Genomic DNA, 69,128 nt, shown 5'->3' on the forward strand with positions numbered 1-69,128 from the left:
ATTCATTAATTCTGTATGTTGAATATGGGCATCAAGGAAGTCACGGAACTAGGGATATACCAGAGTAGGACTTATTCATCATTATATCCTCAATGCCCAGTACAAGACCTGAAATATAGTAGATGCTCAATCAATATTTGCTAAATAAATGAGAAAAGGCCTCTTTGCTGAATGGATAATACCTGAGCTTCCAAACCATCTTTATTAATTAAGAGTTCAGTGTCCCTGAATGAGTCATTTAAACTCTACTTTTGACCAATCCTAGTTAGAGCCTTAGACTAGATCAGAGGCATTAAAGACACAACGTGTAGGGCACAGCACCCTTCTCTCGCTCCCAGGCATACGTTACCAAGCAAATGTATGATTCTCACCTGCTGAAACTGGATATCCTCAGAATCCTTTTTAACACCATTTCAGGCAGCCATTGCCTGTCAAATGCAGTTGGCGATGGAACCTATTTGCTGTCCTGGGACAGGACAAGCTCCTCCAGCCCATAAATCTATGAACAAGTGGAAAGAAGCTTCTGGGAAAGCCCAGGCTGTGGGGTGGGTTTAGGGAAGAGTAAGGAAGGATCAGGTAAGGAGGCTCCTCCCTGGAGATTACTTATCCCAGTCTGGGGACTCCCAGAGTTGTAGAAACTGGTGAGCTTATCACACACCAGGTAGAAATAGACATGCACATGGAGAGGGGCTGGGGGACCCCACTTGCTGCCTGAATCCTGACAGAGGTTGGAAGCAGCCTTCAGCCTGAAAACCACAGGCAGCTCAGAGCTTTTATTAAATCCAGGGGCTGGGGGAAGGTCAGGGGCTAGTGAAAAAGGCAGTGCAGTCAGCAACTCAGGAGGGAAGGAGTTCTCCCAAATGCTGGGGCCACCAAGCTTGGGGAGGGATTAGGTGGGCAGGCTGAGGCCTGGCCCTGCTGAGACTTAAAATGCTCTAGGTCAAAGTAGATCAGAGATCTAAAAGTGAAAGGTAAAAGTATAAAGTTTCTAAGAGAAAACATAGGAGAATATCTTTAAGACTTTTGAGTAGGCAAAGATTTCTTAAACAGGACAGCAAAAGCACTGACCACTAGAGAAAAGATTGATAAATGTGCTTTCACTAAAATCAAGGACTTCTGTTCATCAAAAGACAACATTAAAAGAAAGGCAAGCCACAGAGTGGGAGAAGATCTTTCTAATACGTCTAACTAACCACAGAACTGTATCAGCATATATAAAGAATTCCCACAAATCAATAGGAAAATATCAAACAACTCAATCTTAAAAAGTGAACAGAAGTCTTGAATAGGCACTTCACAAACAAGGATATTCAAAGGCCCAAAAGTCATATGATAAAGTGCTCACCATCATTACTCATCAGGGAGATGAAAGTTAAAACCATAATGAGATACCCCTATACACCCACCAGAATGGCTAAAACTTAAAGACTGACAATTCTAAGTGTTGACAGGATGAGGAGCAACTGGAATTCTCCTAGACTGCTGGTAGGAATGTAAAATGGTACTACTTTACAAAATGGTCCAGAAGTTCTTCAAATAATTAAACATATACTTACCAGAGAAGCCAGCAATTCCACTCCTGGCTTTACACCCATGAGAAATGGGCACATATTTCTACAAAAGATGGGGATGTTCCTAGCAGCATTATTCATAATACCAAAAAAATGGAAGCAGCCCGAAAGTACATTAACATTACAATAGGTGAATACACTGTGGTATATTTCTCAAATGGAATACTACATAGCAATGAAAAAGAATGAGCCCTAGCTATACACAACAACAAGGATAAATCTCATAGTCACAATATGAGCAAAAGAAACCAAATGCAAAAAAGTACCCACTGTGGGATTCCATTTATATGAAGTTTGTATCAGCTTCCTGAGACTGACGTAATAAATTACCACACACTTGGTATGAAAACAACAGAAATTTATTCTCTCACAATTCTGGAGGTGAGAGTCCAAACTCAAGGTGTTGAAAGGGCCATGCTCCTTCTGAAGGCTCTAGGGAAGGGAAGAATGCTTCCATGCCTCTTTCTAGTTTCTGATGGTTGACAGCCATCCTTGGAGTTCCTTGGCTTGTAGGTGATTCATTGCGATCTCTGCCTCCGTCTTCACATGGCCATCTTCTCCCTGTGGGTCTCTGTGTCCCTGCATCTTCACGTGACCTTCTTATGAAGGCACTAGTCATTGGATGTAGGACCCACCCTAATCCAATAGGACTTCATCTTAATTTGATTATATCTGCAAAGACTCTTTTACCAAATAAGGTCATGCTCACAGGTACCAGGGATTAGGGCTTGAACATATCTTTTGGGGGACACACTTCAGCCCACTGCAAAGTTCAAAAACGGGCAGAACTAATCTGTGGCGAGAGGCATCAGCCAAGTGGTGATCTCTGGTGGGTAGTGACTGGGAAGGGCCACAGAGGAAGCTGCTGGGCTGGAAGTGTTCTACATGTTGATGTGGGTGGTGGTGACACGGGTATGTACCCAAGCTACCCACCTACCCTCTGTGCACTTGAGTCTGTACGCGTTATTCTCACTTTAAAATGCCTTTGTGGGGGCTTCCCTGGTGGCGCAGTGGTTGAGAGTCCGCCTGCCAATGCAGGGGACACGGATTCGTGCCCCGGTCTGGGAAGATCCCACATGCCGTGGAGCGGCTGGGCCCGTGAGCCATGGCCGCTGAGCCTGCACGTCTGGAGCCTGTGCTCCGCAATGGGAGAGGCCACAACAGTGAGAGGCCTGCGTACCGCAACAAAAATAAATAAATAAAATTTAAAAATAAAAAATAAAATGCCTTTGTGGAGCTGAATTAACTGTTGGGTGAGTGAGCAGATGTCATTATGTAGGTTAGACAACACACACACACACACACACACACACACATGCACACACAATGCTACACAACCACAGACAGGCAGACACAGAGACACGCATACAGACCCACTCATCCTCACTGATACCTCCCCCAAGGCCTCAGTCTCCTCGTCTGTCATCAGCACTGGTTGGCAGGAGTGTGGAGCCCAAGGCGGAGGGGGTGCTTCTCCCCCAGAGCTGAAAGCCAAAACCCATTCTGGGGGTCATGGAGAGCACCCCACCAGGCATCATTCTGGGGCCCGGAAGGTGAGTTCAGGCAGCCAGGTCTGCTCAGGATAAACAACTTAATGCAAACCCAGGGACCTGAGAGCCTCAGGTCCCGTAGGAGTAAACCCCTGAGAGGCAGAGAAAGATGCAGACAGGAACTTGTAGAAACCAGCAGGAGAAAGAGAGAGACACACGGAGAAAGAGGCGGAGACACACAGAGAGCGTGAGACAGAGACATAGAAGGAGCGGGATGGAGAGAAGGGGACATTCATTCATTCACTTCTTTCCCACCCAGCCACCCCCAGCCTGTGTTCTGGGCCAGGCCATGATGGGTGCTGGGGACACAGAGGGCAAGACATAGCACTACACACAAGGAGCTCCTGGCTGTGAAATAGAGACTCCAGCTGACCAAAGGGAGTGGGGAAGGCTTTAGGGCAGGTCAGCCTCCTTCTTTTCCCAAGGGAGTTTGTGTCCCATCCCCCTCCCTCCACCCCTTCTTCAAGAGTCCAGAGAGGGGACGGAGCCCACAGAGCAGTGGAAGTGATGGGCCAGCCTGGAGAGGGCCACAGACTCAGCAGGGACAGACCCCCACGGCAAAGGGCCAGCTCCAGGAGATGTGTCTCAACCCGCCCTGCATCCCCACTCTTCTTCCTCCCCACTTCCTCCCAGGCCTGCTCTGTCTAAGGACAGGGGCCAAGGACAGATGCCCGGCTTGAAATAAGGTTCAAAGCCCAACTGCTATTATCGGCTTTGGGACCTTGGGTGAGTCACTTAATTTCTCTGGGCTTCAGTTTAGTCATTTGAAAAATGGGAAGAGAATGCTTTAAAATATAAGTTTTGTTATTATCCAGATATGGTGAGGCCAACAGATCAGGAGACCGCTGCCATTGAAGAGGTAGTTTGAAATGGACGGCTAATGGGAAGCTGCTGCACGGCACCGGGAGATCAGCTCGGTGCTTTGTGACCACCTAGAGGGGTGGGAAAGGGAGGGTGGGAGGGAGGCTCAAGAGGGAGGGGATATGGGGATATACGTATGCATATAGCTGATTCACTTTGTTGTACAGCAGACACTAACACAACACTGTAAAGCAATTATACTCCAATAAAGATATAAAAAAAAAAAAGAAAGAAAAGGTAGTTTGTAATACTCAGAGATCCCAAGAGAAGAAGACACGCCATTCAGGGCCACACAGGGAAGCACCAGGGCCAGTCAGGGGGCAGAGGGAGGGAGACGCATGAGCAATAGCCTTTGTTGTGGTTTTTGTGGGAAGGAAGATGGGAGGCAGGGTGAGCAGGGTTAGGGTTGGCTACTTTGAATAATTTCAGCAGGCTCTGGGGCCTAGGGCTGTCCCTGGTTGTCTGATACCTGGCGTGGGGTGATGAGGTCGGTGGGCAGTAGCCCTGAGTGTGAGAGCTCCATAAGGGAGGTGGTCGAGGTGTGAACTCTCGATCTGTTGGTTTATATATGAAAGGCCCTCTCCCAGGCAACTTGTTTATCACCTCTAGAAGTTGGCTAACCCTGGGAGGGGTGGTCCCTCCAGAGCCAGCAAGGTCCCGAGATGGCAAAGCATCAAAAATACAGAATAAAAAGATGTGATTAATACAGGGGAATCACAGCAGCTCCTCATGCATTTGGAGATTAAACGAGTTACTGTTGTTGGAACTCCCAGCATAGTGCCTGACGGGTGACAGGAACACAGTACAGGCTGGAATCCAAAGCCACATCCCTCCTCCTCTGAGAAGCCTTCCCGAGCTGACCACACCTGGCATCTCTTCTATTGATGGCCCCCAGTTCCCCATTAGTGCCACCAGGTTTTTTTTTTCTATACCAGTGAATTCTACACACACATGGTTCTGGGGGACCAGGGTTCTCACCAGTCTGGGTTGATGGGGAAAGAGTGGGCAGCTCAGCCTGAATCCAAGGATATTTTAAAAGAAATGGATGAGAAAAATCATACACCCACCTGGATACTCGACCATCTGGTAACACAGTGTGACCAGGAAAGACCCTTTGGAGAAGTCAGTACGGGAGAGGGGACTTCCCTCCTACATGGGACATTTTGAATGTTGTGTCAGGAGGTACACACACTTCCTCAAACCCAGGCAAGAATCAGAACCAGAAGTTCTGCTCTCAGGAGAGGGTGCAATGAACATGTTGATGCAGTGAGCATCTGGAGGGCTTAGTTCCAGAATGTGCCTTCACTGTACTTGGGGCCTGGGAGGAAGAAGGTGGCCCCCTCGCCGGCTCCCACAAGTCCTTTGTTATGGACTGATTTGTGTCCCCAACCCCAAAGTCTTATGATGAATCTCTGATCCCCAGGGCCTCAGAAGGTGACTGTATTTGGAGACAGGGTCTTTAATGAGGTAATTAAGTTAAAATGACGTCATTAGGGTGGGCCCTAATCCAGTATGAGTGGTGTCCTTATATGAAGAGGAGATTAGGACACAGACACACAGAGGAAAGCCCACGCGAGGACACGGGGAGAAGACGACCTACAAACCAAGGAAAGAGGAAAAACCAACTCTGCCCACACCTTGATCATGGACTTCCAGCCTCCAGAAATGTGAGAAGATAAATCCCTTTTGTTGAAGTCATCTGGTCTGTGGTACTTTGTCAGGGGAGCCTGAGAAAACCCACACACCCTCCAGAAACCTCTGGTGGCTCTGCCTTCTTTCCAGAAGCAGAAGCTATGGTTGGGAGACAGGTGGCCCTTTTTGCAGAGGACTCTCATGGTCAAGGTTAGGCCAGCGGTTCTCACACTTGAATGTGCATCAGCATCACCTTGTGGGCTTGGTAAAGCTCAGATCACTGGTCCCACCCACAGAGTTTCTGAGTCGAAAAATCTGGGGCGGGGCCTGAGAATCTGCATTTCTAACAAGTTTGTTCTCATGTGGTGCTGCTGGTTCAGGGACCACACTTTGTTTTTGTTTTTTAATTTATCTATCTATCTATCTATCTATCTATCCGGCCGTGTATTTGCGGCATGCGAACTCCTAGTTGCGGCATGTGGGATCTAGTTCCCTGACCAGCGATTGAACCCGGGCCCCTGCCTTGGGAGCATGGAGTCTTATCCACTGGACCACCAGGGAAGTCCCAGGGACCACACTTTGAGAACCAATGATTATGATGCCCATTAAACTCTGAGAACCACTGGCCTGACAGCAGGAGGCCCCTGCGGGAGGGTCACTTTTAGAGACGGGCCATTTAGCCCAATGTTTCTCTAAGTCTGCTGTGCATTGGAAACACCTGAGAGATTTTAAAAATACCAACACCTGCACCCTCCCCCAGAGATTCCAGTCTGGGGTACAGCCTGGGCAGTGGAATTTAGAAACTCCCAGGATTCTAATGTGCAGCCAGGGTTGAGAGGCCCTGCTCCAGTCTACACGCCCACTGCTCTGCACCCCCTGCGCCCTCACGCCCAGAGCGGGGAGAAGTCACCCAGGATCACACAGCGATTGGGGCAGGTCAGAGAGTGGAACGCCAGTCTCCTGGGGACCCTGCCTTCCCACCAGAGTGGTGGCTTTCATGATTTTTCAAGCCCCAGAGGGCTTTCTCCAAATGAAATGCTACTCAGAACCTTAGTATATAAACCAAACACAACTAGGTCTGTCTTGGTTGGAACCAGCTGGGTGGGGCCTGGAGCCCTGCCACCCCCAACCCCCAGCAGCCCCACCTCTGTCCTCAAGGTTCTGAAGAACACACCCTAAGATCGCTGAGCTCTCCAAGATATCCTCTTGGGGGCCTCTGGGGAGTCTGGAGGGCTTTGGAGCCAGGAGCCAGCCTAGCGCCCCCCTGAGAACAATGGTGACCCAAGCTTGGAGGCTAAGACCTCAGTTCTTTTTTAAAAATTTAATTAATCAATTAATTAATTTTTGGCTGCACTGGGCGAGCGGGGGCTACTCTTCGTTGCGGTGTGCAGGCTTCTTCATTGCGGTGGCTTCTCTTGTTGGGGAGCACGGGGCTCTAGAGCTCAGGCTCAGTAGCTGTGGCGCACAGGCTTAGTTGCTCCGCGGCATGTGGGATCTTCCCAGACCAAGGATCGAACCCGTGTCCCCTGCACTGGCAGGCGGATTCTTAACCACTGTGCCACCAGGGAAGTCCCAAGACCTCAGTTCTCATAAGCTTAGCAGGAGCCTAACCTGTGGCCAGACAAGGGGGTCAGGGAGGTGTGTAGGAATGGGGGTCTTCCTCCCCACCGTTCACCTGTCCACCTGGACATCACTCAGCCACATCGTGGGTGCCTCCTTCCCACGAGCAGGAGAACAGCCCCGAGCGCAGAGCGTGAGGACAATTTGTAAACACTCATGGTAACAGTGTCTCTCAGACTTTCTGACTGTGACGTGCAAGAAAAAAGTTCATCTTCATCTAGTACTCCCATGCAAACACGTGAAACTCAGACAAAAGATTTAGTACACAAGGTCGATTTGGTCACATGTATTACACTTGCATCTCTTCTGTTCTCTCCTTTTTAAATGCTGTTCCTGACCCACTAAATCAATTTTATACCCCACCAACGGGTCACAGCCTGCAATTTGAAAAGTGCTGGTAGAGCGTGAAAGGCTGAGCAGGAAGGGCCAGTGTCCTCGCGGAGTCAGTTACTGGTGGCTAGAAGCAGGGCAGGGCCAGCTGAAATCTGTGCTTTCGGAAGCTCCCCTCGCCGTGCCCCCACTGCAGGCAGGCAGGCAGGCAGGCGGCCTGTGGGTGCGCTGGAGGGAACAGGCCCTTGGTCAGGGCTTTCAGCCTTCCTGCTTTTGCAGGTGCCACCAGAGCGCATCTCCCTTTGAGAGAAGGGTACAGGATGCAGCTCTGGCGTCATCTCCTCCAGGAAGTCTTTCCTGGACTTCCAGCCTCCAGATCGTTCCTCTTTCCCAGGATTGCTGGTGCTGGTGTCCTGTGTGTCCCCCACTCCCAAGGCCTGATGCTCAGCCAGAGCAGGCAGCTCAGGAATGTGGAGGACAGAATGAACGAGGGAGTAGATAACCCAGGCCCGGCAGGAGCCCCTGGCCTGGTCTCGCCTGCCTCCTACCCTGCATCCTGGCAGCTGCCCTGGCCGCCCCGTGGGACCCGCCCGGAGCCACAGGGATCAGGCCAGCTGAGGGCTCCGGGCATGGGTGGAGGGGTCTGCCTAGGGCAGGGGGTGGCTACTGGCAGAGCCCAGGAGGAAGAGAACTCCCTGCCTGGCAGTGTTCCTGGGTCAGGCTCTTGGAAGGACTTCTGGGCATGGCGGGCTGGGGGAGGTGAGGCAATAAGGGCGGTAAGGGCGCGTGCAGGAGCGAGCACTACTGTGAGACAGGCAGAGGCAGCACGGAGGAGGGCGGGGGGTGCCCAGACAGCTCTGTGCACCAGCTCCCAGAGCCCCGTGGGAACCCCTGGGGCAGGCAGCTCGGCCCCAGGCCCTACTCTGTGCCCAGCCCAGGGAAGAGAAGGCCCTGCTCTCCAGTTGCTGAGTGTACCCCAAAGCTGTGGCCATCACCCCATCAGCGAATGGTGTGGCTGGTGGAGTGAAATACCCCGAAGGCCTTAGCCCCAGGCCACAATGCCTTGGGGTGACCTTGGGCCAGGGGTGTGCTTCCTCAAGCCTCAGTTTCCCCATCTAGGGAGCAGGATGGTTTATTCGGTCGTGGATACCTGTGTGTGTCAGTCCTGTATCCCTGCCTTCCTGCAGCTCACCAGGCTGCTGCCAAAGCAGACTGAAGTCATCTTCTCTCTGAGTCAGAATCCCAGAGGAGCAGGAGACCCAGAGGAAAGGTGTCCTGCTCTGGGATTGGGACAGTCCCCTGTGAGTCCCATGAGTGGATCACCCCTTGCAAGCATCCTCAGAGGCGGCCCAAGCCCCAGGCTCCCCAGCTTCAGCACAGTGTCAGGGTGCACAAAGGCACAGAGGCTCCCGCAAGGGAGTGATTGAGGCCAGGGCTTAGAGGAGACTCCTGGATTTTGGTTGGGGACGGATGGTGGAGGCCGAGAGACCCAGTAACTGGGATGGAATTTACTGCCCCCGCCCGCGTGACAGGGGCTCTGAGTTAAAATTAAACAGATCTAAAGGAGAGAGGAGCACTCCTTCTGGCGGCCCGAGTTCGTAGACAGGGCTCCTAAACCCTGTGTTTATAAACTTGGCTAACAATATCTCCGATTGAAAATGGAGATGTGCTTTGTAAACTGTCAAGTGTGAAAGCAATGAGAGGCGTGTTCTGCACTCCTCTGTCCTGGGTCCCCTGGGGAGGGGTGCAGAAAGCACCTGGCTCACAATGTTCTCCCCAGACCGCAGCAGACAGCCCGTGAGGCAATGTGGGAACAGCACGGGGCAGAACGGCCCGTCTGGGACACCCACCCACCCACCCCCAGCTCGCACGGGTCAAGGACCCAGACTGACAAATGACTCAGACACACAAACACCCAGGCCTGGGCAGAGGTGTCTGGATCAGAGATGCGTGCCTCGGGAGCTGGGACACCCTGGGCCAGCGGTGGAGCTGGCGCTCTTGGGGAGGGGCCTTCCCCCTGGGCCTCTGGCTCCCCCAGCCTCAAACATCTGTTTCAGCTGCCTGAAATGGTGTCACGGACCCCGTCCCACTTTTGAGCACTTGCTTTAACCAGACTCTTACGGACATGAGTCATCGATCTTAAAGGCTTGTGAAGACCCCTGTCTCCGTAAGAGAAAGTGAGGGCTGCTGAGGGTTAATTACTATTAATGTCACCATTATCAGGTATGAATTACAAGGTGATCCATCCAAGCTCACACACTAACCAGCGTTAATCCATGTCACAATGATGACCACTGGCCCCTTTGCACCCCCAGCCTGCTCCCGGCGCCCCAGCCTGGGGGTTGCAGAAATTCTAGCCCGCCTCCCCAACTCCCAAACCCCGCTCTGAGCACAGCCTGTACTTCCCTTGGGCTGATCCCGTGTGATGAAATGGGATTCCGTGAGTCGCCCAGATCTGCAGCATATTTACCTCCAGTGAGGTCTGCTGAGGAGGGCCCAGTCGCCTTTGGGGAGGCCGAGATGCTAGGGCCTTTCTCCTCTCCTGCCTGAAATGTTGGCTCTGGGCCGAGGCTGCCTGGTGCCCCTCAGTAGGAGGCCGCCCCCTCTGGCTCGGTCATCAGCATGGTGGCCTCTCCCCTGTGGTGTGTGCGCCTCAGGCCTCCCCCTGCGGGCCCTCAAGGACTTCCCTTCTTCCCTCTGTCCCTCACCCTCATGCCCCATCCCACCTGTAACCTTTTAGTAGCAGGAACCACCCTCGATATTCCCTCCTCGCTTGTCCCAAGTCGGGCTCATCCCCACCAGACCCCTTGTGGTCTCGCCCTGCACCGTCCACCCTGCAGCCACTGGCCACATGTGCTTCCTGAGCACTTGAAATGTGACTAATCCAACTCGAGATGTGCTCTGAGTGGAAGCTACGCTCCAGTTTTAAGACTTAATACAAAAAAGAATGCAAAATACATCATGAGTAATTTTTTATATCTGTTATCTGTTCAAGTGATAATCTTTTAGATATATTGGGTTAAACATAGCTTATTATTCACATTAGTTTTACTTATGTTTTCTTTCATTTTATGTGGCTACTAGAAAGTTTAGAATCAGAGGGGAAAGCTCGGACTTCATGTCCGCAGCTGTGTCTCATGGCTGAGAGGGGACGGGCCAGAGGTCCTTCACTCTGCCTTCCTGCTAATTCTCTCTTGTAGCGTTTACACTGGAACCTACGCTACCCAACCAGCATGCATTTCCTTCCCAAATCTCACTTGGGTCCATATGAGAAATTCATGTTTTTCCCCTATTGGTATAACCTGGACCTTATTTCCTGTGGGACCACCTGGAGGGACACTCACCCACACAGAGGTGTAAATGACTGACAACAGTGGCCCCCTCACTGGGAGGGACCCCAGTAGGGGCCCCAGGTCTGGATGACACCCAGCTCTTCCCAGCCTAGCCCAGCAGCACACGCTTACTCTCTCTGGTCCAAGGTCCCATGCACACAGTGCATCCTGCATTCAACGGATAAAAGGACCATGTGAAGACAAGGAAGAAAACAGAAACAACACCTCCCGGGATTCTGGAGCTCTGTCCATACCACCAGAACTCTGCCCACATCTCCTGGCGTGCACATCTGTGTTTGTCATCCCATACTCTTGGACAACGAGGGAGACGGAAATGGGTCTGTCCTCAAACTGCCTTCAGTGATGGCCAGGCCGGTCAGTGGGGGATAAGATAAAGCACGAAGTTCAACTCAAGAACCATCAGAGAGGTTCCAGGGGTGGGGATGCTGAGGGGCACAGACCTGGAGGAAGCTGAGACCAGGGAACCTCAGCAACAAAGGTCTAGCACCTAGCCCTCCAGGACAAGTCCAGGCTGCTGGGGAGCAGCTCCACCAGCCAGAAGGAAGGAGGGCAGCAGAGCAGTGGAGTCAGGTCAGGCAAGGCCTTGAAGGCCGTACTCAGAAGACTGGACTTTATCTGAGAGGCAACTGAGGGTTTCTGAGCAAAGCAATGACATGCTGAGAGCCGAGTGGAGGCTGGGGCTCCTTTGTTTTCTAAACGGCTACACCTGGAGATGCTGGTGGAGCGGGAGAGCCTGTCAGTGACTCACCTGGACGCCCAGGAGCAAGTGGGTGGGTAATGCTTGTCAGTGACAACAGTAAAGCCAAGCTCCTCCAGCACTTGGTGCACCAGGCATTTCGACATTTATGACCTTATTTAATCTGTACAGCTATGCAGGAAGGTGAGCACTGAGCAGTTGAGGACTGTTGCGTTTCTTGAATGAACGAATGTTGGTGTAAATTCTAACCCCCGGTCCTTACATTGTGCATTGACTGCATTGGGCTAAATTGCACTGAATAATCAATCTGCTGGGTTTGATTCTGAGTTGAGGCCCCCTCTTGAGGTGTACAGAAGGCTTGTCGGATATGAGCTCACGGAGCTCCTGTAATACAGGATGCTAAGAAGAAGGGGGCATGCAGCTGGGGGACAGGACACGGGACCCTGGCCCTGTGGGGAGCGACCTGGCCCAGCAGCCTCAAGTCTATCCCTGCAAGCGCCCCTCCACACCTCTCCTGATCCCCACAGCAAGCCCTCTCCCGCTGGCACCAGCCTCTCTCCCAGTCCTGGAATTAATAAAGACTGAGCAGACTGCGGTTTGAAAGTCTGAAAGCCGGTTCCTGCCCACGTCACTGCTCCGAGAGAAATGGGGCCCAGCTTCTCCCCAGAACCCCCTTCCTCCCCCCTCCCCGGGAGGGGGCAGGCACGCAGATGCACCCCACCCCTCCGCCTCCCCTCCCTTCCCCCAGCAGGCACAAGCCAGGCCCTGAGCCTCAGACCCTAACCCTGAGCACCGCTACCCGCACCAACAAGGGCTGGCTGGGGCTCATAATCTCCATGAACCACCCCCAGATCACCACCAAATAACACACATAGGAAGTAAGAGCTGCACACTTGCTGTGCACGCACAGCTTCAAGACAGCTCTGCTAGCGTGCGTGCCCTTCCAAACTCTTGGAGCAGCTGCCCCCTGAGACCAGGGAGAGGAAGGGATGGTCCAGGGTCCCAAGGTGACCCAGCATAGAGCCAAGCCTAATACCTACACAGGAGCGGTTCATGCAGAACTGATGTAGTTACGGTAGCGCTACAGGACCGGGACTAGTGTACAGAGCGTTTGGACCTGCAGACACAGTACGGAAGTACGTGACCACATCTTATCCATCTTTGCAATAACCTCCTAGGCGGGAATAGTTATCACCATTTGACAGATGAGGAAGCTGAAGTTCTCTGGAGAGGTTAACCTGCTAGAAAGTGCTAGAACAAGAATTTAGTCCTAGGTCCTACCGAGTCCAGGGCCTGGCCTTTGGCGTCTGCACTCCTGGCTGCCCCTGCAGGCCCTGCAGGCCCTGCAGACTGCTTCAGCGCTCCTGGCTGGAAGAGGGGTCCTTTAACCCCTTTCCTCTGACTTGCGGCTGTGTCCTCCTCTCATCCTCCATCTGGGTGCAGGGAAAAGCTCTCAGAACTCATGGCCTCGACTTTTCCCCCTCACAGGCTGTGATGAGGGCAGGTACCAGTTTCCCTCTCCTATCCTCTGGCTCCCAAATTTCTTCCCCACTTGGGTGAGGCGGCGTGACCCCCTCGTTTCCCACCCCACCCCCTCCCCCAAATCCCTAGGGTCCCCATACCGCACAGTCAGGCGGGAACAGCCCAAGTCCTTCTGGAAATGCTGGTCCCTGTTGTTTTAGCTCAGGACCGCCCCCTCCTGGCCACCAAAGGAATGTCAGCCCGGGGAGTTCTGGGGCAGGAAGGGAACCAGCAGTCTGGGGGCTCCTGCGTCTGGTGTGGGTGCTAGGGATGCTCAGCATTGGGACAGGTGGGGGCCAAGTGATAGAGGGGGGCTGGGTCACCTATCAGTCTGGATGGGCTCCCCAGCCCCCCGGTTCTCTGCAGGGCACCTGGGGTCCAGCCTGACCTTCAGCACACACTGTGGCCTCCACAGGCCTGCATGGGGCCGCACTTCGATTCCTGACAGATGGAGCCCCTGTGATGTGTCAGAGTCTCCCACATGGCCCCAGATGCCCTGGGGAATGACACCAACAGAGTCTTAACCACCAGGCTATTCTGCCCGCAGCCCCTTGGCCTCTGCAGCCGTGGATCCCAGACTGACCCATCACACCCTCCCCAGCTTCAAGCAGGAGGCCGTGACCTTAGCCCACAAAGAATGGAGCCCTGCAGCGCCTCAGGGTTCCCCTTCCTTTCCCCAGGTGCCCCACGGGGCAGTGCCAACATGATCTCACCTTCCCGGCCATTCTGCCCACAGGCCCTCGACCTCTACGGACACTGGCCTGGGCCCTGGACCCCAGATCCACCAACACCCCTGTCCCCAGCTTTGGGCAGGGCTGTCTCTTGCCAGGTCTGGGAGTGCTGAGGGAGTCTGGAGGCTGGGGTAAGGGCAGAGGCACGGGACAGCTGGCCTGTCTCCCCACACTGGGCCCGGGGCCCAGCCGCAGGGGCGGGGGCCTGGCCACTCAGGCCTTGGCTGGGGCCGGATCTTTGGCCGGCCTGCAGGGCCCTCCCTCCCGTTTCCTCTCCCGAGGGCTGTCCTGGCAGGGGCCCCCCTCGCACTTTCTGGCGGGGAACGGGGCCAGCAGTGAAAGAACAGCCACAGAGGGAAAGCAGGAGAGAGATGGGGGAAACTCTGTGTGTGTGTGTGTGAGTGTGAGTGTGTGTGTGTGTGTGTGTGTGCACGCACGTGTGTTTTAAGGAAAAAAGCCCACAGTCCAGTCCAGTCAGACCCAGCCTGGGAGGCTGTGAGCCGGCCTTTCGTAATTGCCCCCTCCCCGCGGCCCCCTCCCCGAGGCCTCCCCCTTCTCCCGCCCTCCCGCCGCCCGCCCTCTCTCCCTCCCTCTTTCCCTCGCAGACCGACAAGGCAGCAATTACGCTTTGGGGATAAAACGAGGCGCAGAGAGCGGGCTGGGGCATTTCTCCCCGAGATGGCGGGTCCGACAGCTGCAGCCCTGTGGCCCGGAGCCCTCCTGCTTCTGCTGTGTATCCTCCACCCCTCGCAGCCTGGAGGTAGGCCTCACCCTGTTCCCTGACGTGCCCGCAGCCCTCGGGCCTCCCGCTCAGGTGGCTGGACCGACGGACGGACGAGAGGAAGCTCTTCACCCCCAGCATCCTCCAGGGGGTCCCAGGCAGGAGCCCCTCAGCCACTGGATCCTTGGAACTGCCCCTCCCGGGAGCCAGCCGTGCTGAGCAGAAACCTGTCACACCATCGCCCCATGACTCAGGGTGGCCCCAAACCAGCACCGGCTTCTGCTGCCCCAAGAGGGCTGATGGGCCCTGCTCTGTCCTGGGGGGTCTCCCGGTATGGGGGTCGCGAGCATGCTGGGGAAGGGCTGACGAGGTCCCGTCGGGTCTGTGGGCACCAGCAGTTTGCACACCTGTGGACCTGCCGGGTGTGCGCATGTGCCCTGGGGGCAGGGGACCTGGGCTGGAGGCCAGCTCAGCGGCAGTGAGCTCTCTGACCACAAGTTCCTTGTCCCCTGGGAAGTCAGGACGCGCTCGGAGCAAAGTCAGGGTTAAGCTGATTATAGGGTTGCGAGTTGGAAAGCTGCCGCTGTGGTCTGTCCCTGGTGAGGAGGGCTGGGAGCATGCATGCAGGCGTGTGAATGTGTATGTGTGAGTGTGTTACATGCTCTTGCACAGGTGTGCATGTTGTGTATATGCCCAGACGTGTCACCAAATAGAGGAGGAGGTTTCTGCGAGGGGATGAATGTTCACAGGTTCATCCTTGGACAGGGGTGTGTGTGTGTGTGTGTGTGTGTGTGTGTGTTTGGGAGGAGGGGTGTTATAGGTACGTGAAAGTGCCTGTTAGCATGTGTAAAAGTCTGCCACGCGACAGGCATGTATACGTGGGAGACCTGGTGTCCAGGTGTGTCACTGGGTGTGGTTTGTCACTGTGCGTGTGAGTGTGTGTGTATATGTGTGGTATGGGACACAAGCGAGCACAAGGAAGCTGGGGAAGGTATCCGTCTCCTGGCAGAGGAAGAGTGGTGAGCGGCAGGGGCTTGAGTGGACCTCGGGGCACTCCTGGACCACCTGGCCTTGGGTCCCGAGGGTGCCCCCCCCGGAGCTGCTAGCGCCTTGGGGGACCCTGGGAGTGGCCTACCAGGGGTCCCTGACGGTGCTCCTGGCCACAGGAAAAGAGAGGTGCAGGCAGCCTCACGAGCCTTTGGTGGGGTAGCCTGGGTGCGGTCTGGTTTCCGGGAGAGTCTTCCTCGCCATGAGAACCGGCCCTTCAGTGGCGGCCAGCGTGGGGAGGTGCACCGGTTGCAGCAGGGCCAGGCCGGAGGGCTGGAGCAGGGGGCTGGGCAGCAGCGAGGGCTCCCTCCATGAGATTGACCAGCTGGGCAGGACCGCTGGGAGCAGGGGCTTCCTGCAGAGGTCAACTCCTGGGTCTGGGCGAGGCCAAGGGATGGTGTGCACCCTCAGATGGGGCCCGTGGGGGGCAGCGAGACAATCCCAGAGGAGCAGCGCCCCCGTGCCCGAGAGTAGCAGCGCTGGTCCTGTCTGATCCTCCTCCCTGGAGTTTGGTCCCCGAACATTTGCCTTCCCAGAGAGAACTCCCACCTAGAGCATGATGGTTAGTCCCCACAGGAGCCCTGGGAGTAGAGGATTTTTATCGACGCTTTTCTAATGGGGAGACTGAGGCTCAGACAGGCTAAGGCAGCCCCAGGGGCATTAGTACCAGCCAGCTCTCTGCCCTGGGCCAAAGATGAGTGGCCAAGGTCCAGGTTCTGAGCAGCATTTGGGGAGGGGCAGGCGGGAGGCCAAGTACTCTGGGGTGGGCCTGCCCTAAGAAGAATGCATCCTCAATGACCGGGCTAAATGCTCCGTTGGTCCTGTTCTTTCTTTGCAAACATAACTCTCAGCTCTGTCCCAGGTGGTAGAGTAGCTGGGTCCAAAGAAGGGGTGTGTGAACTGATGATGTCTTCTGGGGTTTGTGCCCAGAGCCTCCCAAAGGAAGTCTAGAGAGATGGGACGTGGGAGGGGCCCCCCACCCAAACACATATGCGCACACACGCACACACCTGCCTGGCTGTCCTGAGGGAACCCAGCTTCCCCCCACCCCTCATGCATTCCCCAGTTCCAAAGAACCGTGTTGCCAGGGGAGACAAGGAAGGGGCATCCCGGGAAACCTCTGTGATGGTAAAAGTTGTTTAGACCCATTTAAGATGGGTCAAAAGTAGCTTTGATCAGCTGCCACGAGAGAGAGAGAAATTACATCAGTTATAATCGGGACCAGCTGCCCCAAACCCCCAGAAATTTTATCATTTCGGTTTTGGGTGTTTGTTTGTTTTCTTATTTCGGAACTGAAGACAGTTTGCAACAGGGATTTTCAGCCCTGGCTGCATAATTGGAGTTTCCCGGGAACTTGAAACAATTCTGATGTGGGGTCTCACCCAAGAATTCTTGCTTTATTTGGTCTGGGGAGGGACCCAGACCTGTAGGTCTTGTAAGAAGCTGCCCAGTTGACTGAGGCGCCTCCGGGACCCTGGACCTTGGGGTTAGGGGGTGATCCTGCTCCAAGTTTGCTGGGGCCAAGGCAGGAGGGCAGACGTGTCCGGGGGAGGGAGGGGACAGAGTCAGTCACTGGAGGATTGTTTTTGAAAAACGCTTGGCGGCCTTTCTCCGTGCAAACGACAAACAGCTTTGTGTGGTCTTATCTGCGCCCCAGGCCGGCCCCCTGGACTTGGAACTGGCAAAGCCCCCTGCCAAGGCCTGCTGGCCTGCTGCTTGCTTCCAAACAGCCATCTCCCAGATCTTTGAACCTAGATCAAAGGATCTGGAACGCAGAATGCCCTGCGTGTGATTGGGGTCAGATGCGGTTCCTGGGCCAAGCACTTCATTTCTCTGACTCTTGGTTTCCCTGGCTGAAAAATGGGGAGAAACACCCCTGCCCTACTTACTGCCTAGGGCCAGTGGGAGGCTCCAGCAATGAACATTGCAAAAAATAAACAAATAAAGCATCAAGTAAGAGGACTGTGGGAATGCAAATTTTAAAAGCTATATATTCTCTTATTCAGAATTTGCTATCTTGGACTGATCAACCCTTGTAATTCATGCGCGTTTATGAGGTTTAGTTTTCCCTCTTGCTACTCATGCCACGTTTTGTCCAGTGGGGAGGCAGCCCGTGTGTAAACAGAGATGCAGTAATGGAGGAAGCTGACAAGACTGGGAGAGGGGGTGGCCTAGAGGAGTCCCAGGAAATCCAGAAAGGCTTCCTGGAAGAAGTGACCTTTGAGTTAGACCTTGAAAAAAGGTAAATGTTCGAGGAACTTCTGTGGATGAGAGGTGGGCCTCAGTCTTTGGGGCTCTGGGAGGCAGACCTAGAGAGACAGAGGGGCAGATTCTATCTCAGTAGGAGGAAGATCTCTCCGCAGGTAGAGCAGACAGCATCGGGAGGTGGGAATTTGCCTGTCACTGGAGGCATGCAAGCAGGAACACAATGGGATGTTTGCAGAAGGAATTTCAGCCCAGGCCAGAAGACAGTTACGATCCCTGAGAGTATAGGATCATGATTCTAAGATGCAAGAGACAAGTTCCACCCTGGGCTAGCCGGTGAAACAAGCCAAACCCACATAAAACAAGACAAGTATGCTCCAGGCCAACTGCTTTGGGCCAGATGAGCAGTGAGAACCACAGGCTCAGAGACGGCAGGGGGGAGAAGCTGAGCCCAGTCTTGGTGGAAGGGTAGGACTTGGATAGAGGAGAGGGCATTCCTGGCAGGAGGAACTTCTCAGGCCAAGGAGGGGAGGTGGGAAGGAGGATGCCCCTTCCCATGATGGGGCAGGAGAGGAGGCTGCTGCCTTTCGAAGGCCTTTGATCAACTCCTGTCTTATTCTATTCTCACCTCTCCTGCGCTTGAAGAGAGGCCAGGCGTAGATCCTTTATACCCACTAAGCCTTCCCTATTTCCTCAGTGCAAAATGGGGATCAGAACCCCTGGCCCCCCAGGCCGTCATGGTTCAGGCACGGAGTTTGGCAAACACTGTTGGGATCTGAATCATAGGGGTGGAGAGTAGGGAGAAGAAAGAGCTTGGGACGGAAGAAGCAGAAGGAGCTGGCAGGCCCAGGAGGGTCCTGGCCACTGGTCAGGGAACAGAACCCCAGGAGAGGAAGTGGGGCTTCAGCCAGGCCAGCCCGAGGTGGGGGGACCCCAAGGTGGGGAGACCCTTAGGCTGGTTGGGGATGGAACAGGTCAGACCAGACCCACAGGCAACCTCCTTGCCTCCCCTCCACCTAACTCACCCATCCTTTATTTATTTATTTATTTTTATTTATTTATTTTTTGGCGGTACGCGGGCCTCTCACTTCCGCGGCCTCTCCCATTGCGGAGCACAGGCCCCGGACGTGCAGGCCCAGCGGCCACGGCTCACGGGCCCAGCTGCTCCGCGGCACGCGGGATCCTCCCGGACAGGGGCACGAACCCGCATCCCCTGCATCGGCAGGCGGACTCCCAACCACTGCGCCACCAGGGAAGCCCCCACCCATCCTTTATTGAACACCTACTGTATACCTGGCCTTAGGCCATGTACTGTGCAGTGAAGTAGAAACAAAGTGTCACCTTTCTTTTTAAGCGTTACCGAGTGCCAGGCCCGGGGTAGGACAGGTTTCTTGAACTCTTTGACAACTCGCAACAACCTGGCAAGGCAGCAGTTATCAGCCCCACGTTGCTACAAAGGAAACTGAGGTTCAGAGAGGTTAAGTGACTTGCCTGAGGTCACACAGATGGTAAGAAGTGGCACAGCCAAGATTAGAGGCCAGATGGGTCTATCCTGAGCCCCTTGCTCCCTCCACCCACCATGTCATTCCTGCAGTCTGCCCTGGAGCAGAGGGTTAGAGAGAGAGAAAGGGGAGGAGGGAGAGAGGCCGAGGCAGAGAAAGGCCTGGAGCACAACAGGGAAAGGCACATAAGAGACAGAGCTCAGAGCTGGAGGCCAGAGCCAGAGAAGGCATCAAAGGCCTGGGGCGGACCGTGTGTGCACTTGGCAGCCGACGACAGGACCCAGGCGCTCATTCCCAGCAGGCCCAGCCTCCTGGGGCCACTGCCCTGAGCCCCTGAGGCTCTGAGCAGACTGCTTAGACACTCCAGGCCTGGATTGCAGTGCCTGGGGGGCCTCAGGCCCGGGGGGAGGTAGGGGGGTGGCGCCGGGGCTTTGGCACGGGGTGGCCATGACAGCTTGGCATCCTCCACCCTGCTGGGCCATGGCTTAGGCTGACAGGGCCCTGGGGCCAGCAGGCCAGACGTCTGCTGGGCACACTGCGGAGCTGCCCGACACTGTCCCCCAGCCCAGTCCGCGCCCCATTCGGCAGGGTGGTGCTGGGGCCCGGGCTGGGGCACCGGCAAGGCAGCTTGTCAAGGCTGGGGCCGTTCTGTGACGGTGCAGTCGGGGCCTGGTGTGCTCCAGGATTGTCTGTTGCCATGACTACGTGCAGGCTGGGTCTGGAGCCCTGCATCACAGCGTTCCCCGGTGAGAGCTTCACTGGTCCGTGGGGACTGAACTCGTGATCTGGGCTGGGCAGACAGCCCCTGGACTGGCCAGTGAATTAGCTTTTCCTTCGGAAACTATTCACTTTGCTCATTCATGGTGTCCCCCTCTGGGCCCCGGCGCCTCCTTAGACAGCTCTGTGTCAGACGGCCAGAGCACCACCCAACCACTGCTGCCCGGTGGCTGAGGAGGCGGACCTCACGCCGTCCTCTCAGCGTGGGAATGACCGCACTTTTGTCGGCAGCAGCCACGATTCCTTACCGCTCACTGTCACGGTCCGGCCTACCCTCACACAGCTCTGGCCCCTCCCGTGCCGCTCAGGGCTGGAGAGGTTTGGCTGCCCAGCAAAAGGTGCTCAGACCCAGCCCCATGCCAGGCTCTCTCCAGGTAACGCAGCGCAAACCGTTATGCTCAGAGGAGTAGACTGGCTTTGAATCCAGGCTTGATCTCTTTCCGCCTGTGTGACCCCCCACCCCACCCCCCGCACATCCCTTAACCTCTCTGAGCCTGACTTCACATCTGTTAACATGAAGATAATAACCCCTGCCCTTCCAGCCTCCCCAGGCCATTTTGAGGAGCATGAATGAGAAAATGCTTTGTAAACATTATTTGCTTAGTCAACCTAAATTGCTTTGCAGACAGGCAGTATTATTATCATCATCATCATCTTTATCGTTAGCATGCTTTTATTCATTCTGGCTAATGGGGGACTCTACCTACTTCATTCCAGGGGTCCCAGGGGCTGTTCCCGGTGGAGTGCCTGGAGGCGTCTTCTTCCCAGGTAATGTACATGAAATTGTCACACTCCCAGGTAAGACAGATGGTGATTACATTTGTGAGAGATGCACATTGTGACACTGCAGAAGGGAAGAACATTGGCACACCTACCCCAGAGGACCCATAAGTCACTCCTGTTTTAAAAAGCAGCAGTTACATGATGCTATTTTACAACTATTAAGAGCACAAAGTTTCTGAAAGATGAAACGCAATGCTTGTGAGACTGTCGGAAAGTGACCGCCTCACCGATCCCTGCTGTTTTAGTCTTCGAACCATTCACCTCACTCTTGGAGACCCATTCAAAGGAAATAATTGAAAAGAAGAGAAAAAGAACCATCTGCCCCAAGGTTCATAGGAATGTTCCTTGCAAAAATGCAAACAAGAAACCCACCTGACTGGAGGGTGTGATTAAATAAACTTATATGATGCAACTACTAAAAATTATGAATATGCTGTCTGTCGGGTAACATGGTAAAGTGATTCTCAAGTAAAAACAATATAAAAGCAAGGACTAGGTGCAGATGGAGATTGGGTCCCCTCCAAAAAAAGAAAATGGGCAGAATATTAACTCAATGGCATGGTGGGGGGTGGCGGGGGCGTATTTTCTTTTTTTAACATCTTTATTGGACTATAATTGCTTTACAATTTTTCTTTTAATTTAGAAAAAAGCATAATGTCTTAAAGTAGATTGAAACGTCAAACCTAATATTTTCAATACTTACAATGTGTCTGAGTGTTCAGAACCAACGTGGAAGTGAGGGCAGCTACCAGCACACCCCCAGGTACACACAGGCACACAGCTGTTTCCCCGATGAGATGGATGAGGAAACAGAGGCTCACAGAGGTCAAGGCTTGCCTGAGGTCATATGGCTAGGCAGCGGTGGATTTGACCAGGGTCAATGGATGGCTTCCTGGCAGGGACCCTGATGGTCCTCTCTCTCTTTCTCTCTCTCTCTCTCTCTCTCTCTCTCTCTCTCTCTCTCCCCTCAACACAGGTGCTGGTCTCGGAGGCCTGGGAGGAGGTGAGCTCAGACACCAAACTTGGCTCCTCAGCGATGGGGTCTGGGTCTCACTCTAGTCCACATACGTGCTCAGATCTGAGAACCTCAGAAGGCCCAGACATTAAGGGATCCCTCATTTCACAGACCGAGCATCCACTGGGGAGGGATTTGTCTAAGAACTAGAACTCACGAGTCCCCTAAGCCCCTCCCCCTGGCCTCTTTCCCTGGGGGCCCTGCCTTCTTTCATATTTCTTTCTTTTTTTTTTCAAATTAATTAATTTATTTTTGGCTGCGTTGGGTCTTCGTTGCTGTGTGCGGGCTTTCTCTAGTTGCTGGGGGTGGGGGCTACTCTTCATTGAGGTGCGTGGGCTTCTCATCGCGGTGGCTTCTCTTGTTGTGGAGCACGGGCTCTAGGTGCACGGGCTCAGTAGTTGTGGCTCGCGGGCTGTAGAGCGCAGGCTCAGTAGTTGTGGCGCACAGGCTTAGTTGCTCTGCGGCACGTGGGATCTTCCCGGACCAGGGCTCCAACCCATGTCCCCTGCACTGGCAGGCAGATTCTTAACCACTGTGCCACCAGGGAAGTCCCTCTTTCCTATTTCTTTTGATCCTCAGTAATATCCCTGCAAAGCCAACTGCGCGGGAAGCATCATCCCCTTCAGAGGCTGGGAAACAGTGTGAGAGAGGGTAACCCCAAATCAGGGCCAGAGCTGGGCTTCCCACCCAGGCATGTGGACACTGGGCTCCCAGCAGCTCCCTGTGCAGAGGGGAGGATCATTCCTCACCTCACAGTGAGACCCCGCAGTACCCTGGGGGATCGTGGTAGGTCAGGTGGGCTGGGACTCCCCATTTACCACCATCTCTTCCCTCTGCAGCACTGGGCCCTGGAGGCAAACCACCCAAGCCAGGTAAGACCGGTGGCCTCAGAGCACTGAGTGAGTGCCGACGGGGTAGGGGAGGGAAGGATCCGCAGAGCTGTGAACCCAGCCTATGGACGGAGGAGGGAGGGAAGCAGTGGGCAGCAACAGCCCCTCTGCCCCCTAGTCAACCCCACCTATGACCTGGCTAGGGCCAGGCTCTGGGGCATCCAGGGTCAGGAGGCTGGAGGCAGCTTGCTGTCCTCCATGTGTGAGGGGTGTCTGGCACCTACCCTGCCGGTGCCTATATGCCCAGCTGCCCTGACTGTCCCCTGTGCACAGAGTCCCAGAAACAGCCCTGGTGCTGGAGTCAAAGGTAGGAATTGATGTTCCAGTGGCCACCAAGCCTGTGGGCTCAGACACAGATGGTGGGCCCCATACTCTGCCTGAATGGTCTCTGATCACAAACCAAGCCCTCTCTTACTCCAGGCCAAGATCCTAGATGTCCCTGTCCTTAATGACAATCTGAGCCCTTATCCTGACCCCAGGCCGAATCTTGACCCCAGACCAAGCCCTGAACCTAACCCTAGGCTTCACCCTGACCCTGGCCCCAGATGAGCTTCCTTCCCAGGCCCCTTCCAGCTGTGTCCAGACCAAGGAGTTTTCCAGTATGAAGATGTGGCCAGATCTATCCCGGCCTTGCCCGTGGGGCTTGGATCTGCCACTAGGGTCCACCATCAGCTCCAGAGAACACCCCCCCAGGAAAGAGGGAGGGCGGCTTCCTCCTCCAGGAGGCCCTGGTGGATAAGGATCAGGTGGGGGAAGGGGCGTCTCTGTCCGGATTTATGGCCCTAAGAGCATGAGACGCTTCACATGCAGCCCTGGCACCCCCCACCCTGATCTGTGTCTCCCTGGCTCTGAAGCCTGGGACTGCAGGACAGTTTGCATGTCCAGCAGCTCTTACGAAATCCAGATATTCGATGATTCAAGTGCAAGTGAATCTACAAGACCCAGCTTCCCCTTCCCTGCAAGCCCATCTGCGTTATGAAACTACAGGGCTGGGGCCAGGCGAGAGAGATGCAGGAGGGCAGGAGGTCTGGGCAAGGGGTTTGCTGGGGTCTGTTGGGGTCTGCAAGGCTGGAGCCCTCGGGATTCACTGCTTATCCCGCCTGAACCTGTTTCCTATCTTCTCAGAGAGGTGGGTGATCTTAGCAGGGTCTCTGACGGCAGAGAGAGAACAGGGAAAGGCTAGATAAACAAAGGTGTGGAATTAGGATCGTGCTTAGCTGTGAAGACCCAAATGGTAGCGGTCGTGACTGCAGAGCTGGAACAGGGATTCATTGATCCCATTGGCAGCAGGGGACACACGGCGGGTTATGATGAAACACCGAAGAGAAGACTGTGAAAACTACATTCAGTTGCAGTTGATAAAGTGAAGCTTTTATTGATGAAAGATTTAGTTTAGACTTCCAAAAGAACTTCTGGCTCAGGGTGAAGGCGTAGACCGAGAGGAAAGTCAGAGCATCTGCTCATGAAAAGGGGCTGGACTCCATGACCTCCCTGAGGTCATCTTTCAGCCTTAGGACTCTGAGCTACAAAGGCCTGGACAGGGCCACAGTGCCCCCCCCCACACACACACACACAAAGGGCAGCTCCCCACATCCGGGCAGCAGGGACGCCTGGGCCTGCCCAGATGGGATGGAACTGGGCACAGACAATGCAGGTCATGCTTGGGAACAACTAATCCATTGGCGAGTGGAGGGTGGGTGGCCTGGCAGCTGTTCCACCTGGGCCTCGGCCGGTGGCCCTGCCTGGGCTCTCAGTGGAGGACCAGGCAGCTGGGAGCCAGCCCCACCTACACCCCCAGCACCGGCTGGAGGCCAGTCACCCACGTGAGAGGACGGGGGGGAGCAGAGGGGCCACCCACCGGTCACCCTGGCAGGGTGCAGACGCTCTGCACCCTCTGCCCACGAGCCCTCTGGTCCCAGGAAGGTGGGGAACATGCTGGCCGTTTTGTAAGTGAGGAAACTTGAGTCTCAGAGAGGTGAAGTGACTTGCTCTTTCATGCAAGGAGTAGCTTGGGACAGCGGGATTTGAATCCAGGGCTCTCTGACTCCAGGGGAGAGAGACGGTTGGGTAAGCCAGGCCCCTGGGCAACCAGGGAGTCCAGCCCCTCTCTCCTTAGCCCTCTCTCCTCCATTCTAGGGGCTGGACTCCTTGGGGCATTTGGGCCACGTGAGTCCACAGGAAGGAGGGCATGTAGCTGGTCACGCTACAGGGTGGCCCTGGGACCAGACAACTCTGGGGGAGCACGGGACGAGGGCAGATGGCCACACAGGGGCTGCATGTCCCACCCCATGCACCCAGCCTCTTCTCACTTCCTGTTCGGTCCCCATCCTCTCCTCCCAGCCCCTCTGCGGTAAGGAAAGGCCCGAGCGTGTCCGCTGCCCTGTTGGAGCTCAGGACACAGGCCTGGCTGGAGAGAAACCCCTAGAGCTGGGGAGGGGCAGGGCCTGCAGCCCTGGGAAGTGGACCCAGACACACCCCACGCCCAGCTAGACTACACCACACCTGCCCGGAAGGGAGACTGGCTGGAGTCAGAGGCCCATCTTACAGAGGGGCTAGCTGGGTTTCAGACAGGCCAGCTCACAGAAGTAGGAAATGGGGTCGGGGGACCACACCCAGTGAAAGCTAGGTGGACTCTCCAGGGCTCAGCAGCCCTGCATGTTTGAGGTCGGTCCCCAGAGGGGCCGCCCCTGAGCTTGGAACCCTGGTGGCCAGGACTGGTGCTTGTGGGAGAGATTCTCGCATAATTGGAAACAAACCCAGCACGGTTGTGAACTCCAACCTGATTGCCCATCGGTCCTGGCCAAAGCCGTGGAATGTCTCCTGGAGGGGGAAAAGGAGAGATTGAGCCCAGATGTGGGAAGGAGAGAGCCAGAGGGACCCATTCGGCTGTTCATAAACATTTTAGCATCTGTCTGCAGGCAGGGAGGCTCCCGGACTGCAGGGCAGGCTAGACGGATGGACAAAAGGGACTCCAGATACAGGGGAGAGGGCGTGGCCTGAGGCAGGGGACCCCTGCGAGGAAGCCAGTGAGAGGCCCGGGGTGGGGCAGCTAACGTGGGAGCAGAGCAGGGCCTGGCCTGGGTGAGATCTTGCCGGCAGCTCGTGCTCAGCCCCAGCCCTCACAGAAAGCCCCTCTGGGTCCCTTGTTAGGTGGCGGGCCTTCTAAGGGAAGTGAGGTCTGGTCAGGGAGTGTTGTACGGAGTCAGCACAGTCAGTCCACACGGCACATGGCTGTTGGTTGCTAAACAGCGGCTGCTACTTCATCAGATCGGCCCCTGAGTACCAAAGGTTTGAGTCCAGCTTAGGGCCCTGAGCGGCCACACGCCGACCACAGCATTGCCAGGGTCCCGCCCCTACTCCACGAGACCCTTTCCACCCTGGGCCCAGGAGCGATGCCCCACACCAGCCCCTCACCTGGCTCTGTCTTCTTCTCCCCGGGTGCCGGAGGGCTCTTAGGCGCTGGCCTTGGGGCAGGTTAGTGTTGACACCAGGCAAGGTGCCCCTCTGGGGGCCAGAGCATCTGCCCAGTACGGAGGGCAGCTGGGGGTACGAGGATGCAGACCGGGCCTGTCCTGGGCACTGGTGTAAGGGGTGGTGCTGTGACCGCTGTCCAGGGCACAAGGGAATCACAGCTGGGTCCTGGGTGCTGTTATAACCTAGTAACCAGAGCTGGAGGGAAGCAGCCCCAGGAGCCCAAAGGAGCCGCCCACCTCGGCGGGGCTTCAGGAAGGCTTTCTGGAGGAGGGAGGTGTGGAAGGTAGACCCCGAAAGATGCCTGCGGTTTGTCAGGCCTGCCCCAAAGTGCCCGCTGACACCGCACCCCGTCCCGGGAGCAGCAGTCGCAGCTTTGCGTGGAGCAGAAGAGCCTCAAATGTACCTCGTGGGCAGCGCGGGCCGGGGAAGGGCTGCGGGCAGGACCTCACCCCGTCCTCCTCTCTGCAGGGCTTGGGGCCTTTCCTGGAGGGGCCTTCCCAGGAGCTCTGGTGCCCGGCGGCCCGGCTGGCGCTGCTGCAGCCTATAAAGCTGCTGCCAAGGCCGGTGAGTGTCACCCTTTGGGACGTGCCATAAGCCCTCCGGCCTCCGCAGGCTCTCCACCTGGCAAAGAACCTTTCCTGAAGGGCAAGCAGACGGGAGCCTCAGCTCCATCTCCTGGGGGTGTGGGGAGGCAGCCAGCTGTGCCCGAGTCTCAGAGGTGGTGGCAGACCCAGACCTCAGCCCCGGGCCCTCCCGCCTGTGACTGTTCCTGGTGTGACCCCTCTCCTCTCCCACTCCTGGCTCTGTAGGTGCTGCGGGGCTTGGTGGCGTCGGCGGCTTAGGAGTGCCTGCAGGTATGGAGGCGAGACCTGGGTGGCCCCGGCGAAGGCCGTGGGGGTGGGGGGTGGTGGAGCCCACTCTGCAGTGGCCCCTTCCCTACCAGGTGCGGTGGTACCTCAGCTTGGAGCAGGAGTTGGAGCAAAGCCCGGGAAGGTGCCAGGTCAGTGTGGATGGAGTCCCTGGGGGTGGAGGGCAGAGGTCAGGGAGGAGCGAGAGCTTCTAAGGCCCACGGGGCAGGAAGGACAGGGCCCGGCTGCAGCAGGGCAGGGGGCATAGCCAGGCCCAGAGCATGGTGCCGTGTCCCAGATAGGGACGAGGGGCCCTGGTCTACCTCCCGGGCCCTTCTTCCAGGACCTTGGAGCAGACCTCAGAGACAGACTCTGTGGCACCCACATTCAGGCGACAGATGGGGACGCTGAGCTTCAAGCTAGGGAGTTGGCGCAGAAGGGCCCGCCCGTCACTGCGGAGCGGGGGTGAGCCCGAGGTGGGCCGACTCCCCATCCGGTATTTGTTCCTCTGCACCAAGCCCTTGAGGAAGTGACTTCAGGTTAAACAAAAGGCTGCCTGAGTCCACACAGCAGGGAGGGAACATCTGGAAGCTGTTAACCCAGAGGTGGGCTGGGCCGGCCATGTAAACAGGCTCCAGGAGATGGGACAAATCCACGCACAGAAGGGTTTTCAGATGACTTCCGGAACTTACGGGAAGAGGGCTGCAGCCACTGCATGTGTCCCTCGCCGTTCCCGCCGGGCACCCAGGTGGCTGGCTCGGGAGCCCCAGAGCTGCCACGGCGGGAAGGGCCTGGAGGGGCCCCTGGAGGCCAGGCTGCCACTCACTCTCCTTCTTTGGCCACAGGTGTGGGGCTCCCAGGTGTATACCCAGGTGGAGTGCTCCCAGGCGCAGGTGAGAGCAAGCAGGAGAAGGGGACCCTGTAGCAAGGAGAGCAGACCCTGGCAGCCTCCCCGGTGGCCCCCCACCCCCCCCCCCCGAAGCCGAGGCCACCAGAGACCTTGGGTCCTGACCGGCATTTTCTCCCTAAGCATCAAAGCTCAGGCTACAGGCGTCAGATCTCTGGTTGTCTTTTCCCTACGAGGATCCACAAGCTTCCCCTGGCCCCCCGGCGCCCTGAGCCCAGGCCCAGACCCAGACGTCATCACAGCCTGCAGTGGGCCCCCAAGGACAGACCAAGTCCCCAGTGTGGCCAGCTGTTTCCCAAAAGCCATAAGTCACCAGGGGCCCCACCCAGTGCATCCGCCCTGCAGGAGGCCCTCGGAGCTGCCCTCTCAACCTCCTTTCCCCACCAGGGCCCGGCCACCCCACCCAACATGTGACCTCTTGAATTCCCCCAAAAGCCCAGACTCGGGCTGCTCTGCAGGATTGGCTGGCCCCTCCCTCGGCCCCTCCCTGCCACGGTGGCCCAGCCCCAGGGGAGACAGGAGTGGTGACAGCACTGGACACTGGCAAATGGAGTGTCACCCAGCCGGAGCAGATGACTGCTTTGTGTTTGCTTGTCAATCACGTCCAGTGAGAGCCCCCCAGGGTCACAGGCCTCCCCGACCTGCAGGCTCTCCCCACTTCTGGCAGGCTTCTACCGTCTGCCTTCTCTGATGAGGGTGAGCAGGGCGGCGGGAAATTAGCTCCAGTTTAGAGGCAGGCCAACAGAAACACAGAAGCACATGGCTAGGAAATAGGATTAAAACTTCCGACCTTGGGTCAGATGGGGAAGAAAAGTCACTACCAAAGAGGCCCTCCCCACACCCTGTGAGCCATGCCAGTAGCTGACAGTCAGTGCAGAAGGAGGCCAGCTGTGTCACTGACGGGTATGGTGCCAGGCTGGACCTTCCAGGCCGGCCTTCCCACGCCCACTGCGAGCCCCCTCTTTGCCCCTTCAGGAGCTCGGTTCCCGGGTGTAGGGGTGCTCCCTGGGGTTCCCACTGGAGCAGGAGTCAAGCCCAAGGCCCCAGGTATGTTGCCAGCTGGGCTGGGGACCCATGGTGGGAATCTCCATTCACCCTCAGTCCCCTCCGTCCTGGGGTGAGGGGCGGGGACCCTGGGCTCAGCTGGCTGCGATGGGCGGCACATCTCTCAGAAATCCCCGAGTGTGTGCGAGGCAGCATGAGCTGGGAGGTCTGGGCAGAAGTGGCCACGGCTCGGGTCAGCCTGCCCCTCAGCACTGCCACTGGTGCGTAGGCCCTGTGCCCGTGGTGGCAGGGCTGCAGTGAGGGCTCCTTGTCACTGCAGGTGGAGGCGGAGCTTTTGCTGGAATCCCAGGTAAGGCAAGGCCGGGTCCCCCATGCCAGTGAGGGTGGGCAGGAGATCCTCCCCTGGGAGGGGCTGGGCGTACCTACTGCTCCAGGCCTCGGACTGGCTTCAGCGCAAAGTGACATCAATCACAGGCCTGCTTCCCCCGTCCCAACCCTCTGTCTGGGAGCCCAGATGAGCCCAGAAAGCCCAGCAGTCTGTGCCAAATGCCACAAGGGCTACAGGCCCTGAGTGTGGCCCAAGCCCCAGGAGGGAGAGTGTCCGGCAGCTTCCAGAAGGAAGTGGCCCATCACTGGGGGCTGCTCTGCTGGCCGATGAGAAAGAGGCAGGAAGGCCCTCTAGGCACTAGGATGGTTTCCGGATTCCGGATGCCACGGGAGCTCATTCTGTCTGAGCAGAAGGTGGAGCGTGAGGCTGGGCGCTTCGCAGGGGCCGCTGGCTCGAGTGACTGGGACCTCATTTTGCTCTCCTTGTTCCCACAGGAGTTGGACCCTTTGGAGGTCCGCAGCCTGGAGTCCCTCTGGGGTACCCCATCAAGGCACCCAAGCTGCCAGGTAAGGCAGAAGGAGGATTCGAGAGACACCACTCGCTGGGCCTCCCTACTGGGAAGCCAGCTTGAGAGGGGACTTGTTTGGCCACCTGTGTCTTGGGGTGGACGAGGGTAGCCAGGAAACCTGGTATTAAAGCCCATTTCTGGTCGCCAGCAAAGGGAAGCAGGGGGAAGCCATCCTGCAAGTGTTGGTCTCACTCCCATGCACACACATGCACAAGTGTGCACACACATGCACACACATGCACAGAGACCCATAGCCCTGATGGGAAACCGCTTGTGTTGATGGTAAGAAACACCGTTCACTGGAAAGACTCCTCTGATGTCAACCCAGCTCCACCCCAGCAATCAGCTCACATGATGAGCTGTTTCCTGATGGGGAGGAGAGTAAGGAAGATACGCAGACTCTGGGGCCATGGCAGGGCCTGATTTGGTAGAAGAACGGGTGTCCCATCATGCCCTGGGGCAGGGGTGTCCTCTCCCTCCTCCACCAAGGCCTCTGCTCTCCCGAGAGCCTCTGAGAGCAGCTCACAGCCCTGGTGGAGGCGGCGCAGTCTTGGGCTTCAGTACCTGTGGGAATAGGTCTGTCTACCCAGGTAGCGGGGGCCCAGTGAGGCATGGGGCCGCCATGGGGCAGCCCCTGATCCCACACTCCATCTCCTCAGGTGGCTACGGACTGCCCTACAGCACTGGGAAACTGCCCTTTGGTAAGGCCCTCTTAGACTGGCGGGCTTCTGCCTCTCTCCAGATGCAGGGTTCTAGCAAGGGAGCTGTGGCCCCAGCTCAGGGCTAAGAGAGCACCAGCTGGAGGGAGGCGGGGTGTGGAGTCTTGGAATGGGAGTCCCCGAAGGAGGGGACATGGAACTTGGACTCAGAGCGCCTCGCTCTCAATCCTGGCCCTCGCACTTATCACCAGGTCTTGGGAGAACCAGTTTCTTCTCTGAGCTTCAGTGTCTTTGTCTGTAAAATGGGAATAACCATCCCATACGCATTTGTATTTAACTCTGGCTGGGTGGGAGACAGGTGGAGACTCTGGGTGGCCTGGCCCTTGAAGGGCAGGGGAGGGGGCAGCCACAGTGAGGTCCACGTGGATGCCCAGAGCCTCTCGTTTCACAGGCTATGGTCCTGGAGGAGTAGCTGGTGCCGCGGGCAAGGCCGGGTACCCGACGGGGACAGGTAAGGAGAGCCTCACCCCACTGCCAGCCAAAGGGGGCACTAATTACCGAGCCTCCATAACGCAGGCCAGCCCACCCTACATCCAGACCCCGGTCTGAGCCTGGAGAAGGATCCTCAACCTCTGCATGCTATGAAACCCCGCATCCACACCCAGATGGGAACCAGTTGGTTTTCTTTTTTTTTTTTTTTATAAATCTATTTATTTATTTATTTTTGGCTGTGTCGGGTCTCTGTTGCTGTGCACGGCTTTCTCTGATTGCGGCGAGCGGGGGCTACTCTTCATTGCAGTGCGAGGGCTTCTCATTGCGGTGGCTTCTCTTGTTGTGGAGCACAGGCTCTAGGTGTGCGGGCTTCAGTAGTTGTGGCACGTAGCCTCAGCAGCTGTGGTGCATGGGCTTAGCTGCTCTGCGGCATGTGGGATCCTCCTGGACCAGGGCTTGAACCCGTGTCTCCTGCATTGGCAGGCAGATTCTTAACCACTGCGCCACCAGGGAAGCCCTGAACCAGTTGGTTTTCTTGGGGCTGGAATAGGTGGGCTCTGGAGATGCAGGGGCACATTTTCCAGAGTCTCTCTCCTTCCTCTCCCCCAGGGGTTGGCGCACAGGCTGCAGCAGCAGCAGCAGCTAAAGCAGCAGCAAAGCTTGGTGAGTATGCCTGGAGTCCCTGCCTGCTAGCTGCCAGCCCCCCAGCCTCTCCATCCCTATTACCACGGAGAGCCTTCCTCACAGATAACTAACTAAGGTGGCCCCTCCCCACTCCACCCCTATTTATCCAACTTTTGCAGCACCACCCGTTCCTGTCTTCTTCCATGCATCCATTCATTCATTCTTTTTTCCATCCATCCATTCACTCCACCCTCCAATCCTCCATTCCTCCATCCCTCCATCCATCTCTCCATCCATCCACCCATCCCTCCATCCATCCATGAATCCATCCCTCCCTCCATCCATCCATCCTTCCATCCATCTATCCACCCATTTATCTCTCCATCCATCCATCTACCCGTCTATCCATTCATCCATCCCTCCCTCCGTCTGTCCCTCCCTCCCTCCATCCATCCATTTCAGAGACCAGGGACAGATAAGAGCTCTGCTGGAGAATGTTGGCACTGCTGCGGGAGTCAAGAGGGAGACGTTGTTTCTACCTGGGGATAATCAGGAAGCGTTCTCAGAGAGAATATTTGATTCAGGCCTTAAAATATAGGTGGAGTTTGCCATGTGGTTAAAATAGGAGGGAATGGGTAAAAGTGTGGTTAGAATGATAATTTTAGGTGGTGCCTATATGAGCATTTAAACAACTTAATAGTTTAGTATCAATTTAATATGTACTATAAAACTTTTAACTAGCTCCTCAAGCCCATGATCCCTTGGTTAGTAGATGTGGCATGGCCTTCTCTATGCCCACGTGGGGAGCAAAGTGGGCATCTGTCCCCCTGTCCCGGGTGATTCCCCAGTTCAGAGACAGATCATGGGTGGTGAAGTCTTCACCTCTACCCCAATCCCAGGGGAGCCCTTCCTGTAGCCTGTAGCACCGAGCTGGAGGCCTGCCCCACGGAGGCCCCACAAGCCCTCCCTCCAAGCCCCCAAGGCTGGAGGGGATAGCTGGAATGTGGGAGCAGGAGAGCGGGACGGCAAGGGGCTGCCAGAGCTAGGCAGCCAGGCGCTTGGATTACAAACTTGGCCGCGTCTTCGGAACACAGGGAGAGGAAGTCTTGAACATTCTTGCAGGGGCCCCCCTGGCCCGGGGAGCGGCCGCTTGTGGTTTCTCAGTATGTGGCAGTGATTAGAATGGGATTTGTCTGAAAACATACAAGTCCCTTAATGAGGGTGTTGAAATGGACACTTTGGGGGTGAGTCAAGGAACAGTGGGGTGGGGGCCTTCCCAAGCCGGCCCAGCTGGAGACGCCTGGGCCTCATTCCCAGAGGAGATTGTGCTGTGAAAAACACCAGCATCCAAGTAGCCTCCTGCCTGGCTTCGGGAGGGGCCCCTGGGAGCCACATTTGCACTATCCCCCTCCTAACAGGTGCCGGAGGAGCCGGAGTTCTCCCAGGTGGTGGCATTCCTGGCGGGCCAGGCGTGATTCCTGGCATCGGAGGCATCGCAGGTCGTGTCCATTCCAGCAGGGGGTGGAGGGTGTCCTTGAGAACGCTGTAGGGGAAGGGCCTCACCTTCTGTGGCTCTTTCTCCAGGGGTCGGGGCTCCAGATGCTGCGGCTGCCGCTGCCGCTAAGGCAGCCAAATATGGTGAGTGTCCCCCCGGGGGGCGGGACCAGGGCTCCGGCCAGCCCTGGCCTCTGCACGGGCCGTGGAGACCCTAGTCCTATAAGGCTAGATGTACTTGGCCTTTGTCCATCTGGGGCACCGGCCCTCGCCAGGCATCACCGTCATGCCTCCTTGCTTCTGCCCATTCTGGCCACTCTGCCTGGGAGACTCTCTCCAGTGCTCTCCACTGACTGACTCAGCAGAGGGTGGGGACCCTGTGGAGCATCTGTCTCCTCCCACTTTACCCCCAGGGCCAGCCAGAGCTGCTGCGCCAACTGCCTGGGTGCCCAGGGTGCCTGGAGCGTTCTGACTCTGCTTTAGAGCTAGATCGCGCTCTTCCCAAGCATAGATCCAAACCCTTAGAGCTCTGTCGGGGTTCCCTCACTTCCCTCCCCTTCTCTCGGATGACTTGGATCCATGCAGATGCAATGCCCGCTCACCTGGGATCCTGCACTCAGGACCTGCCACTCCCGTAGTTCCCCAGAGTCGTGCCCCTGGAGGCCCTCTGAGGTTCCCACAGGGTCCAGGCCAGGGGAACAATCCTTTCCTGCCACAGGAGCTGCTGGAGGCTTAGTGCCTGGTGCGCCAGGCTTTGTCCCAGGAGCAGTCGGCATCCCAGGAGTTGGAGTCCCAGGTGTTGGGGTCCCAGGTGTTGGAGTCCCTGGTGTTGGAGTCCCAGGTGTTGGAGTCCCTGGTGTTGGAGTCCCAGGTGTTGGAGTCCCAGGTGTTGGGGTCCCAGGTGTTGGAGTCCCAGGTATTGGGGGCCCGGGCATCATGGGTAGACCAGGTGAGCTTGGCTCTCTGTGTGTGTGTGTGTGTGTGTGTGTGTGTGTGTGTGTGTGTGTGTGTGTAAGAGAGAGATGTTGAAATTATTGCCAAGACTTTTGTATTCTCCCTGACACCTCCCCACTCTATCCTCTTCTCTCCACACCGTTGGTCATCTTGTCTCCCTTGGGATATAACCACCTCCTAATTAACTACGGCCAGCATCATCTTGAATTCACCTTTTGGCTGTCAGTGTGCTCCTGGGGGCAGGAACCATGTCTTTTTCATCTCTGTGTTCCCAGCCCTTAGCTGAATATGTGCTCAGTAAATGGTGGATAGATGGGTGGGTAGGTAGATGGGTGGATAGATGGATGGGGGCGTGGATGGGCAGAGGGACAGCTAGAGAGGTAGGTGAATGGCCATGTGGATGAGTAGGCAAATTGATGGATGAGAGAGTGGGTGGTGGGTGGATGAAGGGACAGATACAAGGATGGGTGGTTACATGGATGGATAAATAGATATAGGTAAAATGGTGGATGGTGAGATAAATGGGTAAATGGAAAGAGAGATGAATAGGCAGGTGGGGGACAAGATAAGTTGTTAGAAGGATGGATGGATGGATGGATGGATGGATAAGCACGTGGGTAAATGAGCAGATGAACGGGTGGGTAGAAGGCAAACACAAAATGGATGGGGAACTTCCTTGGCAGTCCAGTGGTTAAGACTGTACGCTCCCAATGCAGGGGGTGAGGGTTTGATCCCTGGTCGGGGAACGAAGATCCCACGTGCCGCGGGGCGCCGCGAAAAAAAGAAAATCAAAATGGTTGGTTGGTTAGATATTGAGATAAGTGGATAGATAGACAGATGGATGGATAAATGCATGTGTGGGGACAGAGAGATAAGTTGTTGAGTGGGTAGATTGAGGTCCAAAGATAGACAAATGGGCAGCCATACGGGAAGGTCAGCAGATAGAAGAATGGGTGGCTGGTTAGACAGATGGACAGATGGCTTGATGGAGATATGTATGGGTAAACGGATGGACAACTCTGTGTTGGCTCAACAGATAGAAAGAAGATGGACTGAAAGACAGATGGGTGGACAGAGGGATATATATAGCGCATCTCTGCTCCATTCTCTCCTGAGCATTTGTGTTTCCCTTGATCTCTCCAGGGGCTGTGTCACCAGCTGCAGCTGCTAAAGCAGCAGCCAAAGCGGCCAAATTCGGTGAGTCCTGTGCTGACAGCTCCGCCCCACCCTATTCTGGCCTTTACTTGCCAGAACTAAAGGACTGTCCTCTTCTAGTCCCCGTTGTACAGCCCAGAGAAGGGGAGTGACTTGCCCAGGGTCACACAGCAAGTCACTGGCAGAGCTAGGACTTGGCCCTGTTGGGCCCCAGGACCATGTCTCCCCCAGTTGTCTCCCACCATGAGGCCAAGGGACTGGGTGATAGGAGAGTCCCAGTACTGTCTCCCAGTGGAGACAGTGTCCCTGACCCTCCCTGCTCTGGCCAGGACCCTCTCAGAGGAGCCCAAGCCTGGCTGGGGATAGGGGACCTGTGCGCAGTCTTTCCGTCTTCAACAAAGAGGCCCTTCCCCAAGCGCTCAGAGAAGAGAGGGGCTGGAGACACACTGTGGGGTGTCAGTAGGGAGGAAGTTGGTGGGGGACCCAGGTATCCCATGGTTTCCTGTCCTTCATGGACCAGACTTGGGGGAAGCTCGCATCCTCTTCTCCAGTCCAGCGTGTCCCTCAGAGCCCTTCCCAGCCTCTCTCATTGAGATCATTTTCCACTTGCATCTCTTCTCTCTGCAGGGGCCAGAGGCGGAGTGGGAGTTGGAGGTATTCCCACTTACGGCGTTGGTGCTGGGGGCTTTCCTGGCTTCGGTGTCGGAGTCGGAGGTGTTCCTGGGGCTGGCATTTCCCGTGAGCCTTAGTTCCATGCAGGGGAAACAGGGATGGGGCAGGGGCTTGGGGGATGGGGTGGGGGAGGGTAGACTGGGCTTCGCCACCGAGCTCAGGGACGAGTTGGGGGAGAGCGCAGGGAGGGTCTCCAGTGCCTTGGGGGCAGGAGTGCTGTCAGCACAGTCTGGCTGAGAGCCAGCAAGGTTTCTGAGTCTCTTTCTTTCTCGGCTCCTCTTAGCTGCAGCCCAGGCAGCGGCCGCCAAGGCAGCCAAGATCGGTAAGTGCCCCAGCCCTGCCTGTCCTCACGCCCAGGGCCATGCCCTCCCTCCTCCCCACCGCAGCCCTGCTCTCCTGCAGGGCCCAGGCTCAAAGCTCAGAGCAATTCTCCAACACGAGGGCAGAGCAACGTCACACTAGGGCCTCCAGGGCTGAAATGGCCTGGGTCAAGGTCGGAAGCCCCTGGGCCCATCCTCCAAAGCCGCAGTGAAGTTTTCTGCGCTTTTCAATTGCGCACCATTAGGATCATTGGTACCTGGCTTATCACCCCCAGACCAGCGCGTTAAAGGCGCCCGTCCATACACAACCACGGTGCCGTTACGCAACCCCTACCTCCACCCTCTGCTCCCCCAAAAAGGGGGGACGTCAAGGGCAGAGCTGGATGCTCTTCACCCCTCCAGGTGCTGCAGGAGCAGGAGCCCTGGGAGGGCTGGTGCCTGGTGCCGGAAAAATACCAGGTGTGCCAGGCGCTGAAGGGGTACCAGGTGAGCTGTGTCCCCAACCCAGACATGGGTTTGGCTTATCTCATGGAAGGGACCCTGGAGGTGGCCTATGTCCAGTGTACCATTTTACAGATGACAAGACTGAGCCCAGAGACAAGGGTAGAGACAAAGCAATTTCCCTTAGTTTGGAGGGAAGAGCCCCCACGGGATTCCAGATTGCTGAGTGAACCCGGCAATTCCCCTACCTGCCCCGGGGACCCTCAGGATGTCAGCCCAATAGGCAGTGGAACTCTGCTTTACCAGGGTTGGGGGGCCTTTCTGGTTTCTGATCAGGTGGGAGGGCCTGTGTCAGCCTTTGTTTCCCCAGCACTCTTTCTCCAAGGGGAAGAGATTAAGAATTACAATGAGATTAATTTACAGCCTTCCTTGATTGTTTTTTTCCCACCAGAAGATTTCTCTTCTGCGTTTCCTCTTCTTTCTGGGAGGAAATTCCCCTTTTGAGTTTCCCCCCAAGAAATGTGGCGCTTCCTCTAATAGTTTTGGATACAGGCGTGATTAGGATTTTTAAAAACTAACATCACCTTCAACAGAAAGCTCCAGAAATCTTTTAGACTGAGGTTTGGGAGAGACAGCTTCGGGCTGCCCTCCACCACGGGCAGAGCTAGAAGGCCACAGCCTCAGAGCTGCTTCTCAGGGAAGGGGCGTGTCCAGGGCGGCCGGTGGGCCATCTGAGAGCGGGCCTGCCTCACGCTGGGTTTCCTGCGTGAGGGGACAGTTCCCTAGAGGTGGTCTCTGAGAAGCCTTTCCACCGTGGAGGGTGGGTAAGAGGGGGAAGGGATGCTGGGGACCACTCCTCACTCTTCACATCTCCAGGGGCAGGGATCCAGGCAGCGGCAGCCGCCAAAGCAGCCGCTAAAGCAGCCCCGTTCGGTAAGTGAGCCCCCGCCAGTCCTGCCTTCGGCCCTCAGCCTAGAGCACTGCTCTCTTTTGTCCCCGCTTTGGGGTTTGGCAGACCCCCCTCCTCAGGTTGTTACGTTCTGGGCGTGGGCCTTCCTCACAGCTTTTGGCCCATCTGACCTCTTTGAGGGGTGTGGATGAAGTTTCTGATTAGGAAGGCAAAGTGAGAACAGGTGCTGGCGAGCCCTCCAGCACACACCCCCTACCCTTCCCAAAGCCACTGCTGCCTCCCAGTCCAGCTGGGGCCTTGCCCTGCTTCTGCAACAGACGCTGGGCTCCTCTGGGCTCCCACCCACCCCAAGGGACAGCCATGTTCTTGCTCCCTGACAAGGTTCTCCATGTCCTGCTTCATCTGAGGGCCACCCTGGCAGCCCCAGGTTCCCATACCTTCCTGAATATGGCATAGCAAAACAGCTCACTTTAGAGCCAGAGAAATCTTAACTTCAGGTCTGCTGACCCCCAAACTCACATATGACAAACAACTCTTTTTTTGTAAAACTATCATTTGCTGAGGTAATCATTACACCAGCCTTATGAAAGTGATACTCTTATGCCCATTTCACAGATGTGGAAACTGAGGCTCCAAGAGCCTAAGAGACTTGCCCATAGCCACACAGCTAAATGGTGGCCGAGCTGAGTTTGGAAGCCAGTCCTGCCTGTCTTGCAGAGCTCCCTTTACTACATAAGTCTGCCTCCATCACCCTCAGGAGTCTCAAAGGGGCCCTTGTAACTCCAAAGTTTAAGAACTCCTGATCCTGCCCAGACCTCATATTAGGGATGAAGAAGCTGAGGCCCATCAAGGGAAAGTAACCTGTCCAAGGTCACACAGCAAGTCCGTGCCCAGCTAAGAACCCAGGGCTCCTGACCTCCAGCCCGCTGCTCTTTCCCTTAGCTTCTGCCCTCCTTGATCAGTACTTGGTTAAGGATGAGCTCTTCTCTGTCTTGCAGGGGTAGTCCCGGGTGTCGGCGTGGGTCCCGGTGTCGGTCTGGTTCCCGGAGTCGGCGTGGGTCCCGGTGTTGGCATTGGCCCCGGTGGTGTCATAGGTAAGCAGTGTGAACAAGCGGGCCTGAGGGGCCTCTGAGTGCCCCATGGGTGCCGTCCTCGACCCCCCTCTCTCTCCTCCCAGGAGCCGGGGCCCCAGCTGCAGCCAAAGCCGCGGCTAAGGCGGCCGCCAAAGCCCAGTTCCGTGAGTGCCCTGCCTCCTTCTCCCCTCACCCCACAGGCCCAGGCCTGGCCCGGCGTGATCCGAGCCTAAACTGGACCCCAGGACACGCCATAGCTCAGGCCTGCCCTGCGGCCCCGTGAGGCTCCCGAGGCGGCAGACAGAGGGACTGGAAGCGCAGATGTGGCCTGAGGGAGACCTGGGTTCGAGTCGGGAGCCACACACTAGCTGAGTGGCCTCTGAGTTTCCTGCCCTCCCGTGTGGGTACCGATGGCACCTGTCACAGAGGCTTGTTAGGAGACTCAAATGAGTTCATCCAAAAGGGAGGAACCGGAGGTTAGGCTGAAAAGGGCAGTGGTGTCCAGAGTGTGTATCCCTGAACGCCAGCCTGGGGAAGGGCTGGACTTGGTGGTCAATGAGAGTTTTAGGAAGACCATTCTTGTGGCAGCGTAGAGGGCAGATTAAGGGGGTCTGGGCCCCTTCCTTGGGGTCTGACTCAGCTCCCTGAGCCGGACACCCCCAAAAGGGCCTGTTCCCTGCCTGCTGCCGCCACCCCACTCCCCATCTCCCCCAGGGGCTGCCGCTGGGCTTCCTGCCGGCGTTCCCGGATTTGGAGCCGGTGTTGGAGTTCCTGGACTTGGAGTTGGTGTTGGTGTTCCTGGATTTGGGGCAGGTGCAGGTGAGGGGCCTTCTAGGGGCTGAACAGAAACACCCCTGACCTCAGAGGAGGGAGACCTCTCCTCCCAGCATGTCCCCTCCACTCAGAGATGTGCAATAAATTCCCCGTTACGTTCTCCGGAGCAGTTAGAGACAACTGGGGTAACAGACGCGGGCAGGCCAGGCAAAAGGTCCTCTGCTGCCGGATTTCAGAGTTTCTGTCTCCTCAGTGGAAGGGTGCCAGGGCTCCAAACTGAGAAGAAGCCCACACCCAAGGAAGGAGGCTGGAGGGCCCTGGGGCCAGTGGTGTGTGTGGGCTAGCCTGGCTCCCCTTCGGCAGTGTGCTGTGGCAAGAGGGCCACTAGGAACTCTAACTCTTCGTCTGCTAGTTACTGAGCCTGTTCTATGTCCAGCCTCAGGCAGACCATGCTGGGCCTAGAGGAGACGGGAGGGGACAGATGGAAGGAGGAGGCACAGTTCAGCCCTCAAGCACCCACAGACCAGACTGGTAGAGGCACAGTTAGACACTGAAGCTCTGTACTTGGCTGGGTGAGCTCCTGGCTGCAGAGCCACAGCTTCAGGGCTTTGAGAGAAGCAAAGAAGGCTGAGGAAGTCAAGGAGGGCTCCCTGGAGGAAGCAGAATCCCCAGGCACAGAGCTCAGCTGCTGACCACCCCACTTTTCCTTTTGCCCTTTTCCGCAGTACCCGGAGCCCTGCCCGCAGCTAAAGCTGCCAAGTTTGGTGAGTGCACCCCACACACCATCCCTGACAGCACCTGGTCACCCAGCTCCCCTCTCCCTGGGCCAGGGCCCAATGCCTGGAGCCTACAGCGCAGGGCTGGGATGGTCAGGATGGAAAAAGGCAGTTTCTAGGAAGCATCAATGATGGTTCAGCAGACTCTGGCTCCTGCCCACTAAATGCCTAGCGTGCCTCCAGCCCCAGGACAACCCAAACCGCCCTTCACAGTTCCAGCCCCCCTGGGGGCAGTTTCACTTTGGTGAGGACCATGGTCCCTAAGACCCTTCAGGTCCTGACCATTTCATGGTGCCCAAGGCCAGGGAGGGGCCAGGGCTGCTGTCCCAGCAAAGCCAGGACTCCTCATCTGGGCCCCTGCCTCCCTGTCAGCATGACCGCGCCCGCCACAAGCCACGAGGACGTGGCAGACCTGCCCTCCCCCAACACTTGGCATTCGGGCAGCCCCGCCTGGCTAGATCCACACTGTCTATGTCCCCCTGCATTCCCGGCCTCCTGGGATCTGGGCTGGGGCCTCCGCCAGGGAACTGCCAACCAGGCCTGGCTGGTCCACGTGGGGCCAGTTTCCACCTCGGAAAATCCCAGCTTCCTCAGACCCCGCCCACGGCGGGCCTGATGACCCACAGGCCCCTCTCCTGTTCCTCGCTGGCGGCTCTGCTGGCCTGAGTTCGTCAGCCATTGCCAGGGAAACAGAGCAGTTAAGGCCTCTGGCTCCGAAGTCATTTCCTGCCCATGAAACCGTGAACACATTGCTTAACCACTGCTGTGCCTCAGTTTTCTCATCTGCGAAATGGGGCTAATAGTGCCTACGTTTCCCGCTGCCCGGAGCAGTCTAATATGTGTGACACACGGACCACGAGTGTCCCCCTAAAGCGCTAGCTATAACTCCTGCTGCTGCTGCTGGCAGCTCTGTACTGGACAGTGGTTCACACTCAGAGGTCCTTTCACTATCCAAACACCTATAGGTGAGCAGGAGTAAGGATCATCATCTCCTTTATAGAGATGCAACTCTGCGGCTCAGAGAGGTGACAGCTATGATGAGTGGAGAAAACAGATTCAAACCCAGGGCTGTCAGGACCTGAGACTAGTCTTCCACCCTCGGCAGCCTGTGGCCACAGCCACCACTGTGACCACCTGCAGGTCCCAGCACCAGCCCGGGAGGAAGGAGAGGAGACAGGCAGGCTGAGGCTCAAGGGGTGTGCCCTTGCCCGATGCGTCAGGGCAGAACCGGACCTCAGACCCGGGTGTCTGGTTATGGATTTCTGTCCAATACTCCTTCCACTAGGTCACGTGGTCTCAGCCACCTGTCTACTTGCCTAATAGCCCTGGGGCCGGGAGACCCCGTCCTTCAGAAAGGGGAGGATTGACCTTTTGTCCTCTCTGCACAGGAGCAGGGGTCGGAGCCCTTGGAGAGCTTGGAGATCTTGGTGGAGCCGGTGTCCCAGGTGGTGTGGCAGGTGAGTTGAAACCCCAGGACAGGCTGGGCATGGAGGGAGACTGACCCATGGAGAGTCCCTCCCTGAGCCCCCTCTGTGTCCCCAGGAGCCGGACTTGATGCTGCGGCTGCGGCTGCGGCCGCCAAAGCTGCTGCCAAAGCCGCCCAATTTGGTGAGTACAGGAGGCGGGGCTGCCGCCAGGCTGCTAGGATTTGACGGGAGGGGAGAGGTTCTGACCACGCACCATGGAGCGCATATTCCCTGACCCGTCCCTGAGGCCCTCAGGGGCATCGTCTCCCAGGGCCCCGGCCCACCTCCTGGCCCCACTAACCCTCCAAGGCCCTGGGGGCTCAGGCTCCACCTGGGTCCTGGGATGATCTCCCCACCCCCGCCACCTCCTCCCGCACCCCACCGCGGACAGACCAGCTGCTCTCACTTGTGGGGATTAATACACAGCTCTCTCCTCAGGGCTGGGGGGAGTCGGTGGGCTCGGAGTTGGAGGACTTGGAGTTGGAGGGCTTGGAGTTGTCCCAGGGGCCGTGGGCCTTGGAGGTAAGGGGTACTCTGGAATCGGTGAGTGCATGGCCGCCCCTTCTCTGGGCTCCTGCAGCATTTACAGGGGCCTGAGCAGGCTTAGCGAGGGCTGCCCCTTGCAGTTGGATGTCCCAGTACTCTCCCTCTCTTTCAATTCACCCAATCACCTCAAGGGGGAATTCATTAGGATAGTGATGATTATGCCCATTTTCCAGAGAAGAAAAAGCAAAGCTTGGAGGGAAATTACTTTCCCAAAGTCTCTGCCATCATGGTGGACCTTATGTTAACATTTCTCTCTCTCTTGGGTCATCATTGTGTCTCCCTACCTGACCTGGCCTGAAGTCTCTTACCCCGTGTACTCCACAAGACTGGCCACACAGTAGGAGCTTAATAAAGACTTCTGGAAAGATGGACGGATGAAGGTGGGGTGGAGGGATGGTGGAAGGATGAGTCAGTAGGCTGATGGCAGATGGGTGAGCAGGTCAGGAGGGGGACATGACTTGGGGAGGGAGGAGATATTCCTGGGCCCTCACGCGCGCCATCTCCCCAGGTGTGCCCCCAGCTGCAGCTGCTAAAGCAGCCAAATTTGGTGAGTTGCTCCCGATGCCGCCCCCTGCCCAGGCCTGCAGGCTGCTTAGACCCCGCCCCCACTGCCCTGTCCCCGCCCCCTGCCCAGGCCTGCAGGCTGCTTAGACCCCGCCCCCACTGCCCTGTCCCCGCCCCCTGCCCAGGCCTGCAGGCTGCTTAGACCCCGCCCCCACTGCCCTGTCCCCGCCCCCTGCCCAGGCCTGCAGGTTGCTTAGACCCCGCCCCCACTGCCCTGTCCCCGCCCCGGCGCAGGCCTCCGTCCTGCTCACAATACCCCTGAAGGCCCATCCAGGAGATCCCTGACCCCCGACCCCAGAGGGGATGCTCAGGGTCCCTTAAACTGTGGCTCGTCCTCACCCACATCTGCCCTCCTCTCAGGTGCCGCTGGCCTTGGAGGTTTCCTAGGCGCCGCCAGGCCATTCCCAGCTGGAGGTAGGGACCACCTCTGCTGTGAAATCCTCAGCTCTGGCTGGCGCTGGAGGAGGGCTGGCTGCCTAGCAGCTGGGGCCCTGAAGCTGCATCTGGCACAGGGACACAGAGAGAGGGAGGAGGGGACAGTCCAGGAAAGGAGGCATCCTGGGCAGAGGGGCAGGCCTCAGGGTCAGGTGGACACGTGTGACTCAGACACCAGGCCGGCGAGCTGAGGCCACGGAGCTGCACCCCCGGATGCCAGCAGGGGACCAGCTGTGTTAAGAAAGCTGCCGCGGCAGGGGGTAGGGGGCAGTGGGAGGAGGTGGTTCTAGTCGGAGAGGCAATAGGTGGCAAGGCTGGGGTGGGCCCTGCCCCCCACCAACCCCAAACCCTTCCTGCAGGTGTCGCAGCAAGGCCTGGCTTCGGACTGTCTCCTATTTTCCCAGGTATGACCAGGCTCCCCCGCCCTTGGCCCCATCCTTCCTCCTTCCCTGGTTCATCTCCTGCTCGGAAGGGCTGAGCCAGGACCTGAAGGGTACCCCGCGCCCTCAGATTGCACAGAGTTGGGTTTCCCCTTCTCCTCTCCCTCCTGTGCCAGACCAGGGAGCATCAGCTCTTCCAACACACCACATCCATATGAGGCAAACTGAGGTTCAGAGAGTGCCAGGGACACGCTCAGGGTCACACAGTCACTGGTAGAGGCAGAGCCAAGGGCTTCCAACAGCCAAGCCCAGAACTTGGCCCCCCTCAGACGAGGCCCAGGCTGCCCGGCAGGGCTTGGCGGGCACCCCAGAGGTGGGCACACTCACGACCCCTCTCCTTGCCTCGTAGGTGGCGGAGCCGGGGGCCTGGGAGTTGGCGGTGAGTCTATCATAAGAACGAGGGGCCCCATTTCAAGCAGGGCCCTGAGATCCTGCTGAGGGAGCGGCTAGTGCAGCCACGGCCCTGGGCTGGCCCTGGGCGTGGGGACCCGAGGGAGCCCCACGGGGAATCACAGAAGCTGAAGTCAGCCCTGGGACGTGGGGATATGGGGACCCCGATTCCTGGGGCTCCCAGCCAGGCACTCGACTGGGCACCAGGAGTGAGACAGGGACCTGGGTCAGCCCGGGTCTCAGGGTCTAACCAGAGAGGTTGACAAGGTCTCATAGAAAAGGAAAGAAACTGTAGGGAAGCACAAGCCATGTTCAAGCAGGTGGTCAGGGAGGCTGAGCTGGAGCCTGTCAGTGGGCGTAAGGCTGCCGCCGGGAAGCGTGGCCAGGGTCTGACTGTGGTGGGAGAAGGTGCCGCAGAGCTGCTCAGTCCTCCACAGGCAGCAGGCCATCTGCAAGGGGCGAGGTTGGACAGGAGGGTCGGGCCGGGGTCAGAGAGGCCTTTGGAACCCGCTGCTACAAGATGGAGGCGTGTGGAGGGGCCGGGGAGGGGTTGTCTGGGAGAGGAGGGAAGGCCTGGCCTCCTCCCCAATCCCGGCCTTCCCTCCACAGGCAAACCTCCCAAGCCCTACGGAGGGGCCCTGGGAGCCCTGGGATACCAAGGTGAGTAGAGACTCAGCCCCTGGAAGTGGGCGGGGGGTGAGGGGGTTGGTGTCGGGCAGAGGCAGAGTGATGGGGTCCATCAGCCTGGGAGAGAGGGAAGCACGTCAGACGAGGCCTGGCAGGGAGTGGGGAGGCTGGGGCAGAGCTGGACACCTTACCCACCCCTTCTTCTACCTGCGACACAGACACGCAGAGCTGAGAGTGGGCCCAGGACCCTCCAGGTTCATCCAGGCCAGGCCTGGCCGCCCCTCCCTCCCTGGTACCCACACCCGCCCCTGCGGGAGGAGCGAGGGGCTGGGAGGGGGGGCAGAGAAGGAGAGAGAGGATGGAGGCGACAAAAAAGTGAGCCCTGGAGTCCGGGGATCAGAGGGGTGGACCCGGCAGGGTGGGCAGAGGCGGCCCAGAGCCACACCCTTGCTCCAAGATGCAGATGTGTCTCTGGCAGTGTGTGGGGTGGGGTCTGATCACCACCCCCCAGGCATTTCCCAATGATGCCCAAAAGAGACCCAGAGAAGCCCGAGCTCTGCACCTGTGCCCAGCTCAGGCTGCGGATCCCCTTTCCACGCCCCCAACCTGCTTCCCACTGAGCAGATGAGACAGCCCAGGCCAGGGCAGGGAGAGGCAGAGGCAAGAGCAGCCTGACCTCGTCCACGGCGCCCAGCTCTCAGTCCGGCACCAGCTGGTGCCTGTGGCCCTGTCACACAAGCTCTCTTTTTGTTGGCTTTCTTTCCCAACAAACACCCTGGATGAGCTTCACAGAGAGAGAGAAAGATGGTGCTCACTGCCACCAGGTGGCAGTAATGAGCCACATCGAGTTCCCCCAGGGGTAGGCGCTACCCCAGGCCCTACTACCAGACTTCTGTGCCTTGATGATTTGAAATAAGGTTAACCAATCAGACCCTCCGCCCGAGAGGGCAGGAGTCCTGCTACCACCCACCTGCTCAGTGGGAGTTTGTACAGCCGAAGAGCTCAGAGAGTGGCCTGGGGTCGTGTCCAGGCTTCCCGAGGCTTCTTGGAGCCTCTGTTCCCCGCTGTGATGATGTGGGTGCTAAGAACAGCTTGGAGTTGGGGGGAGTGGGCAAGGGCTTGAGAAGTAACCAAGACTGACCCTTGCGTGTGCCTCCCCGCACCCAGCTGGGGCCTGCCTGGGGAAATCCTGTGGCCGGAAGAGAAAGTGAGCTTCCCAGGACCCCTGACTCACGACCTCATCAACGTTGGTGCTACTGCTTGGTGGAGAATGTAAACCCTTCGTGACCCCCCCATCCCATGCCCCCTCCTAAGTTCCCACCCCAGGAGGGAACAGGGCAGGCAGGGTGGCCTTGGAAATCCACAGGGCAAGCAAACAAGAGAGTGGTGGCCAAGTGAGCTCCTGGAAGCCCCCTCCTTCAGAGGCAAGGGGTGGGTGGGCTTGGCCCCTGCCCCCACCCCCTTCCCACCCAGGAGCTCTCCCTCCACACACTCCATCTCCAGGGGAACTTGGTGCTACGTACTGGTGCTCTCATTCTCCCTGCGGGGTGGGAGGAGGGAAGGACAGCCCCTCAGGGAACCCCTTCCCTGGGGCTCCTCTGAAGATGGTGCAGACACTTCCTGGGCAGTCTCACCTCCCCCTGCCCACCAGGACCCACCTCTGGCTGCAGTCCAGTTGGTACCCAAGCATCGAAACCCTCAAGCTGGATTCGGTCACACATCTCTTGGCCCCCTTGGCCCCCTCTCCCCTACCAATGGCTATTCCCCATGTCTGGGGCACCTTCAGGTCGGAAGATTCCCCCCATTGGGAATAGCCCTCTTGCTCTTGTGGAATTCATCCGCCCATATGCCCATCCGTCCATCTGTCCTGGTCCCCATTTGGCTGCCCGGCACCGCTAGCTGGCTGGGCGCCCCTACCGTCAACTCGATTAACCTGTCATGGCAGCCTGTGCCCTGCCTCTGCCCTACCACATACACCCCTACGTAGGGGCCCCGAGCCCAGGTTGTGAGGGGCTGTCCCGACTGGGGCAGCAGGAATCTCCCTCGCATACTGGGTCTCCCCCCACGCAGTACTGTATCCCCGGTCCCCCCCCCCCCCGGAGCCCCTGTACTTCAGAGCATATCCCCCCCTGCCCCGCCCATCTCTTTGTGTCTCGCTGTGATAGATCAATAAATATTTTATTTTTTGTCCTGGATGTTTGGGGATTATTTTTGACTGTTGATGTTCTCCTTTGGTTTTATTTTTGTGGTTTATGGGGAAAAAAACCTTTCCTTTTTTTTTTTCTGATCTGGGGAGCTACACCCCCAGTAGAAGATTCATTTTAATCGCTTTGGTATAACTCTGAGTGAAACACACATTCTTTTTTTAAATAAGAAAAGACAATTAACTGCTTCAGAAAAGACTAATAAAAGAAAACCTTTTAAGGAAACTGTCTTGGCCTCCTTTGTAATCCCTCATCTGCCTTCAGCTCCTGGTCGGGGTAGGGAACAGGGCTCGGCCTTGGGAACCCGTTCAAGATGTATTTAGGGGGCTGCCAATTACCTGCCATCGGCTTCTGGTGAATTAATCCTTCTCCTAGTTCAGCCTGTCCTTTCATAATGATAATCCCTTTGTAGGGGAAGCAGAGCGGCCAGCCCTACACACGTCCACCCACAGTGGGTCTCATTCCTCTGAGGATGTGGGTTCACCCACCCAGACACTCCTTCCCCAGCCCTCACCCCTTAGGCCCAAATCCTTGGCCTCTAGATGCTGAGAGTACAGCTGGACAGATGGAGGAAACAAAAATGACCCTTCTGTCCGGACCAAACGCTTGGCCTTGGTGAACAGCCTTGCAGAGAGAAAAGAAATGGCCCGACCTAAGAAACACAGATGGATGTTTCCTTCTAAACGTCCCCTTTAAGGAAGACTCACTGTCACACATGGCCACCAGGGCACCACTTTACTTCTTTACAAAACAAAGCAAATGACACTCTGCAGGTGGCAACAGGAGACTCTGGACCACCCTTGGATGCCCCAATTCCCCAGGGTTGTCCCCCTCCCCTCAGGACTACAAATCCGCAGAGTATGGGGACGTGCCCCCCCGGAGCCCACAAGTCCCTTCTAGAGCCCACAGCTCCCTTCTAGAGCACACTCTTGGGTACCAGATTCTGGAATTTCCTCCCCAGACCGCCAAGTCCACTTCCAGGGCCCACATGGCCTCATGTGTGCATCAGAGCGAACCCCATGGCCAGTGGGCACTCGTGGAGGCCAGAAGGATGGCAAGGGAGCTGTTTGTTGGGAGTGCGGGTGGAGTCTGTCGCGCAGACGGCAGCAGATGGCAGTATGGGTATCCGTGCACCTGTGCACAAGGACCCTGTGGAAAGGGCAAGGGGGTGGGGCGATGCTCAGGGACAGCTTCCCAGAGGACAGTAGAGCACAGGAGGCAATCTACCAGGCAGAGAATAGAGCAGAGAGTAGGGAGGGTCAGACCTTTCCAGCAGGAAGGGCAGCCTTGCGAAGGTTCCTTGTGCCTGGTGGGAGGGAGCAGAGCCGAGGAAAGGCGAAGGATGGATCAGAAGCGGGTCGGGGGTAGGTTAAAGGAGACCACGGGGTGGGGGGCTGCTGTGGCAGTCAGTGAGGAGTGACAGCCTGCCCAAGAGTAGTGGCAAACCAGATTCATTCATTCATTCACTTGTTCAGCAAAAAGATCCCTTGCTCATCCTGGGAAACCCCTCAGCCCCAGGCATATTGGGATAGTTGGTCGCCCTGCCTTCCAGAGACATCTATTCATCATACACAAACATATACACATATTAGTTGCATCTTGGTGTTATTTTAATTGTTGCATCTTGGTGTTATTTTAATCAAAACTATGTTTCAAAGATCATTCCTTATCAGCTGTATATTCATTTAACAAATACTTATGGAGTTACGTACCATGCACTAGGTACTCTTTTAGAAGCTGAATATACAGTAGTAAACAAAATGGGCAAAAATCCCTTTCCTCATGGAGTTAACATACCAGTAACTATATCTGTTGTATTTATTTAATCACTTTGCTATTATGACCAATGCTGTCCTGGACATTTGTGTGTACATATCTTTCCTACATGTCAGTGTGAGTTGGTCTATAGCAGCACCGTCCACAGAACTTTCTGTGATGACGGAAATGTTCTCTATCTGCTGTGTCCGGTGTGTAACCACTAGCTACGTGGGCTCTTGAGCTCTAAAAATATGACTAGTGAGACTGAGGAATTGAATTTTTTTTTTTTTTTTTTTTGCGGTACGCGGGCCTCTCACTGTTGCGGCCTCTCCCGCTGCGGAGCACAGGCTCCGGATGCGCATGCTCAGCGGCCATGGCTCACGGGCCTAGCTGCTCCGCGGCATGTGGGATCTTCCCGGACCGGGGCACAAACCCGTGTCCCCTGCATCGGCAGGTGGACTCTCAACCACTGCGCCACCAGGGAAGCCCAGGAATTGAATTTTTAATTTTGTTTTTTAATTTAAATTTTTAAATGTAAATAGCCACAGTATTGGATGATGCAGGTCTATGGGGGAAAGTCCTGAAAATAGAAAAGATAAATCAAAAAACAAAACAAAACAAAAGATCCCTTGCTCATCCCTCTGCAGCTCTCCAGCCTCCGAAAGTTGGCCAGCCCCAGGATTCAGCCCTGGCGCCTCCCTGCTTCTATTTCTCATAATTCATGGCTTTAAATACCACGTATGCGTTGGCAGTTCCCAAACTGACACGTCCAGCGCAGACCTTTCCCCTGAACTCTGGACTTGCACGTTCAAGGCCAGTTCTTAACATCTCCACCTGGAAGTCTCATACTCCTGCGTAGCATGGGTCCGCCCACCCCCACCAAAATCTGCTCTCCTCCCCACCTTCCCCGTCTCAGTAAACAGCAGCTCCAGTGGTTCAGGCCAGCAGATTTGGAGCCCTCTTCTCTCCCCACTGCCCACATCAGATTCACCAGCAAATCCTGGGACACTGCCTTCAGAAGATAACCAGAGTTCAACCACTCCTCCCACCCCCAGGCCCTGGTCGACCAGCAGCTCTTGCCTGGGGGACTGACACAGCTTCCAGGCTCGGCTCCCTGATTCTGCCCTGGCTCCCCTTCAGCCTTCTCTCCACACAGCAGCCGAAACAATCCTTTTAAAACATAAGTCAGCTCAGGTCACACATCTGCTCAAAATCCTGCTGTGGCTCCCGTCTCATTCGGGGCCCAAGCCAGAGGCCTTTCAATGGCCGAGGAGCCCCTACCTGAGTTGGCCCAGCTGTTCTGACCGGCTGTTTGACCAGCACCCTGCTACTCGGCCCCCTGCCAGGCCGTGTGGTTACACTGCCCTCTTCCCTTCCCTGCAGGCAGCAGGCCACCCCTCTGCAGCCTCCACACCTGCTGTCTCTCCTGCCCAGAAAGCTCTTCCCTCCGTTATCAACGTGCTTGGCATCCTCACCTCTTTCAGGTCTTGATTCAAATGTCACCTTCTCAGAAAGTCCTTCCCTGACCCCTTTTCTAAAACTGCAAACTATAGGGGGTTCCCTGGAGGTCCAGTGGTTAGGATTCCGAGCTTTCACTGCAAAGGACTCAGGTTCAATCCCTGGTCAGGGAATTAGGATCTTGCAAGCCATGCGGTGCGGCCAAAAATAAAAATAATAATTAAATAAAATTACAAACTATACCTTCCTCCCCCACTTGGGAGACCAATGACTTGGCCCTGCCTTCTCTTTCTCCAGAGCACCCATCACCAGTACCCATCATGTCACCACATAGCACAGTATACTTTGCGTCTTTCTTTATTGTCTGACTTTCCCCACCAGAATGCAACTCCCTAAGGATGGACATTGTTTTAGATCAAAATAGTTGAGGGCTTCCCTGGTGGCGCAGTGGTTGAGAGTCCACCTGCCGATGCAGGAGACACGGGTTTGTGCCCTGGTCAGGGAGGATCCCACATGCCACGGAGCGGCTGGGCCCGTGAGCCATGGCCGCTGAGCCTGCGCATCCGGAGCCTGTGCTCTGCAATGGGAGAGGCCACAGCAGCGAGAGGCCCGCGTACCGCAAAAAAATAAAAAGTTTAAACTCCCTGCTTTCATTAGTTATACACCCTGGTAGAAAGATGGTAATGGCAAGCAAATGTGCTAGGCTGATAATAGCTTCAAAGATATCCAGGTCCTAATCCCTGAAACCTTGTAAATATTACTGTTATTAGTCTGCTCAGGCTGTCATAGCAAATTGCCACAGGCTGGGTGGCAGAAATTTGTTTTCTCAGTTCTGGAGGCTGGAAGTCCAAGATCAAGCTGTCCACAGGGCTGGTTTCTCCTGAGGGCTCTCTCCTTGGCATGTAGGTGGCTGTCTTCTCCCTGTGTCCTCACATGGTCTTTCCTCTGTGCATATAAGTCTCTTGCTCTCCTCTTCTTATAAGGACGCCAGTCATAGTGGATTAGGGCCCATTCTGATGACCTTGTTTTAACCTGATTGCCTCTTTAAAGATTCTATCTCCAAATACAGTGACATTCTGAAGTGTTGGGGGCTGGGACTTCGACGTACAATTTTAGGGGGGATGCAGTTTAGCCCCTGATAGTTACCTTATATGGAGAAAGAGTCTTTGCAGATGTGGTTAAGTTAAGGATCTTGAGATGGGAGATTATCCTGCTGGGCCCTAAATGCTATCACAAGTATCCTTAAAAGAAGCTGGAAGAATTGTATGCCAACAAATTTAATAACCTAAAGAAATGAATAAATTCCTAAAAATACACAACCTGCCAAGACTGAATTGTGAAAAAATGGAAAATCTGAAGAGACCAATGACAAGAAAGGAGAGTGAATCAGTAGTCAATCCTCCCAACAAAGAAAAGTCAGGACCAGATGGTTTCCGCTGGTGAATTCTACCAAATATTTAAAGAAGAATTTATACCAATTCTCCTGAAACTCTTCCAAAAGATTGAGGAGGAGAAACAGTTCCAAGTTCATTCCAAGAGGCCAGCATTACCCTGATACCAAAGCCAGACAAAGACACTACAAGAATAGGGCTTCCCTGGTGGTAGAGTGGTTAAGAATCCGCCTGCCAATGCAGGGGACACGGGTTCGAGCCCTGGTCCGGGAAGATCCCACGTGCCGCGGAGCAACAAAGCCCGTGTGCCGCAACTACTGAGCCTGCGCTCTAGAGCCCACGAGCCACAACTACTGAAGCCCGCGCACCTAGAGCCTGTGCTCCATAACAAGAGAAGCCACCGCAATGAGAAGCCTGTGCACTGCCACGAAAGTAGCCCCTGCTCGCCGCAACTAGAGAAAGCCCGTGTGCAGCAACGAAGACCCAACACAGCCAAAAATAAAATAAATTAATTAAAGAAAAATAATCAAGACACTACAAAAAGAGAAAACTACAGAGAAATGACGTTAGTAAGATGGCAGAATAGGAGGTCTTCAGTCCATATCCTCCCACAAACAATCCTAAATTTCATGTAGAACCACAAAAGACCTAAAATAACAAAAACAATCTTGAACAGGAAGAATAAAGCTGGAGGCATCACACTTCCTGATTTCAAAATATATTACAAAGCTACAGTAATAAAGAGAAAGACCAATGAACAGAATAGAGAGCCCAGAAGTAAATCCATGCATTTACAATCAAGTGATTTTCAACAAGTGTACCAAAAACACACAATGGGGTAAGGATAGTCTCTTCAATAAATGGTGCTGGAAAAACTGAATATCCAGATGCAGAAGAAGGAAACTAAACCCTTATCTCACACCATAACACAAAAATCGACTCAAAATGGATTAAAGACAAACATAAGACCTGAAACTGTAAAACTACTAGAAGAAAGCACAGGGGAAAAAGCTTCTTGACATGGGTCTGGGCAATGATTTTTTGCATATGACTCTAGGAGCACAGATGACAAAAGTGAAAATGGACAAGTGGGACAGCATAAAACTAAAAAGTTTCCACAGAGCAAAGGAAACCATCAACAGAGTGAAGAGACCACCTATGAAATGGGAGAAAATCTTTTCAGACCATACATTTGATACAGGTTAAGATCCAAAACATATCTGGAACTCAAGAAACTCAACATTTAAAAAGAAAAAGAACTAATTTTAAAATAAGCAAAGAACTTAGGCAGACATTTCTCAGGAGAACACATATGAAGGGCCAATAGGTATATGAAAAGGTGCTCAGTATCACCAGTCACCAGGTCATGCAAATACAAATCAAAACCACAATGAGGGCTTCCCTGGTGGCACAGTGGTTGAGAGTCCGCCTGCCGATGCAGGGGACACGGGTTCGTGCCCCGGTCCAGGAAGATCCCACATGCCGCAGAGTGGCTGGGCCCGTGAGCCATGGCCGCTGAGCCTGTGCGTCCGGAGCCTGTGTTCTGCAACGGGAGAGGCCACAACAGTGAGAGGCCCGCGTACCACAAAAAAAAAAAAAAAAAAAACCACAATGAGATATCACCCCCTACCTGTTTAAATGGCTATTATCAAAAAAAAAAAAAAAAAAAAAAAAGATAAGCATTGGAGAGGATGTGGAGAAAAGGGCACCCTTGTATACTGCTAGTGGGAATGTAAGTTGGAACAACCATCATGGAAAACAGTGTGGAGGTTCCTCAAAAATATTAAAATAGAGCTAGCATATGATCCAGCAATTCCACTTCTGGTATATAACCGAAGGAAATGAAATCACTCTCTTGAAGAGATATTTGCACTCTCGTGTTTATTGCAGTATTATCCACAATAGCCAAGCTGTGGAAACAACCTACGTGTCCAACAACAGATGAATGAATAAAGAAAATGTGTTGTATATCTACAGTGGAATATTATTCAACCTTATAAAGGAAGGAAATCCTAAATAAATAAATAAATAAATAAATACAGGAAGGAAGGAAGGAAGGAAATCCTGCCACATGCTACAACATGGATGAACCTAGGGGACGTTATGCTAAGTGAAATAAGGAAGTCACAGACAAATACTGTGTGATCCCACTTATATGAAGCATCTAAAGTAGTCGAATTCATGGAAACAGAAAGTAGAATGGTGGTCACCAGGGCCTGGGGGAGGGGAAGAAGGGAGTTTTTTTAATGGGTACAGAGATTCAGATTTGCAAGATGAAAAATTTGGGGACTCTGTAATGACCTGTATGGGAAAACAATCTTTTAAAAAAGTGGATAATGGGGCTTCCTTGGTGGCGCAGTGGTTGAGAGTCCGCCTGCCAATGCAGGGGACACGGGTTCGTGCCCTGGTCCGGGAAGATCCCACATGCCACGGAGCGGCTGGGCCCGTGAGCCATGGCCGCTGAGTCTGCGCGTCCGGAGCCTGTGCTCCACAACGCGAGAGGCCACAACAGTGAGAGGCCCTCGTACCACAAAAAAAAAAAAAAAAAAAAAAGTGGATAATGTATATGTATAACTGATTCACTGTGCTGTACGCCTGAAACTAACACAACACTGTAAGGCAACTATATTCCATATAAAGAAAGAACTAAAGAAAAGGTTAAAAAACAAGTTTTGGAGATCTGTTTCACAACAGTGTGAATATACAGTTTACCCTTGAACAACGCTGGTTTGAACCGGGAGAGTTCACTTACATGCAGATTTTTTTTCAATAAATATAACACTTGTATTTCATTTTACAGGTCTTTAAGTGTGGGAAAAAGTTTGTGTGTGATTAGAGATCACAATACGTAGAATCAAAAGAACGGGGGGTTGGGCTTCCCTGGTGGCGCAGTGGTTGAGAGTCTGCCTGCCGATGCAGGGCACACGGGTTCGTGCCCCGGTCCGGGAAGATCCCACGTGCCGCGGAGCGGCTGGGCCCGTGGGCCATGGCCGCTGAGCCTGCGCGTCCGGAGCCTGTGCTCCGCAACGGGAGAGGCCACAACAGTGAGAGGCCCGCGTACTGCAAAAAAAAAAAAAAAAAAAGAACGGGGGGTTGAGTCCTGATTCTCTCCAAACGGTTTCTGCTTCCTGGTCTTGGGTGAGTCATTTATCAATTCCTTTGTTTTTGAGACGGAGACAGCAGCGTTCATATTTTCCACTGTGTGTTTGTGTGTGTGTGTGTGTGTGTGTGTGTGTGTGTGTGTTGAGGGCAGCGGCGGGAGGGGAGCGTGTGTTGGTTCCCCTAACCCCTGAATCATTCAAAGGTCAACTGTACTTAACACTATTGAAACGTACACTTAAAAATGGTTAAGATGATAAATTTATATTATGTGTTTTGATGACACAGTTTTAAAAAAAAAGAAGCCGGAAGGGAGAAGGAACTGATTTCTCCTCTAGAGACTCCGGAATGAATGCAGCCCTTGTTTTTAGCCCAAAGCCACTGGGTTAGGACTTCTGGCCTCCAAAACTGTGAGCAAAATAATTTGTGACCACAGCCACAGGAAACGAATACAGTGAATAAATGATTAATTCTAACGTCAGGTGAATCAGTGCTATGAGGATTAAAAGCCAGGGAAGGAGACGGAGAGTGAGAAAGGATGTTAAGTTAGCTGGGATGGTTGGGGACACCTAATCTCGGGTCAAAGGTCCTGTGATGAACACATGCTTGGGAAGTTAGAAGAGCAGAGAGGTGCACTGTAGTTAACTAGGAAGAGCAAAAGAGAGAAGAAATATGAGGAAAGAAGTAGCGAGGGACTAGGTCCCATAAAGGTTGCAGTAAGGGCTTCGGGTTTGAAAGCAAGGAAATGTCACACTTTGACCCTTCAGAGGCTCTGGAGGGTCACAGGGGTGCATGACTCAGGGGCCGTCATACTGTACACCCAGCTAGACGAGGGAGGAGAGAAGAGTGGAGGGAGAAGTGGTAGAATTCTAGATCTGCTTTGTACAGGGAGCCAATAGGATCTGTCAGTAGGATTTGCTGATTGATCGATCAAGTGCAAGGAAAAGGAATAGGGAGAGAGGACAGAAGTCGAGGATGCCTTCAAATTTTGGCTGAGCCACTAAAGGACGGGGATGTCATTTACTGAGATGAGAAACACTGGGGGAGGAGCAGATCCAGGCACAAATTAAGAGCTCTGATCCGGATGCATTAAGTTTGGGGTGCCTGTTTGCCATCCAAGTGGAGATGCCGAGTAGATATTTGGGTTCTTGCATCCGCAGCTCAAGGAGAGGGCAGGGGAGTCAACGAGCCACGTGTCTGGGTGATGTCACACAGAGTGGGCAAGGAGGGCAGGCTGCATCTGACAGCAGGGATCCCGTGATGCCAGCTCTCTTTTCCTCCCTAGGCTAGGACAGTTCAGGCTCTGGCCCCTGCCCTGGGTCACAGTCTTGGGCTAATCCAGTGAGTATCCCCACGGAGCCTCTTGTCACCAGCCTGTGTTCAGCCAGGTATCAATTTGGCAATTTGGACAAATCCTAACCATTGACCTGGACTGAGTCTTTCCCAAAGGGCTCTGGACCCCTCATCTAGAAAACTTGTATCACGAACCCCATCAGTAAAATATTTTTGAGCAAATATCACATATATTTGCCACTTGGATGGCAGACAGGCACCTAAAACTTAACGCATCCAAGCCAGAGCTCTTAATTTGCACCCAAATTATTATTATTATTATTATATATATTTTTTTGCGTTGCGCGGGCCTCTCACTGCTGTGGCCTCTCCCGTTGTGGAGTACAGGCACCGGACGCGCAGGCTCAGCGGCCATGGCTCATGCGCCCAGCCACTCCGCGGCATGTGGGATCTTCCCAGACCGGGGCACGAACCCGTGTCCCCTGCATCGGCAGGTGGACTCTCAACCACTGCACCACCAGGGAAGCCCACACCCAAATTATTATTTGTTCCCCAACACACACATAGACACATTCACTTATAAATTACATACATAATTGACTATACAAATAATAAAAAATGTTCATCACATAACAATGCAAAAGCAGAGTTTAAGAAGAATGTTCGAAAGATGAAATGAACAACAGTTGAATGCTTTTATTTATTAAAAGTACAAAATTGCTTTTTTGCTTTCAGTTAAAAAAAGACTTAATAACTTGGATGAGCAATGTGAGCGAATATGTCAGATCTGATGAGCTGGTCCTTGGGTTCACCAGGAAACGGGAACCGTGTCCAACGAGAGGGGGAAGTGCCAGCTCTGTCTTTTCGCTCGTCTTGCAGTAGCAGCATCATCTTCAACCTGCTTTCTTTTCAAGACTCTTTTGCAGCCACAAGTCTACTTTGTAAGGGTTAGTTGTGTTATAAAAGTGGGTGAGAGGGGCTTCCCTGGTGGCGCAGTGGTTGGGACTCCACCTGCCAATGCAGGGGACATAGGTTCGAGCCCTGGTCCGGGAGGATCCCGCGTGCCGCGGAGCAACGGAGCCCGTGCACCACCGCTGCTGAGCCTGCGCTCTGGAGCCTGCGAGCCACAACTGCTGAGCCCGCGTGCCACGGCTGCTGAGGCCCGCACACCTGGAGCCCGTGCTCCGCAGCGGGAGAGGCTGCCGCGGTGAGGGGCCCGCACGCCACGGCGAGGAGTGGCCCCCACTCACTGCAACTGGAGAGGGCCCGCATGAAGCAAATATATATATAAATGAAAAAATTTTTTTAAAATAAATAAATTTAAAAACAAAAAAAAATCTGGGTGAGATCCTCTACCTAACAGGCACAGGCCCACAGCCCCTCTAGGTCCACTCAGTATCCCCCTGCACCCTGCACTGGGGCCCTCTCCCAAGCCCCTTCACCCAGGGGTGCTACCTGCTGCCACCTCCTGAGGCCGTGAGTGCCCTCATGGGTTTCCCTTAATGCTGCCAAGTCCGCTGTAAAATCTCCTTTATTAAACTCTGCTCAGTAATCCCTGCTGAGTGCTTCTCTGTTTCCTGCCAGGACCCTGCCTGATATATACCCTATAGGAAAGCAACAAACAAGCAAAAAACGTTGCTGTCCAGCCTCCGAGGACCTCCACACCTCCTTGGGACACTTTACTATAAGTGCTTTAGGGCCATCTGACCAGCAGACAGAATGAGGGCACCAGCATCAATCTGAATATTAAGAAAGGAGGGAGGGGGCTTCCCTGGTGGCGCAGTGGTTGAGAGTCCGCCTGCCAATGCAGGGGACACGGGTTCGTGCCCCGGTCCGGGAAGATCCCACATGCCGCGGAGCGGCTGGGCCCGTGAGCCATGGCCGCTGAGCCTGCGCGTCCGGAGCCTGTGCTCCGAAACGGGAGAGGCCACAACAGTGAGAGGCCCGCATACGGCAAAAAAAAAAACAAGAGGGAGGGAGGGAGGGAGGGAGGGAGGGAGGGAGGGAGGGAGGGAAGGAGAGGACCACGCCGGCGCCCCTGCCCAAGGCAACCACTATGGTCCTCAGGGTCCATCCACAACGTCTCCTCCGGGTCGGGTCTCGGTTCTTGGCCCCCATCCAGCAGGCTTGGGTCTAGGGGCTCCCCGCAGGGAAACCGAGGCCCCTAATTGTCGCTTCTACACCCCCTAGGTTGCCGCATCAGAGCACGCATTCCACCTAAGCCGCAGCTTTGGGCTTAGCCAAAGTGGCGCGGAGCAGAGTGTTGTCACTCCAGGAAGAATGAATGAAAGGAGGAGCTGAGCGGGGCGGGGCGCCGCCGAGGGCGCGGGGCGGGGCCGCGCAGGGCAGTTCGGCCGCTCGCCCGCGCCCCGCCCCGCCCCCGTGCCGCAGCTCCGAGGCCCCGCCCCGGCCCGCCCCTCCGCTTGCTCCTCAGGCCGCCGCGGCGCGGAGCCGGTGCCGGAACCGGTGTCTGAGAGGCGGCGGCGGCGGCGGCGGCACCGCGAGCCCCGAGCCCATCCCTGCCCGGCCCGCGCTCTCCGCCCCCGCCTCCCGGGCCGGCGGCGGCGGCGGCGACTGCGGGCGAGCTTGCGGGGCCCGGGCCGCCCCCAGCCCCAGCCCCGCCGGGCCCCGCCCCCCGCCGAGTGCATGAGGTTGACGCTACTTTGTTGCACCTGGAGGGAAGAACGTATGGGAGAGGAAGGTGCGCGGGGTGCGGGCCGGCGGGGCGCCGACCAAGGGGCCGGGCGGGCGGGCGCACCGCGCTGGGGGAGAAGGGGAAGCGGGGAGCACGGGTGGGGGCCGGGCCTGGCCGCCGCGGAGGCTGGGTCTGCCGCGAGGCCGCGCCCCTGTGTCCTCCGGGATGAGCTCGTCCTTCCGAAGCCCGCAGGCCCCTCCCTGAAAAGCTCCCACCCTGTTTCCCCCTCCTCGGCCCCGGTGGGTTGCCCTCCCGCAGTCGGAGGGCCCCTCCTCCCTTTCATCCCCGCCTGCTCCCATCCCCTGACCGACGACCACCCGGGAGGAATCCCAGGCACAGCTCGCCCAGTCCTGGCCTCCATCCGCGAGCTGTGTCCACCCGGGGCTCGCCCTTATCCCTTGGAACAGGCCTTGGAAGAAAGAGTCGCTGGGAAAGCCTCAGCCCTGACTCGCAGCCCAGCGTTTGGCCGGCTCCGTGACCTTGAGCCAGGTGCTGCCTGCTGGGCCTCAGTTTCCTCGTTTGTACAGTTGAGGGCCACATAGTTGGCCCGTGGTGCTGGTGTTGGGAGCCTGGGGGCAGAATGGACAGAGCAGAGATGCGCCTCTGGGGAACTTTTGGTTGTATGCTGGGGCCCCCACCCCCTCTCCCTGCACCAAACCCAGTGCCTGCCATCAGTCTTGGCTGGGAGGGTGACTCTCATCCTAGCCGCCTCTTCTGCCCCTTCCCCCTACTGGGGCCCAAGGCTTGGGTTTGCAGGACAGTTAGGGTTATGAAGACCCCAAGATTCTCTCCCTGGGGTCTCCTTTCCTGGGTTTCCTCATCCGAGCAATCTCATAGGTCCACCAGGTTCAACAAAAGTCCTATTATGCCAGCTCCTCCAGCCCTGCCCTCCCCTGGGGCTACTGCCAACCCTCCCCCAGGTCCCTGAAGGCCCACTTGGAGCAGGGGCCCACCTTATGGTAGCTCCTAGGTCCCTGGGTCCTCATGGAGGGGCAGACTGTGGCCTTGGAGCTTGGCTGGTGACCCAGCAAGCCTTACCTTCTCCAGGGCTCAGTCTCCCCAACTGTACAATGGGAAGGGGCAGGCTGGGGGATCTTCCAGGGCCCACCCAGCTCCAAGGGTGTCAGGCCCCAGGGATGACTAAGCATGCCTAGTGGCCGTCTTGAAGAGGTGTCTGGCCTCCCTGGAGCAGGTGTCTGGGAGCCCAGTCCTACGGCCCTGGCCCCATGTTAGGCCACGGCATAGCCAAGCCTTCCAGGGGGCTTCAGTACAGGACGCACCAACCTAGCCCTGTCCAGTCCCTGCCCTTTGAAGGGACTGGGCAGGCAGGAGAGGAAGGGGGGCTGTGACAAGAGTGTCACCCACTGCCTTATTTCCAAATTGTGCTGCTTTCTTTCTCCGCATTTACCGTGCCAGACCCTGAGTTGAAGGATGCCATTGCTGGGGGTTGGCGGACACCTGCTCCTCCTCTTCAGTTTACAGAGAGAGAAACTGAGGCCCAGAGGAGCTTGGTAGTTCAGCTGTGGTCTCAGCAAGACTCTCAGACCTGCATTCTCCCTCCTGCTCTGTACAGCGACTGCTCAGCCTGGGCGCTGCGTGTGTACAGGAGGATTTGTGGAGGTGCATGTGGAGTTGGCGCAGGCCAGTGCAGGCCCGCAGCAAACTGCGCCTCCTGAGAATGGTTCCTAACGCCCTTTCCATCCCTGCAGGAAGCGAGTTGCCCGTGTGTGCAAGCTGCGGCCAGAGGATCTACGATGGCCAGTACCTCCAGGCCCTGAATGCTGACTGGCACGCAGACTGCTTCAGGTAGGGCAGGCTGACCTGAGCTCGGGTGCCCTAAGCAAGGCCTGCCAGAGACGTGGCCATCCCTCCTGGTGCCATCTCTGGTTGTGACTTCCAGCAAGTCCTTGGCTTCAGTTTTCCCCATCTGTGAAATGAAGCATTTGGACTAGAAGATCCCTGGAGGCCTTTCTTTTTTGTCATTCTAGACAGAAAAGGAGAGAAGAGGCGAGACTTGCATTTATGCTCGTAATACCAAGGCCTGTTGGCTCCTTGGTGGGGGAGGAGTGGAGGGTAGTGCGCCCCTGCCTTCTGGGTGCTGGTGCTCCAGAGAGAAGCCTTGGGAGGAGCTGGGCCTCCTTCATGGGCCCCAGGCTAGTTTGGAAGATGCCTATCCAGTAAGACCAGTCCTTTCCCTCCGGACACCAACTCCCAAGTGTAGGAGAGTAGGACCAGAGCTGTGGTGGAGCACATGGGGACCCAGAGGTGGCCCAGCAATCCAGTAGCACCGTCCTGAGAAGCAGGGGCAGGGGGTAGCCTTAGATAGCTCTGTAGGGCCAGAGCTGGGGATGTGAGATTTCCCACATGGAGAAGTGTGGTAGGAAGCAGCTCCAGACAGAGGGCCCAGCAGGTGCAAAGGGTAGAATGGTGACGGGGCCTGGCCCAGTCAGTAAACGGCAGAGTTCAGGCAGGAAAGCACCCAAAAGGAGGGAAGGTAAAGTGGCGAGGCCCAGCTGGGGTCAGGGCATCAACCACCGGCCGAAGGAGTTTAATTTGGGCAGTGGGAGGCTCCGACAAGGATATATTTTTTCTTTTATAAAAATGTCTTAACGTTTTCTACAATTTAGGAAGGGCCAGGCACTGTTTTAAGGACTTTTTATAGTTGGATACGAGTTGTCTCCGTGAATCGGAACACGGAGAGGTTAATTCTCTTGACCGAAGATACACAGCCAGTGAGCGAAATGAACACACAGTACGCGCACTGGCTGGGGAGCCCAGAGGAGAGGTGGGCTCCGTGTCCTGGGGTTCCCAACCAGGTGTTCAGAAGGAAGCCTTCAGGGAGGAACGGGCCTCTGAACAGGCAGAGACAGGGAGGTGGGACAGTGCAAACCGTTGAAGGCCCGGGATCAGCTCATCTGGTTGGAACAGAGTGAGTCGAGAGACATGATGATGAGGCAGAGTTAGGATCGATTCAGTGAAGAGCCCTGAATGCCAAGATCAGTAGCTTCTGAGGGCAGTAGGGAGCCAGCAGAGGGGGTGAGAAAGCAGGGGAGGGATGTGGGCAGAAGTGCTATTGAAAAATCCATCCCGGTGGGCAGATGGTGGTAACATGGCAGGGAAGGGACTGTCAATAGTTCGGGGCTCTGTGCCCATAAGACCTGACATAGGACAGTGACTAAGAGTGGAGAGAGTTTCAGATCTAGAAGGGACGATATTTGGCAAGGATTAGTCATATTAGCCACTATTCATTGGTGACTCTTGTAATGTCATTTCATTAAACCTTCACCATAACTGTAGGAGGGGCCGTTATTCGCTCGATTTCCACGTAAGAAATGGAGGCTCGGAGAAATCAAGTGACTTGCTGAAAGTTGCAACAGCCAGAGCTGGGACTTGAACCTATGTCTGTCTCACTCCAAGTCACTGCAGAGCTGAAGAAGTCAGGGGCTGTGGGGTGGAGCTGGGGGCTGGTGAGTGGCAGGGGCAGAATCTACAGCAGAGTCTGGTTTTTCACCCCGGGTGCAGAGGAGGCCAGTGGTCTGTTGGCTCTGGTGGAGCTGGGGGCCGTGTTGGTGAGGAGTTGTGCCCTGTCCTTGTTGAGGTGGAGGTGCAGTAGGCTAGCCAGGGAGGCAGTGCCCTCCCGAAAGCTGGCCGAGGTGATCTGAGACCGGTCAGAGGTGGGAAGGGCAGAGACAACAGCCTACTCAGTGCTGGGGGATGGGATTTGAGAAGAGGCCAAGAGAAATCCAGGGAAGAACTTTGGGGGCCCCGGTGCATGGGGTGGGGAGGGAGGTAGAGCCTTGGGAGACATGGGGGAGGGCCAGGCGTGCAGCCACAGAAGCCACAGAAGGGCAGCAGTGGGGCAGGATGCGTGGAACCTAGCTTTGGAGGGGTCCCTGCCCTGTTAACCAGCAGAGGGCTGAGGCCCCGGGAGGGGGCGGTAGGGAGGGGGCACGTTGGGTTAGGCCCCGGTGCAGTGGGGACACAGGGAAGGCTCCCACAGTGAGGGAGGGCCCACAGGCAGTAAGAGCCATGGCTTCCACATGGTTCCACGACTTACACAGTATTTCTGGCCCCGCGGCATGTGGTCCTCCCAACAGCCCCCTAACCTGGTTGAGGCCAACCAACGGTGTCCTCACTCCCCTGACAGTCAGGAAAGCAGCTCAGAGAGGAGTCGCTGCTTGCTGGGCCCCTGGAAGCATCTCAGTGCCATGAAGCGGGGCTGCCACCAGCCCCTGGGCTCCGAGAGCCTTGCAGCGACAGAGTTGCTGTGGGCCCATTGTCACCGCAGAGCCAGCCCCTTTCTCTGTTCCAGCCTCCTGGGAGGTCGTGGCCAGGCCCAGGGGGGTCCAGGCTTCCCTTTGCCCAGCTGCTGCCTCTGGGAGGTCCCTTCCCAGAAGCCTGCAGCTCAGGAGCCCTGGGGCTGCCGTAACTCGGGTAACATCTCCCTGGAGGCTGGTTGGGCTGACCCTGGATGAGGAGGGCTGAGTGCACAGCTGGCACTGGGGGCTGGAGCCTGGGCTGGGCCCCCCCCCTCTTTGGGGGACTTGCAGGCAAAGAGGATGGACTGTCCATAGAAGTCAAGCTCTGTTCCCTCGGGGGCAGCACCAGAAGAAGCAGCTGCTCCCTGTCCCCAGAGAGGCTCCAGTGCCTTTGTTACAGCAGAGGCCGGGGGGCACGGAGGGTGCCTTTCTCGGGTGTGCAGGGCTGAGGACACAGTGCCGGCCAAGCTTCCCCGCCTGCACCAGAGCCCAGGCAGTAGGCCCTTCAGCTGCTTCCTGTTGTGAGCTAAGACCAAGTCCTCTTGCACCCACATCACGGCATCCTCCTCCCCTGCCGTGTGGCCACGCTGGCCCCTCCCTCTGCAGCCTCCAATCCTGAGTGCCTGGAGTAGGATAGGGAAACAGCCTGTCCGGCCCACGCCTGCACTCCCCGTAGGCCTCTGGGGCCCCCCTGCGATAGGTAGCAGCAAAGGATGCTGGCCTCGAACCTGAGAAGATGCTGCTTCCTCCGAGGGGCTAAGTAAGTGGAAAGCCCCCTCCCCACCTGTCCCAGGCCTCGGGCAGGGCCCCTGGTGTGAGGGCTGGGGCTGGAGGCCATGGTGGGACAGACCCACCTGAGGCCGGGCAATGGGGCAGGAGAACTGAAACTCCTTGGTCACTGTTGGCTGCCTGTCGAGGGGAAGCAGGCCACCGCTGAGGCTCCTGGCCCTTCTGGTACAGGTCTCCCTTGAGGCTGGTCCCCCAGCTGCTCTTTTTCACCCTTGGTGTCCAGGGATGTGGCTCTGGGTAGAGGGCACCCCGGGAGGGAAGGACCTGTCGCCGTAGGGGTTTCCACTGCTTCCCAGCCTGGCCTGTTCATCCCCCCTGCAGCCCCACAGTGCCCTCCTCTCCTGCTCAAGCCTGGCTCTGCCTTTGCTGCTCTGGGAGAGGGCTACCCTGTACCTGGTATTACTCTCTTGACACCCTTTGTAGGGGCAGGGGCATTGGGGGGCACCCCAAGAGCCAGGCATGTCCTGCCCCACCTGCCTCCTCTGGCTCCTGGCCCGATGCGGGCCTGTGGGGTGAGGGGATGCACAGAGTCAGGGGCTCCTGTGTGCCTTCCATCGGCAAAGGTCCACTGAGGCCCCAGGCGCCAGCCACCAAACTACTATGTGAGCCTGGGCTAGATCCCCTATCTGAGATGGAGGCTGAGCCCGGGCACCCTGGAGCAGTTCTGAGGACGCTGGGGGTGGGAACTGCTCCTGGTTGAGTGCACAGAGTGAGCCAGTCTGGCAGGAAGCACTTCTGTTCTCTTCGGGCACCAGCGTTTGTAGGTGCCTGGTCTGGGACCTCGGGGAGCCGGCAGGTTAATGGCAGAGGCTGGCGGTGCAGGCTGCGTGGGGGGCCATGGGCGCATCTGATCAGGCTTCAGGGAAGTGGTTATCAGGGAGCTGACTGCACTCACAGAGCCTGAGTGAAGCAACGTGGGGTCTTCCAGGGCTGCTACAGTGACGAATGTTTGTGCGTGAGAAGGACTAGGAGTTTGCAGGCAGAAGAGCATTCTCTCCGCGGGGTGGGGGGGGAAGGCGGCCGCTCCAGAGCCCCGACTGACCCGCCCACCGAGGTGGGGGAGGGGGGCTGCTTCCTGCAGCCTGGGGCTGTGGGGGAGACTCCCGCGGTGACACTCCTGTGGCACGCTTCGTGGCTGGTGGGTCTGGTCAGCGGAAGGGCGAAGTGAATCACCGATCCGCACAGGGAGTGGGGTATCTCCCCAAGGTCACCGTGCGCTGCCTGCGCCCCGCCTCTCTGCGGAGCCTGCTCTCCTGCTGCGCACCTTCCTGCTAGGTTAGAGCCCCCTGGGGGCTGCGCCGGGGACCTCCCCGTCCCCAGGTGTCCTCCCTCCTGGCTCGGTGCCTTCCTTGCCTTGTCGCCCGCCCCGTGGTAAGATGCCCACCCACTGCAGTCGGCAGCGATTGTGGGGGCAGGAAGGACTGCAGGGGCAACAGATGACGTCATGGCTCCCGTCCAGCCGCTGCTTCCGCTGCAGCCTCCCGCATCCCAGCGCTGCCTCCAGAGGCTTTCCCTCCCCACTCGCCATCCCTTTGAGAGAGCTCATCAGACCCCGCCTTCCTGGCTTCCAAAACCCGGGCATTTTGTGTTCCCCTGCCCGCCCCCTGCCCAAAGCCCCAAGCTGTGGTCCCCAGCCCCTCCCCTCAGGCCACCAGACAATGGGGAACTGGCTGGATCCTCTTAAAGGGACAGTGTCCCAGCAGCACTCTTGCTGCTATGCGCTCCCTCCTTCTCCTCCCTCCTCCCCCTCCTCCTCCCCCCTCCCCTCCCCAGTTCCCTAGTTCAGGAGCAGTCATTGAGTGCAGTCAATGAGTGCTGCCCTGTGCAGGCTATGGTAGAGCGGAGGCTTTCCCGGCTGCCTGGAGCACAGTGCTCTCTGACCCAGCCCCAGTCTTTCCTGCCCTCCTGTCTCCTGGTTTGTTCCCCCACTGAACCATGCGCTCTGAGCCTGGGCCCTCCTACCCCTATGCGACCTTGGTACATCACCCAGAGCACCCAGACAGCAACAGAGCTGGACGGGTCCCCTAGCCGTTCTCTGCGCAGTGTGTACTCCGGCCCAAACATACCTGTGCATGCCAGGACCCTGGGTCAGGCTTTGCAGAACCCAGTGGGGCTTGTGCCCGGGGTTGAGGAGGGTGTCAGTCACTGGAGGTCCCACATTTTTGCATTTGCTTATTACCCTGGCTTGGCTGAGCTGCTGGTCCCCACCCAACCAGGACACTTGACGGGAAAGACGTCAGGCATGTAGGTCTAGCTCCTGGCCTGGGGGGTGGCACATAGAAAGAAGCCTGTACATCATTTCTCCCCATCTGCCCTTCAGGGGCCCCACCAGCCAGGCCTTCCCGCTGCCTATGCTGAACCCCGTTCTTGTGCCTGGCAGCACTCGTGGGGCTGGCTGAAGCCTAGGAAGCCTGGAGATCCCCTCTCTTAACTGACTGACTGGTCTATACTGAGCTGAACTCCTGCCTTGTATCTTGGTGGAACTGGGAGTATCTTCATGGGGCCTGTGGTGCCCATCTCTGTGTCCTTGGGCAGGGTAGACCCTCCTAAGTTCATCTGCCTCATCTCTAAAACGAGGGTAGCCATGCCTGCCTCATGGTGGCCTGTGAGAATTAGTAAATTTATTAAGCAAGAAAATGGGAAGGTGCCAGCACTTAGTAGGTCTTCACAGCGCCGAAAGGTTACCACCATCTACATCAGCTGCCAGAGCTGCCTCCACTTTGCTGGGAGTGGGGGGAGGGGGAGGGAGAGGAAGCCGACTAGACTGGAAGAGTGGGGCTCACAGTGTGTTCCAGCCCCGCTCCCCCCAACCTGAATCCTGGGCTCCCAGGTTCCAGCCCTCCCTGGGCCTGACTGGTGGGTGACTGAGAGTAACTTGCCTGCCCTCGCTGACCATCTTCCTTCACGACAAGGGACAGGGGGCTCAGATGAGTAGCACCTCTCAGTCCAGGTCTAGCAAGTGGGCCAGACACCCTGGGTGCAGAGCTGCTGAGGGTGGTTGTTCAGGCTGCACATAGTACCAAGGCTTCGGGCTGAGGGACCACGGCAGAGGGTGGGCGCTGAATCCATCCCCGGCTCCACTCGCCAAGCCCTGTGCCCCAGCACAGGCTGCTCCCGTCCAGAGGGTACACCTTTCTCTAGTGCTGCCTGTAGACTGGAAGGGCCCAGGTGTGCGGGAGGGGTGGGCCCCTCTGAGCCCCAGCTCCCCTTCCACCCAGGTGTTGCGAATGCAGTGCCTCCCTTTCACACCAGTACTATGAGAAGGATGGGCAGCTTTTCTGCAAGAAGGACTACTGGGCCCGTTATGGCGAGTCTTGCCACGGGTGCTCAGAGCACATCACCAAGGGGCTGGTCATGGTAAGCACCCCTCCCCCACTCACACACCTCACCTCTGTGTGTGTGTGTGTGTGTGTGTGTGTGTGTGCATGTGTATTCACAGGTTTCCCTGCTCCATATCTCTCTCCCATCATCTCTCTTGTTCTTCTTTTCACTAGTTCTCTGATTCTCTGTGCCTCCTGAGCCTGTTTCTCTGTCTGTATCCCTCAGCCCGCTATTATGGAGGCAACTCTGTCTGCCCCGAAGTTGGTTTGGGGCTGCCCTTCTGAGAGGAGGCCGAGGGGAGGAGCTATGGGGGCTGAAGGGGCTGCTGAGGTGGCTTGTCCCCACCCCCCCAACTCCCCTTCCAGGTGGCCGGGGAGCTGAAGTACCACCCCGAATGCTTCGTCTGCCTCACATGTGGGACCTTCATCGGTGATGGAGACACCTACACTCTGGTGGAGCACTCCAAGCTCTACTGGTGAGTGCCCCGCCCCTCCCTGCACCTGGCGTGCCCCCGCCGTGTCACACGTCTCCCACTCCAGGGCCCTTCCCCTTTCCATGTGGGGGGCAGTCATAGTGACAGTGTAGAAACCACTGGGAAATATAAGACACAGCAATCAGGTGGAGAAAGCCTCAGACATCAGCTTTCTTTTCTCTTCGTTTTTTTTTTTTTTTAATATTTATCTAATATTTTGGCTGCGTCCGGTCTTAGTTGCGGCACGCGGGATCTTTTGTTGTGGCGCGCGGGCTTCTCTCTAGTTGTGGCGCACGGGCTCTCTAGTTGCGGCGCGTGGCCTCAGTAGTTGCAGTGCACGGGCTTAGTTGCCCTGCGGTATGTGGGATCTTAGTTCCCCGACCAGGGATCAAACCCACATCCCCTGCCTTGGAAGGTTTATTCTCAACCACTGGACCACCAGGGAAGTCCCACAGACATCCGCTTTCTTACTGACATCACTGCTGTGCAGTTCTGGCACCAACCCTCAGAGTTACCACCAACCCTGTGAGCTCAGGACCTGTCCCCAGCAAGTTCACCCTGACTTCAGTCACCGGCCACAAGTTTGGGAGTCCCCAGGCCGCTCGCATTTCTGACCGATTGGCTGCAAAGTCAGGGATTCCCACAGCTCTCTCAGCTTTGATACTTCGCTCAATGACTCAGAGCTCAAGAGAGCACTATACTCACAATGATAGTTTTTTACTAAAGGCTACACATCAGGACCAGCCAGATGAAGAGACGCAAAGGGCGAGGTCCGGGAGGGTCTCGAATGCACAGCTTCTGTGCATTCCACCCATGGAATCAAGACGTGTGACCCGTCCTCCCTGGCATCACCAGAGTTTTTATTGGGGTTTCATTATGTAGCATAATTGATTGAATCACTGGGCATGGATTGAACTCAGTTTCCTCGAGGTCATTTTCCAGAACTCAGTTTCCTGGGTCAGAGCCATAGCCCTCTCATCACGTGGTCAGTCTTTCTGGTGACCGGCACCCACCTCCCTGCTGCCTGAGTCATCTCATTAACATTAGCTCAAGCGTGTGAAGGGCTCAAGAAAAAGGAAGATACTCCTGTTCCAAGGATTTAGAGCCTCTTTCCCAGGAGCCAGGGACAAAGACCAGACAAATTCTTTATTATGGCAACACTGATAAAGCTGGATTTGAGGGCAGCATGACTTTTGAGGATCCTGAATGGACTCTTAATGACTTCCTGCTGAACTGGACTTATCCCCAGGCCTCATCTTGGCCAGCTGACGGAGCATAGACAACCTAGAGTGAGCCCCGGAGAGGGCCAAGGCTGGGCTGAGCACGCCCAGTTCCTGCTCCCAGCCCATCAGGCAGCCAAGCTCCTCCTCTTCCCTTGGGGAGCAGTGAGGGGAGGGTGGGAGGAGAAGAGAGCCTGGGGCTGAGGGATCAGGGTGGGGGTGATGCTGTTGACTGTCCTGACACACTTTTCTTCCCGCTCTTTGGGTCCCCACCGCCTGTGGCTCTTGCAGCGGACACTGCTACTACCAGACTGTGGTGACCCCCGTCATTGAGCAGATCCTGCCTGATTCCCCCAGCTCCCACCTGCCCCACACAGTCACCCTCGTATCCATCCCAGCCTCAGCTCATGGCAAACGTGGT

The 69,128-nt window shown here is 56.3% G+C and overlaps 2 protein-coding genes across 2 annotated transcripts in view; both read left to right on the top strand.

Annotated features, from left to right (window-relative positions):
• Positions 1 to 14,534: 14,534 nt before the first annotated feature.
• Positions 14,535 to 46,128, top strand: ELN (elastin). The gene is made up of 35 exons (XM_082856867.1): positions 14,535 to 14,626; positions 20,836 to 20,886; positions 21,878 to 21,904; positions 22,756 to 22,788; positions 26,749 to 26,844; positions 27,090 to 27,134; positions 27,224 to 27,280; positions 27,974 to 28,021; positions 29,011 to 29,082; positions 29,360 to 29,389; positions 29,863 to 29,934; positions 30,596 to 30,637; positions 31,047 to 31,106; positions 31,697 to 31,750; positions 33,130 to 33,210; positions 33,296 to 33,349; positions 33,957 to 34,154; positions 35,303 to 35,356; positions 35,942 to 36,052; positions 36,270 to 36,308; positions 36,709 to 36,792; positions 37,624 to 37,680; positions 38,656 to 38,751; positions 38,835 to 38,894; positions 39,445 to 39,549; positions 40,230 to 40,268; positions 41,669 to 41,737; positions 41,823 to 41,888; positions 42,185 to 42,268; positions 42,801 to 42,839; positions 43,217 to 43,270; positions 43,651 to 43,695; positions 44,081 to 44,110; positions 44,731 to 44,781; positions 45,916 to 46,128. The coding sequence occupies exons 1-35, from the start codon at positions 14,545 to 14,547 to the stop codon at positions 45,957 to 45,959; spliced, it is 2,229 nt and encodes a 742-aa protein (XP_082712993.1). The 5' UTR covers positions 14,535 to 14,544; the 3' UTR covers positions 45,960 to 46,128.
• Positions 46,129 to 58,597: 12,469 nt separating this feature from the next.
• Positions 58,598 to 69,128, top strand: part of LIMK1 (LIM domain kinase 1) — a gene marked incomplete at both ends in the record, with an annotated part of 23,292 nt that continues 12,761 nt past the window's right edge. The window contains 5 exons of the mRNA XM_082856456.1: positions 58,598 to 58,652; positions 60,356 to 60,452; positions 66,913 to 67,051; positions 67,381 to 67,490; positions 68,999 to 69,128. The exon at positions 68,999 to 69,128 is cut by the window's right edge and continues 77 nt beyond it. Of these exons, the coding sequence (XP_082712582.1) occupies positions 58,598 to 58,652; positions 60,356 to 60,452; positions 66,913 to 67,051; positions 67,381 to 67,490; positions 68,999 to 69,128 (531 nt within the window). The remainder of the gene's footprint in view (positions 58,653 to 60,355; positions 60,453 to 66,912; positions 67,052 to 67,380; positions 67,491 to 68,998) is intronic.

The sequence above is a fragment of the Leucopleurus acutus genome (assembly GCF_964270905.1).
Source record: "Leucopleurus acutus genome assembly, chromosome: 16".
Taxonomy (NCBI): Eukaryota; Metazoa; Chordata; class Mammalia; order Artiodactyla; family Delphinidae; genus Leucopleurus; species Leucopleurus acutus.

Excerpts from the sequence above, each read along its gene's own strand:
- ELN (XM_082856867.1), top strand. The coding sequence starts at position 14,545 with ATGGCGGGTCCGACAGCTGCAGCCCTGTGGCCCGGAGCCCTCCTGCTT. Across the intron at positions 37,681-38,655 it reads CGCTAAAGCAGCCCCGTTCG|GGGTAGTCCCGGGTGTCGGC; the intron begins GTAAGTGAGCCC and ends TCTGTCTTGCAG. Across the intron at positions 43,271-43,650 it reads CAGGCCATTCCCAGCTGGAG|GTGTCGCAGCAAGGCCTGGC; the intron begins GTAGGGACCACC and ends CCCTTCCTGCAG.